Source organism: Nicotiana attenuata, chromosome 6 (assembly GCF_001879085.1).
Source record: "Nicotiana attenuata strain UT chromosome 6, NIATTr2, whole genome shotgun sequence".
NCBI lineage: Eukaryota > Viridiplantae > Streptophyta > Magnoliopsida > Solanales > Solanaceae > Nicotiana > Nicotiana attenuata.
The window spans coordinates 50,843,909-50,915,997 of NC_031994.1; the positions used below are offsets into that span (position 1 = coordinate 50,843,909).

The 72,089-nt window shown below is 39.1% G+C and overlaps 2 protein-coding genes and 1 long non-coding RNA gene across 20 annotated transcripts; 1 reads left to right on the forward strand and 2 right to left on the reverse strand.

Moving 5' to 3' along the window:
* LOC109226990 (serine/threonine protein phosphatase 2A 55 kDa regulatory subunit B beta isoform-like) lies at positions 7,702-15,650 on the reverse strand. Of its 2 annotated transcripts, XM_019391966.1 has the most exons (15): positions 15,263-15,650; positions 13,260-13,363; positions 13,023-13,130; positions 12,781-12,900; positions 12,099-12,272; positions 11,893-11,984; positions 11,782-11,799; positions 11,552-11,670; positions 10,094-10,217; positions 9,847-9,970; positions 9,048-9,116; positions 8,801-8,892; positions 8,599-8,676; positions 8,442-8,518; positions 7,702-8,109 (listed from the first exon to the last, which is right to left on the reverse strand). In XM_019391966.1, the coding sequence occupies exons 1-15, from the start codon at positions 15,603-15,605 to the stop codon at positions 7,982-7,984; spliced, it is 1,770 nt and encodes a 589-aa protein (XP_019247511.1). In that variant the 5' UTR covers positions 15,606-15,650; the 3' UTR covers positions 7,702-7,981. The 2 variants fall into 2 exon arrangements, with proteins under 2 accessions (XP_019247511.1, XP_019247512.1); XM_019391967.1 differs by lacking the exon at positions 11,782-11,799.
* On the reverse strand, positions 16,615-20,050 carry LOC109226991 (anthranilate phosphoribosyltransferase, chloroplastic-like). Of its 2 annotated transcripts, none has more exons than XM_019391968.1 (10): positions 19,700-20,050; positions 19,461-19,604; positions 19,026-19,187; positions 18,849-18,932; positions 18,383-18,571; positions 18,055-18,169; positions 17,912-17,971; positions 17,466-17,584; positions 17,154-17,288; positions 16,615-17,073 (listed from the first exon to the last, which is right to left on the reverse strand). In XM_019391968.1, exons 1-10 carry the CDS (start codon positions 19,883-19,885, stop codon positions 17,041-17,043), a joined length of 1,227 nt encoding a protein of 408 aa, XP_019247513.1. In that variant the 5' UTR covers positions 19,886-20,050; the 3' UTR covers positions 16,615-17,040. The 2 variants fall into 2 exon arrangements, with proteins under 2 accessions (XP_019247513.1, XP_019247514.1); XM_019391969.1 differs by having other exon boundaries at positions 18,079-18,169; positions 19,700-20,049.
* On the forward strand, positions 20,303-32,893 carry LOC109226992. 16 transcript variants are annotated; one of them, XR_002068195.1, is made up of 13 exons: positions 20,303-20,363; positions 20,715-20,867; positions 23,241-23,846; positions 24,000-24,065; positions 24,414-24,565; positions 26,305-26,372; positions 27,309-27,423; positions 27,512-27,586; positions 28,476-29,167; positions 30,422-30,504; positions 30,959-31,036; positions 32,053-32,162; positions 32,239-32,893. It is a non-coding gene; the product is annotated as an uncharacterized LOC109226992 (long non-coding RNA). The 16 variants fall into 16 exon arrangements; XR_002068196.1 differs by lacking the exon at positions 20,303-20,363 and having other exon boundaries at positions 20,370-20,867; positions 23,241-23,318; positions 23,591-23,846; XR_002068198.1 differs by lacking the exon at positions 20,303-20,363 and having other exon boundaries at positions 20,370-20,867; positions 23,241-23,318; positions 23,696-23,846.

Below are 72,089 nucleotides of genomic sequence, written 5' to 3' on the forward strand. Positions count from 1 at the left end.
TTCATGTCTGAGTTCCTTTGTTAGTCTTCAAAACTAACCTTTACTTGGGCCAACAGTATTGCTCTACAACTCAAGATTGAGGTTGTTCCCGGGTAAGCTTAAGTCACGATGGTCTGGACCATTTCGAGTAGTTGAAGTTTTCCCGTCAGGAGCTGTGGAAGTTGCCACTGAGAATGACTCTCGTACATTTAGAGTCAATGGTCAGCGATTGAAATTATATGTGGGTATGAGCGAGCCGAAGGAAATGTCTGAGCTGCACTTGAATGAACCACAGAGGTCGAGCGAGCCTTAATTGCGCTCATCTGAGTCATGCCGAGACGTTAAATCAGGCGCTGCGTGGGAGGCAACCCATGAAATTGTTGTAAGTGTAATCTTTTTGTTAAAAAAAAAAGCCGTCAGATGCAGAGAAGTGCCCAGACCGCGGTTCCACCGCGACCGCGGTCAAAGCACCTCTCTGTAGTCAGTCCACTGCATTTGCACCGCGACCGCAGTCAAACCGCGGTGGATTGACCTTTCTGAACCTTACCTCTCGCGGTTCTACCGCGACCGCGGCAGACCCAGACGGGCCCAGGTTCAGATAATTGCTAAAAAAAAATTTATTTTTTTTTTAGTTATCCCCCTCCCCCCTTGTGGAGCCTTTGTGGAGGTTGTTCTCCTTGAACACCTTAGTAGTGGGGAATGGGCACTCTGTATGAATGAAATAAATGGGGGCAAGTAATTGGGTGGTGAAGTCTGAGTACCCATCCAACTGGCACATGAGGGATATATTTGATGGTTCTTCTGAATTCTTTGCAGGTACTATGGCTCCTAAAAGGCAAAGGAGATCGGCAGGCGCATCCCAACGGCCTACATATGATGAATCCAGGTTCCAATCAGAACTAGCGGAGGACAACTTTCATGCCAAGGCTACGAAGAACTTCATCCATGAGATCTCGCTTGACCGGGCAACCCTCCGCGTAGAAAAGGCAGAAATGTATGAAGAAATTCGAAGGAGGGAAATGGAATTCTTATTTGATGACCGTGCCTCGGTCAACAAGATGCTTGTTAGGGAGTTTTATGCCAACTGCCCATTGTACTTAAGTAGGGGGGTGATTGTGCGAGGCAAGGTGGTCAGCGCCACAATTCCCATGATTCGCCAGGTGTTGCGGCTGCCTCAGTTCACTAGTGACATTGACTACTACCACGACAGGCCAGGGGTCACATGGGAGGTCATGACTGATATACTCTGTGTAGAGGGGCGACCAACCTGGATACGTGACCAAATCACCCTGAACTCCAACTCATTCACACACTTGGCTAAGTGTTGGTTAACTGTCATTTGCAGCAGGTTCCAGCCTTCAAGCAACACAACTGACGTGAACTTCCAGCGTGCACTGTTGACATGGTGCTTCGTGACGAAGAAGGATTTTGATGCGGAAAGGGTAATTAGTGATGAAATGGTCCTACGGGGGCCACTGCTGTCAAAGGGATTCTACTTCCCTTCTTTGGTGACTACACTGTGCCTGCTAAAAAATACCCCCACCAATCCTGCCGATGGAGACTTGCCCCCTAGAGCAGCATTCAGAGCCTCAGGCATCAGAGTGGGCCGGGGTACACGTACAACAATTGAGATAGATGATGAGGATGATGATCTGGTTCCTCTTGCACCGTCCAGGAGGTCTACTGACAGTGCCGGGCCCTCTCGGTGCCCCCATTCTAGAGCAGGCCTATCACGCTCACAGTCCTCCCAGCCTATACTGTGTTCCTTGGAGGAAGAGGTCGCAGATCTCCGCACCTCGGTGGATGGCCTACACACGCGGATGGATGTCACGTCGCAGAGGCAGTCTAGATCTGAGAGCCGGTTTATGGCCTGGTTACGTGCATTGGGGAGAGCTTGCCATGTAGACCCCAGCACCGTCTCCGACTCTGATTGAGTCTCAGGGAAGTCTTCTAAGCCTTCTGCTCTTTACTTTCTTGATATGACATGGGGACATGCCATGATTTTAAGTGTGGGGTGGGAGACTTGCTCTGATTGTGTGTTGTAATGTATATAGACGTTGTTGTGCTGTAGCAATAGATTTATGTGTTGTATATATTTGAGTGTGCTTATATTAGGAGTAGCTGACTTGGCCCAACGACGGACACTTGTCGACGGGTCTCTTGAGGGTCAAAGTTGGAATTAATGTAAACTGAAAACAAGTTATAGGACTCTTCCTGAGGACGGACCACTTGGATTGTAATCTTGAGGGAAGTAGTCCATGTAGAATTTTTATTTTTATTTTTTTTATTTTTTCTCTTCTAGGTAGTGTAATACTTCCCCCTTGGTTTTTCTTTTGACCACGGTTCTTTTCCAAGGCTTTTCTTGAACTGGGTTAGGTAGATTTTCCTTTTGTAGTTTTAGGACTACGATGGGTGAAGGCTAGAATACAACCTCTGATATGCACACTTGCAAATAACTAAAAGGAACTTGAGAGTGTGACGTCTAGTCGCGCTTGTGGACTCGTAAATTCATGCCTTAATGTTGCACATCTTGTCTTGCTTGAATGCTCGTATGAATGTGTTGATGAACTGATTCGGAATGAGTTGCATGCTAAGTGAGTGGGAGATATTACTTGCATTCTGTGCTTGCATGCGATACCTAGAACTTGCCCTGTGTGTTTGCAAAGCGAAATAGAAGTTGTTTGGTTTTAGAGATGATTGAGGCATTTCTTTGTGCAACCCTATATAATTGTGAATCCACCAGTATATATTGCCATAGTTAACCCCTTTGAGCCTGAAGCCTGTTCTTTGATAACCCTATAATGACCTAAATCTCTGTGTTGAATAGCTTGATTGTTTGAACCTATACCTCCTAGAAGCGCTTGAATCACTAAAGAACATACAAAAGTCAAAGTGTGGGGTAGTAGGGAGTTAAAAAAAAAAGGGGAATCAAGAATGAATTGTTTGATTGGTGCACAGACATTGAAAAAAAAAATGAGACAAAGAAAACAAAATAAGAAAAAGAAAAAAAAAGAGAAGCCAGTTGCACCTAAAGAAAAGTGGGGGTCACACGTGAAACAAAGATGTGGAAGAACGATTGGTCTGAGCATGGAAATTGAAATAAAAGGAAGTGTGTATTAAAAGTGCTTAGGAAGGTTAGTCACTATATCCAAATATATCCTACCCGTCCCTTAGCCTACATTACAACCAAATGAAGACCTCTTGATCTTTGACTGAACAGCTCGATTAGTAGAGTAGTACACTAGGGGCAAGCTTATGGTGTGTCTGTGTAGCATATGAATGCTCTTTGCTGAGAGTGAGTGAATTCTTTCTATCCTTGGTTCCTTATTGTCTGAATTTTATGTGTGGGGAACTTCTCTTAGACTTGTGATGTGAGGGCATGTGACTCAGGAAGAAAAAGTAAATCTTCACTTCTGTTAGAGTAACTAGAGTGAGCACAAGTGTGTCATGGCATGAGAGTCTGCATCTGAGGTATGATTGTTGCATTGCTTAGGTTGGTCCTTCGTAATGGCGAGTGTGGCATAAATTGGGGTAATGTATCAAACGGTTAGGCCTAGAAGTGTGGTTTAACTTGCTCGAGGACGAGCAAAGGTTTAAGTGTGGGGTGTTGATAATAGGTGAATTTAACTATAATCACGCCTTAAATAATCACCTTCTCGTATAGTTTTGATAATAAAAGTGATAACAAAATGCTCTTATTAGTGCTTTTCATGATTTGCAGGTGATATATGATCAGGGAAGGCTAGGGAGTATTTTTAGAGTCAATAATGAAGAAAAAGAGGCCAACTGTGAAATTCCCCAAGTAAACCACGCAAAACAGGCCCGAAGATTCAGAAAATTGGTTTGACCGCGGTTCCACCGTGACCGCGGTAGAACCGCGGTGGAAAATAGCTGCGGATAAAACAAGATTCAGAGAAGGCATTTGGCCGCGGTTTGACCGCGACCACGGCAGAACCGCGGCGAAAGCAGAAAACTTCAGGGACTAAAGTGTAAAATACGAGATTTTTAGACCTAAACCCTATTTTAAATACAAGACTTCGCCCAAGAGAGGCATGTATTGAATTTTAGAGTATCTTGGCAAGGAAAACAATTGTGAGAGATCACCTAAAACATCTTTCTTCTTTTCTTTGATTTTTATTGCTAGTTATGATGAATTCTATCTTAGTTTGTTTTCCCATAGCCATGAGTAGCTAAATCCTTTGTCTAAGGCTTTGATGGAACCTATTGGGGGATGAACATCTTGTTTATGTGAATACAAATTGCTAGTTTCAATCTCTATTTGTTCAACGTTGTGCTTGTTGTAGTTAATTGACAGGATCCTCAATTAGCTGTGCCTATTTAGTGTGCATAACTTGGACAAGAGTGCTATTTAGGTTATTGTTGAACAACACCACTCCCAAAGTATAAGAGGAATCTATAATTGCGGGTTTAAAGGCGGGATTAGGGATAACGAAGCCTTGGGTGTAATCTAAAGTGAATTGTGCTAAATAAAGTAAGCTTGTGTATCTCGGGAGAGTGCAATTAGTATATTACTCTGATTGCTCGGGAGAGATTTACGGTAAGATGAGCGTTCATGATTAATAGAGATGTGTTGGTAAATTTGTATGAGCATAAACAGAAGGGATTCTTTCAATAGGGGAAATCATTGCCTTAGCTTCTTCTCATCATTGTTTACAACCTTAGCATTTTAATTTACAGCTGTTTGATTTACTTGCAATCGTAGTTAGTAAAGCAACCTTCAACTGTGATTCAAACATCTGGAAAACTGGTTCTGAAGAGTTTAGCGGGTCTAAAGATAGTGATTGATAGGTTAACTCTCTGTGGATTCGACCCTGGGCGTAATACTCGGGTTATATTTGCAACGTCCGCAGAGTCCTTTTTTTAGAGGGCATAGTTGGGCGTGATCAGTTATACAAGGGAATGGAGAGATCGACGAGGATGTTACACATTGCATTGGGGCGGGATGGATGAAATAGAGGATCGCTTTAGGTGTTTTGTGTGATAAGAATGTGCCACATAAACATAAAGGTAAGTTTTATAGAGCAGTGGTCAGACCGACTATGTTATTTGGGGTTGAGTGTTAGCCAATTAAGAATTTTCATGTCCAAAAGATGAAGGTGGCTGAAATGAGGATGTTGAGATAGATGTGCTGGCATACTGGGCTGGATAGAATTAGAAATGAAATTATTCGGGATAAGGTGGGCGTGGCCTCTGTGGAGGACAAGATGCAGGAGGCGAGACTTAGATGGTTCGGACATGTGAAGAGGAGAGACGCAGATGCACCAGTGAGGAGGTGTGAGATTTGGCCCTAGAGGGCCTAAGAAGAGGTAGAGGTAGGCCGAAGAAGTATTTCGTAGAGGTGATTGATGGTAGGCTAGAACCGCGTATTTTAGTCATAGTTTTCATTCTAATTACTGCATGGTTACTTGTGTTTGAGCTTAAATGTTAGTGTATTGCACTTATTATGTGTTTCATGCCTTGCAAGAAGTGATTTCGAGTTAAAAAGATATTCGGGAGCTAAATTGAACAAGTTGGAGTTTCAAGTCTGAGTAAAAACCCAAGGGATTAAACCGGGGTAGCGTTTGGGGGTCGGGAGTCAAGTCTGGATGTCAAAACGTGAATAAAACGAATACTTTGTAAAAACTTCACCGTTGCGCCGCATGTGGAGGTGCGGTAGAGTATTTTTGCTACTGTCCGTCAGAACCTGCTCTCTAAACATTCCCACTAATGCCCCGCATGGGGCGGCGCAAGGCAGGGTGCGCCTGTGTGATTTTCTCAGAGTATGCGGCACAAGGCGCGGCACACCTGTGTGATTTTCTTAGAGTATTTTCCTGTTTCGGCTTGGAAAAGGTAGTTTCGCCTGGGCCCACTCCTACAGGGTATAAATACACCAAAAGACGGTTTTTAGGGACTTTTTACCTTGGAACCTTTGAGAGAGCATTAGAGGCAACAAGACACGGGATTTCATCATCTTTCCATCCATTCAATACGCAAGTTTGGATTGTAAAGTTAGATTGATGCTTTCTTATTCTTTAATTATAATTGTGATGACTTCCTCCATGATTATGGAGTAGTTTACCTTAGGGTTTGACGAATATGGTGTTTCTTTGCTTGAATTCGCTTGTGGAGTTCTGAATTTTTGCAACTTTATTCGTCAATTTATTTAATCGAAAGAGGAATATCTTGGTGATTATCTTTGCATTATTTTGGTTGACTTAATTCATTGGTTCTCTTAAGACTTAAGTAATCGAAAGAGCTTGTTGAATTGTTTATTGAATCAAGTTAGGAGAATATTCGTGAGACGTTTTCCTTAGGACCAATCCATTAACACATGCTTGCATACTTCACAATGCTTATATTAGTTCACCTCGTAGAGTTGAGATTAAATCGAGAGAGGAGTCTTGACTACACATTTGAACTAATCATCAAGTGAATTCATGAGAATCATTAGAACATTAGAGTGAATTAAGCGAGAGTTAAATCCCAAATAGCTATCTTGCACATATCCTGTCAAACCCTTATTCCTCACATTGATAAGAAACTGACTTGCTAATCCCTAGTTCTTTGCAGTCAATTGCCAATTGCTTTATTTTAGTAGCTAGACGTAGTTCATAATCATTTAACTCAAGTGTTGATCCTCCTGAATAGCAATCTACCAGAAATTACTTGAACATTGTTTAAATCCAATCCCTGTGGAGACGATATTTTACATACTATCTTTGATTAGCGAGCATCAATTTCGTGTTGTATTTTGCGCTCGTCGGTGATTAGGCAAGATATGGCATTGCTCCAGCTCACTGAGGACATGACCAGGGATAGGAAGGTGTGGAGGTTGAGAATAAAGGTAAATGGTTAGAATAGGTCGCCTAGCGTTGCCCTTGTCTGTAACAGTAGCTTTAGTACACGAGTTAGCGTTAGTTATGTATTTTCGTATTTCTTGATTTATGTGATTACTTGTCGTTGCTTTCGTTTTGGCCTTCTGATTACAATACTCTGTTTTAGTTTTGTATCTTTGTATTTTTTCTTCAGTTTTAGAATTGGTGTGTTGCTGCTGCCCTTCCTTTTATCTTTTCTATGCCGAGGGTCTTTCATAAACAGCCTCTCTGCCTTCTTGAAGGTAGGGATAAGGTCTGCGTACATGCTATCCTCCCCAGAATTACACTGGATTGTTGTTGTTGTTGTTGTATTATAGAGGCTTAGAGAAAGACCAAGTTTATGATGGAACTGACTGTCAATTCCCTGCGGAGTATAATGAAAATGAGCAAATTGCATTTGGTCCTTAATGTCCTAGAAAGATAGCAATAGATCACCGATGACTTTGACACTGTTCGGTTTAACTAATCAAAAGTACCTTACAGGCATCAATTGTTGAAAAACACTTTTGAGTGATTTTATAAATTAGTCACAAGTTTTGATAGTGTTGAAGCTCATATTAAACATATAGCTTACTTTTAGCTCCGCTTCTTTGTTTCAGTATTGCAATCACTAAAACAGTTATAGCAAAGGTTGGAGCTAGAGTGATGAGAGTGAGTTCGGTTCAAACCCTGTATTTATCTTAAAAATCCATTGAATATATATAAAATATTAATTTAGAACCCAGTAACTCAAAACGATTAGAATTCCGAACTCATAAGCATGAAATCCTAGCTTCGCCTCTGGTTGTAGCTCTGTCCAAACAAGTACTAGTATCAAATGCAAGGAGAAACAGGAAAAGGAAAAAAGTACAGAAACAAGCGAACTTCAGATGTGCATAAAATATATTTATGCAAGCGTCAATTTTCTGTTATGCTACTCCATTTAGTAATGCAGTTATTTTTTTAACAGAAAAATTGTTAATTTTTTAGGAACTTGTAATGGCAGACTGCTACCTGTGAGATTAGATCAAGATGACTACCCCAACGTGAGAAATGCTGTTACTATATGGACAGGGACAAAATACCATTTACAGGGGGCAAAGCCCATGAACAGGAGGGTTACTACTCTCAGTCCTCTTCATAGCACTTTATGCATGGTACATGAACAAGCTGCTTCCAACAGAACACGCAATCAAATTGTGCGTTGGATGCCAAGCCAGATGCAGCAACTTGGACTTAAGATTACAGGAAATCTCATTTTCTGAGCTATCTTGTCCTGAAATTATCAACAAAAAGCAATGTAAATGAGATGAAAAACATGCCAGGTTTCAAAGCCAGGGGTTTGGATCTGCCACCAATTGATTGATGAATTATGGACCCGTACAAGGGTAAATACTTGCCCATATCGGCGACCGGTGTTTAAACCAAACCAATGAATGCAAGACATGCATCTTGTTTTCACACATTTATCACTTAATCATGGTTAATTGATATGTATTCTCACTTTAAATCTTAATTACTAGGGTAAAATTCATTGGCTTGGTGTAAACATTAGCTGTAAAATTCACTTCATCATGCACAAGCACATGCATGGCTGTTACTAACTACCTTGACGATAAAATCCTCGAGTCAAGTTGCTCAATGACGACCTTCGAGGCCTTGTAGTAGCTTGAGAGGTTGGTTTCCTACAAATTCAAGGTATAATGAAGCATCAATTAAAGAATAGAAGAAAGACAATAGTAAGATCATTTAGTACGAGGGTTACCTATTTGGACTTTTTCTGACTTCCAGTGTGATGCCATCTTCATTCTCAGATCCACAAGAAAATATACGAAGATGATTGCTAAATCGACAAAAGATTACCAAAATCCATCATATGTATAGAAGATCAACAAAATGAAAGTACACAATTATACAACATCAGTACAACATTTCATATGTTGACATAAGTTAGAGTTGTGATAAACCTGTAAGATCCAGTTGCAAATTGAAGTCCATCTCCATTCAGGCAGCAATCAAACTTATCGAAAATGGCGTCATTTGTATACAGATTAGAAAGCTGCCACACAACATGTATTATATCAGTTATACTGCAAATCAGAAAATACTATCAATCTATTTGAATAAATAGCATATTCACACGTTACACCACATCACCAACTGTTTATTTCTCAGTACAACTCTGAGAAATGTTTGTGATGAAGACCCTCATACCTTAGGGCGGAGGTGTTCATGAATCTTATACGTTGCAACCGGGGAAGTCTCCATGTGAGTGTCCCATAACTATCAAATAGTAAACAATTAAGATATAATTACAGATCCATCTTATGATAGAGAATGTAAAACGTCAAAAGAAGTCAAGGATCAAGGAAATAAGAACCAAACAAAGCCATAGCTTATTTGTATGTCACTCAGAGACAAAGAGAACAAAGAAGAATATACCACTAATGAGAGATGAAAGAATCAAAATGAAGTGGCAGAGAAAAAGGCAAAAAAAACAAAGAAGGTAAAAGCACAAGTCAATAAGATGAATACACTTATAAGGACCCATAAAATGAAGTCACACAAATGTCAGAAACACAGAATTCCCAGATAAATAGTGCATGAATCACCTAATCGAGGAGTAAAACATGTGTGAGAAGCACATATCAATACAACTTCCATCCTTTTTCAATCACTCGGTTTTGTTTCTTGTATGTTAAATTGAAAATTTCATGATTGATTCTGCATTAATTTATTTTTTGAGGAATGTAATTAAAGATCAATAAACTGCATTGGATATATGGTTAAAAATAAGGGTTAGATTTTAAAGATTCTAAAATGATAATTGAGAAAACTAAAAGAAAAGTTTGTTTTAACCCCTCAAACAAAAACGGGACTGAGGGAGTAAGAAATACTTGACTTCTTTTCTTTTCTTGACAGATAGCACCAAGTTCAAAGAAATGCAGGTATGGCAACAAATCATAGCTTAGTGTGCATTATCCAGTAAAAGGATCATCGAGATTGAGAAGACCTTTAGAGTCATGTAATCACGACTTAAGATATGCCTTCCATCCATTGCATACTTCATATCAGATATAGAAGTTATGATTTCAGTGAAAAGTGTTTTAGGGCCACGGCTCCCCCCATCTTGCAATCTGTAAAAGTAAGTTGCAGGTTGTTAAAATAAGTACTGGAAGTTGTGTCAGGGCAGCAGATTAGAAGCTGAAATGCGTCATACAGATGAGAGAAATAATAATAGAGATGGGAATAAAACTCACATTTTCACACTGTGATCACATAGTGCAGATTTCCTCATGTCAACAAGTCGAATGAATCCCCGTGAACTACTATAAGCCAACAAATTGCAGTGAAATGGATGGAATTCTGCTGATGTAATCACCTCTACATAAAAGAATGGCCCAATGAGCATATTTATCCTTTATTAGGTGGCAGCCTTGATAGGGATACACTAGGTTGGTTGTTGTTTATTAGGTGGCAGCCTGGTCAAATTTTTGATGCAAAAAAGAAGCATAGGGTAATGAAATTAATTTAGCCTAATGACTTTATTCTACCCATGTCATAAGGTAGACAAATCATCCTCAAATTTTTTGGTCAAGTCCTCTTCGGGGAGAGGAGTAAAGGCGGCTTCAGATTCCTTCCAAGCATTCTTTTTATAGAGTTAATTCGTTTTTTCCCGCATCCATCTTTGGAATTACAGGATAAACCTAATAAAATAATGGCCCTATTATTCTTTGATTGCTTGCCTCCACAAATCTTTTGAGAAGATGAGTAATGCAGTGCCAGTTGTTCCAAACTTTTTCCGAAATCCTAAATAAGCATGTGGCAACACCACCGACACAGGTCCCCTCCCCCCCCCCCCCCCCCCAAACACAAGTCTGGGGCAAAAACTGTTCTCTTCCCATATCAACCAGACAGGCCCAAGAAGCTTCCCGACCCTCACCCAACTCAACTTCTAAGTTGCTCTGACACGGCACTTTAGATGCCGTACCCGTGTCGACACGACACTAGTATGGGTGTGGGTATGGGATCCGTACCGGATCTGGTCAAACAATGTTGGATACTTTGACCGCGACAGACGGAAAATTTCGAGACGAGATACAATTTGATTCCCAAAATCAGAACCAAAACAAGGGTAAATTTGAAGAAAATAGCATATCTTATCCAAGAAATCAATTCTTTACTTATCTACAACTTGAGAATAAAAAAGAAATCCACACTTTACAAGCAATACATAAGTATTCCACCAAATTTCTCATAATTTAGATATATTGTTAAATTTTTTGAATTAATTTTAGCCGGATCCCCGCACCTGTATCCATACTAGGATCCGTATCCCCGAATCTTAGAATTTACATCTCGAAGGATCCGACCTCTAGATCCGCACCCGTGTCCGTGCAACTTAGCTCAACTTATCCCTAGCATGAATACAAGGTTTATATAGATTTTGGGTACATAAATGTATAACTATAGATATCCTTCAGTTATGTTGATAAGTTTACCTATGAGGCCTAAAGCTACCACCTGAATCCATATTTTGCCTACTATCAATTCTCGAAGTGCTTTGGCATCATATCATTAGTTGGTAAAATATACCTCCATACTTTTGGAGACTAAACTGGAAACTTCAAATAATGGTTAACAGAGAGTAGCACGCATGAGAAAAGATCCAGTAGATTACAGCATATGAAATACTTAGAAAAGACATCAGGGATCACCTGTAAGATCTTCCATGTCTTTTGGCTTCATGTCAATGATGTTGAAACACTGCTCTCTGACATCAAGGTTCCATACGTTTATCCTAAGGTCATCTCCAGAAAGGAATGTCTCACCATCGCTGTAAAAGTATTAAAAACCAGAGAGTTATCTAACGCCTGGCACTCTTTCAACTGGTAAACAGCTTTCACACTATTGAGTTTCTCTGGTACTGCTACTTATAGAAGGATACCTCTGGTCATCGATCAAGCTCAATCAGAAACACAAACAACAAGGGCTGGTCAAATTTCATTTCAAGTGAGCAAGTTTAAAGTTCATAATATTCGCAAGAACAGAAGAATACCTATTGTTTGAGATGGAATTGATGTTGAAATCATGAGCATGTGCATACACACTTCTGCATCTTCTAGAAGCCACATTTGTGATATCTGCAAGCTATTTACAACAGTAGCTGGAATCACAAGCTATAACAGCATGTCAAATGCATATAATTTGGGGAAGTAAATGTAATAAAGAATGCGTGAATATTAACACTCTTCCATGTCCTACATGTGAGGGCAACGTGCCATTCATTTTGTCGGTCCATTCTAGCCTGGTACTATTAGCATGAGATGGTTCACTTTGTCCACTCACGAAACTTTTATCAGCTAAAAGAGAATTCTCTGAAGTCACAAATGGGTTGATGTCCATTTGTTTAACTTTCTTTACTTTCTGTTCCTTGATCTGCAAAAGAAACAAATGAAGAAAACAGTAAATTGATTTGTACAACTTAGTAAGGTTACAGTAGATGGAAACCGACAAGTGGATCTTAGTTCATCAAGAAAGAACACGCCATCCGGGTTTTTTTCCGTAATGCACAGATAAAAAATCAATCTTTACACTCTGAACATGCAATGCAGCTAATACTTAACTTTCACCACAGAGAAATCTTCTTTTATTTTCCCACTGTTTTTATTTTTCATGTGTGGTGTATGTCACAAATAGATGAACATTTAGATACAGTTCTTAGTTCAGAAAGCTGCATCTAACCAAGTTAAGTATCTTAGTCAGAAATATCTTAAAAGATAAAAAAAGATAGTACTACTTCACATGCATTTCTAATTATCAATCTTTTGATGCTGAAAGATAAGGCTCCCGATATAGAATCTTTTATTTGGAGGGGCACCAGAACCCTTTCTTTCTTAAATTTAAACTCGTCTGAAGATTATCGAATGCCACAGGAATTTCATACCTTCCAAAGTTTTATCGTCCTGTCATTTGCTGTAAGAAGAAACAATGATCTATTGAGTTTCGTACACCATCTGATTTTATTAATCTTCTCTTCAATTTCCACGCTCTTCAAATAATCAAACTGAAGAAGATGTAACATGATCAGCACCCAAAGTTCATAACTATCACCTACAGATGAAAAATTTAAGTAGAAGCCTTAAAAGATGTATGCAGAACTAGATAAGATGAAAACCTAGCTCATACCTCGGGTTCATGACTTTGGAATTCCGTCTTATATTTAAATTCAGGATGCTGCCAAAGTGGAAGGTTGAACTGACCAGAGTCACGTCGAGAACTTCTGTCAAATAGACCCTACAAGACCATAAAGGTGAAAAGATTACATGAGATACAAAGTTTAAATATGACACTCAAGAAAGTAAAGAATAGTGCCGGCTGAATTCATATTTACACAAATGATATTTATGAAAATTTTGTCCGCACTTCTTTACCAGTCTGCCGCTCAAAAATTATGACACGTCCACCTTGATCTCCAACAGCAAGATGATCGCCATTCTTGTCAAATTCAATTGCAGATAAAATATCACCTAACATAGAATCTGGTTATGTGCAGGCCATCAAGAAATATTAAAGCAGAAATAAAAGTAACACCAATTCCCTTCTTGCTCCGTTATTTCTTTGGTTCATAATCACTCCTTTTCAGGTGAGAGGGAAAAATAAGGAAACTAGAGCTAAACATCTCTTTGCTGTTTCATTTTTAATAGCTGAAATACAATGAAAAGTTGGCTTTTCCTTTTTCTAGTTTTCACCTAAGTTGCTCGGACTCGGGTGCAGGTATCCGATACGGGGACGGGTCCAAGTATCGGATTCGGCAAAATCTAAACTTTAAGATTCGGGGGTGCGGATCCGAATATGGATATGGGTGCGAGGATTCGGCTAATAAAAATAGAGCTATAAAAATATTGTAAATTTTGAAAGATATTCTGTGAAAAACTTACATGAATATGGTAGAATTCAATCTTTCATTCTCCAAGATGGACATTATTCATTCATTCTCCTAAATCTGTTCTATTTTTTATTTTGAGAAATTAAAATCTCAATTTTTCTCCCAAATTTGTCGATGGACTCTGGTCAAAGTGTCCGAAGTCAGTTGACCGAATCCGGGACGTATCCCGCTCCCGTCCCCGTCTCGTACCGGGACGGGGACGGGGACGGCACCAAAATCGAAGAGTCCGCGCAACTTAGGTTTTCACTATAAAAATATGAGAAATCCCTTTCTATGTAACTGCTCTCCTACCCCAAGGAAACTTCTTTAAGTGAAGTTAACCAAGTTAATGCATAAAACGTTATAAATGTATAAAGTCCTGCACCAGCAGTCACATGCAAAGGTACAAAAAAATCAATGGTAACCAATATTTTTTCCAGGTATAACAGAATTTCAAGGTAAATCTAGTATTAGATAAAGTAAAATGTGTGTGAATGTGGTCCAACATATTCAATGAAATGTAAGAATTATTTTCCATAATATAACCAGTTTGGCCTCAACAAGCCTTCCTGCTTTTTAGCAATCCTCATATCCGTTCAACCTCCCTTCTCATTCAAAGGATGGAAAAGTTCTTCGTCATGCCACATATATAACGAGTGGATTTAATGGATTGTTTTGTGGACAATTCCTTCTTTTTGACTCTATGCTATTGATTCTCCTCATGTTCTCCACCAGCTTCATATAACCAACATAACCAGACATGGCTAACAAAAAAGAGTAAACCAAATACCCCTTGCATTGTGAGAGCCTCATCAACTTAAGCCCCCAATTGAACTTCTAAAGCATAACCTTATTCAATTCAATGATTGACATATCTAAGCATAACAGAAGAATACAAAGTTCCCAATGGCCCTCCATTAAAGGTGCCTTTTTCTCAACTTCATATTCAAAACCTGCTTCTCATTCTTAATCATAGAGAATTGTTGGAAAATTCTATAGAATTCTTTCTGCTAGCATCAACTGAACACTGGACGTTCAAAATTCAGAAGTATCCTTATTCCACAATCAACAACAATAACAACTGCTGGTGCTACTACTACTACTGAGACACATATGTCCAACTGCTAGTGGGATCAGCAAAATATGTCACCTGCTGGAACTGAACCTCCATCCCAGTTTCTAAATCTTCATTTTGCTATAGAAATCAAACAAGTTTACCCTATTAGGCTTCAAGATTTCATGTATAAAACTACAGCATCCAATTAAGGGCAGCAACAGATTTCCTTCCGGCCCTAGACTTGCCTCATAAAGAAAAGACTAGTTCAACTAAGAATATTTCCACTCATATTTTAATTTTAGTTTTAATTTTAATTTTTTATAAGCTGCTCATACTTATGATATATTAGAAACAAATGTTACACATTTCATTCCAAAGCATGAAATACACATAATACTGGAGTTCATTGACATAAAATTTCACTAAAAGTAAAAGAGAGTTTACAATCATGAATATCTTCACCGGGAGTTTGTTCACCAAAAACTTGAGAGAACTTCCATTCAGCGCCCAAAGTCATAGCTCCAGTCAAGATACACCCAAGATTAATTTGAGGAATCTTTTGCGATTCTAACAGTTGAAGATTTGAATTCAGAGACAAGAAGAAGGGATTATTTTTTTCTTCTTTTCTTTTAATTTCTGTTTGGTTACTGAGTTTTAATGGGGGCTCTTTTCTTGTTATCCACTCGATGTTTCCCGGGGAAAAGGAGTTTATGCAATAACTGTTTTTTGTCCTTTTTGTGAGTAACCAAAGGTCGTTGGTAGCTTTTACACGGAGGGCTAATGCCATGTGATGGGTATTGGGCCAGACCTCTTAGACCGTCAGCTCAAGTCCAATTGAAAAGTTTAGCTTTCTGTGGTCAATAACAGAAAGTAATTTCTGAAAAATAATTTGGCATCTTTACCCAAATAATCGCTCACTCAACTGCTTAAACTAAAATAGCCAGTGGAGGTATAATTTATGTATTATATATATATATAATTATATATAATCAGTATACAAACTATGTATATGGCTATAAAATAAGTGGATGTTTGGACATAAGAACTGTGAACTTGTTTTCAGGTTAAAATGATATTTGAAATTTAGAGTTGTGTTTGGACATGAATACAGTTTGGAGTTGTTTGAATTTTTGCGAGTGATTTGAACTGGAAATTTTGAAAAATAGCTTATCGGAGTTTTTCAAATTTTCGAAGTTCAACTTCAAGTGAAATTTGAAATTTTAATGTCCAAACACTAATTTTAAAATAAAAAAATTAAGGCCAAATGGGCCCTTAAAATTTTTTTGGTTTCCCACTCGGTACTCGCATTTGAGCTCGACTATATTCAGATTTGTGCCGCGTAGGATCCTATTCTGGGGAAAGTGCTCCCTACCAAGGATTTTTCTATGAAAATAATCAGGAAGAAATTGACTCTTGAACGGAGTCATTTTTTTTCATTACTATTTCAACTCTTAATTTTATATCGCCATTCCAATCAGTCTTATTATCAATCTTTGATATTAAAAATTATTATTACACATTATCTGATTTGCTAATACTATTACCCATCTTTGATAACACTTCATGCCACAGCTCAACAGATCTTTGTGCCTTATTTTCTAGGGACTTGGAGTTGGGGGAAGCTACTTACCCACTCTTTTACGTCAACCTACAATTATCTATTATGTTAAGTGATAAATTTATTTAACAATTGTTAAGTAATAAATAGTATGTAAAAGACACGTGTATTTATTGGCTTAACGCAACAATCGCCGTTTTTAATGGTTGTTCCGCTTTTCACAGCTGCTCTTCCACACTTCCGAATATCTGGTGCCAAATGTCACCCCTTTCCTTATTTCTTTGATAATAGAGTCTTCGTAGTGATTGTACAAGTTCGTGAAGAGGGAACACCAAATTTGGTACATCTTTCTGCACTTGGTTATTCTTTTGCTTGGTCATTGTCACTAATGAGTATTACAAGCAATGTGTACAGAAATCTACAGCTGCCTTAAAATTTCAATAGCCAAAGCTACAGTTATTTTTGTTCTTTTTTTTAACCCTTTCCTCTGATCCTTCTCCAAGCTAAAATTGCAAGTTGAGTAGTGCATCCCATTCTTTCTCTGATTTTGAATCTGTTAACGATAACTTAGCAGCAAAGTTGAGCCGTAAGAATATCTCTGCCTGGTCAAATGCACTTAACATGGTCAGTTTGGCATTTTCAATGATTTCATGCAGAAGGTCGATCAAGCGACCTGAGGTACTGCTTCCTTCACCTCCTGGAATTTAGTAAACAAGATAGTATGAATTTATGTGATCAAGTCTCTATCTAAGGAAATTACAGTGAAATTCTCCTTACATTCGAAACCTCTACCCATAGATCAAGTGTCTTCAGCGCTTTGCCGGAGACTAGTGTCTCACGAGCTAATGCAACTCCTTCAGCCAGATTCTTAACATGTCCACTCACCAGGAGAGCAGCTGCTGCATTTAGTGCCTGTGAATTTGTTTGATAGATAATGTAAGAACTTTCAAGGTGAAATGACATGATAGAAAATGGAAACAAGTGCGCTGTCAATCTTTTTATAAGGAGGAGCCTTAAATCTGACAACAAGCTACATCAATCACATAAGTTTATAAGGATATTTGAAGCATAACAGACAAAGGAACTTACAAATGCATCAGCAATCGGCCCTTTTTCCCCGGACAGCACGTGTTTGAGCATCTTGGCATTGTAATCTGGACCTCCACCTCGCAAGCTTTCCAGAGTACAACGCGGGATGCCAAAGTCCACTATTGAAGAATAATCTTGTCAGATTAATTTTTTCACAGAGACAATGTTATATATAAAAATAAAAAAAGGGGCAGCCCGGTGCACGAAGCATCCTGCGTTCACGCATGGTCCGGGAGAAAGGCCGCATCCCAAGGGGGTGTGATGTAGGCAGCCTATCCCAAAGAGACAATGTTATATGACTAGTGAAAAACACATTTATCATATTGCATCATTCTTTACTGCAGGGTTCACCAAATACTTAGGGCGGCATTCACTTGTTATCAGTGCGAAGCAATAAATACATCCGGCTTCGGGCTGCCCTTTTTCTGATTTCATGAGTTACTTACACGGATCAAAGGAGAACTTCTCAATATTGTCTGGTGTGACATCAAGGACTAATCCAGGGCCTGCAAAATGAATTGTCATACTAAAAGATATACAAGCAAAGTCAAACTAAAAAGGACAATGTTACCAAAGACAACATATTTACTAGTGTCGTGGAAGGGGACCATACAAAGAGGACTCATCTCATCTAGGCCTTCTGAGTGAACAACCAATGCTCTTTTCATGCCAAATCTCTGGACTGCTTTAGCCATTTTGTGGACCTACAACAAGAGATGTTTCATTCACTAAATGAATGTACACAACACATAAAGAATAACATTGATACAGGTCAGAAAGCTATGAACCAAAGGGCAGAATGAAGATAAGACCAGAAAATTTAGCACCTCAATTCACATAATTTAAGACTACAAGATTCTTAAAGCCACATTCATAGAACAAGTGATATTAGTGTAATTCAACAGTTGAAAATGTACCAGGTCTTCTTTGTAAACTCCAACTACAGCAAATGGCACTCTTGCTGGGTTCAACATAGGCCCCAAGATATTGAACACTGTCTTTACTTTCAGCTTTTTCCTGATAGGTCTGACAATCCTCATTGCTGGATGATATATTGGAGCCATCATGAAACCGATTCCAGCTCGAGTTACACACTCTTTCACTCCCTGAAGCCAGTAACAAAGAATAAATGCATGGTTGTTAGATGGCTCAGCAGTTAAATTAGGTTAATAATTTGATTTGGTGAACGTCACATCTAGTGTTTCTCCTTATAAAGCAAATATTAACTAATGCAATAGCAAACTTCATTTTTAAACCTTCATTTCTTAAAACTACAGCATACTTTTCTCTTTTCATAAAAAAAAAAAATCTTAAAACTACAATAGAATATTAAAAGTCCTCAACTACCAACATTTTTCAGCCAAGAACAGCAATATCACCAACCTCAGGGTCCAGCTCAATGGCAATGCCTAGTGCTTCCAATACATCTGCACTCCCACAAGCGGATGAACTCGACCTATTACCTTGCTGCAATTTAATCCCACAAATTTTTAGCCTCAAATGTCCACAGTTTTTAGTGAAATTAAATAACTTTGGACAACAAAAAAGAGCTCTGTTAACCTTGGCTACTTTTGCACCACAAGCTGCAGCAAGTATTGAAGCACCTGTTGAGATATTCACCGTGTTTGCGCCATCCCCTCCTGTTCCAACAATATCAACCGCGTCACCTAAGCCTTCCACTTGTCTGCAATGCTTTATCATTGCCCTTGCCAATCCCACTACCTAATTATCATCATTAGCTCGATTACTGAAGGAGCGAATAAAGACATTCTGGTTTTGTGAAATCAGATTCATAGGCAGAGAATTGTACATCCAAATGGAAGCTTTACAGTATATTTTAAATTAGGGCATGTTCTTCAAAAAGCATAGATTTTTCTGAAAAAAATTTCATCAGAAAGGGAATACTGTACTAAAATATTTATTTCACCTAAATTATGATTCAAAGGGTATACATAAACCTTTACTAATATGGGAATAGTTAAAGAAGGAACTTACTTCTTCAAAGGTTTCACCTTTAGCTCTCAAAAGAACAAGAAAAGCACTAATTAAAGCTTCATCAGCACCATCCAACAAATAATCAAGAGATTCTTCTGCTTCAGACTCCGTCAAGTCTTTCCCACTAATTAAAGCCTCGATCAACTGAACCAATCAAAAAAAGGAACAAACTTTAATCACAATAAGAAAAACCCAATTCAGCATTGTATTTTTTAAAGAGAAGTTTCCCTTTTTATTACCTCACTAAATGTGGATATGGATGAGTGCTTATTGGAGGAATTGGTCAAAGCATAATGAAGAGTTGAAAACTTTTTTTGGGTGATATTGGCAAGTGGGTTACTTCCAAGAAACAATTTAGTAAGGTCTCTTTTTGCAGAAAGAGATGCAGATGCTGAAAACGGAATGCGGCTATGAAACAGAGCCATGTTTTTTACAGTTTGCCAGATGAAAGGAGGGAGCTTCTGTTATCCAATTTAATTTAATGAACTGAAACTGAATAAACTAAGCGCTTGGGGTGTGGACTGTGGAGTAATAAATATGGGGAAGGAGATTGAGTTCGTGTGGCGTGTGCAGACTGTTCGGTGAAGGGTAAGTCGGTAACAGAAGGAATATCTTGGTATTTTAATTTACAGTTAAATTTAGGAGGGCCCAGATTCTTAAATTAGGGTTTCTGACCTATCTAAATAACTAATTTATTTTAACTTATTAATAAGTGAAAGTTCTACTCTTATGTTTCGTCGTCCAAGGGCAAAATGGTAACTAACATCCTGATTAGCTTTCCACGTGTTAGTAGTAGACAGACCCACTGTGAAACTTTGGCTTCTTCTTGGAAGTAACTTTGGGTCATCTTCTTTTCATTTCTCACTTTCTCTGTCCTCTTCCACTTCCGGCTTCTCTTTTCTGGTGATTTTCTTCTTTTCTCTACTGTTATTTTTTCTCATTTTGTTTTGCAATCTGTACGTTTCTCTGCTTAATCTTTCTGCTTTTCTTCTTTTTATTTTCTCTTCCTTTTCGCTTAGTTTTCAAAGAAATCCCAAATATGTTATTTATTTGTTTCTCCTATTTTCGGCCTTAGCTTTTGAGTTCGTGTCAAAGTTTTCCTTCTTGATTCCAGTTTGTCCGGTGTCTTCTATGATTTTTTATTTCTAGTGATTTTTATTCCGATTTTTTCTTTCTCAATTTGGTTGAGTATCTAAAGGTTTGTGCATGCATATCAAATTGTCAATTATTGCTATGTTTTTGGAGGATGAATAGGTTTTGAAATGCCTATTAAGGATGAAATTGGTAGACATGGATAAGATCATTCTCTGCTTCATAGAGGAGGGGGTTCCCAGCTAACAAGGAAGCGGGAAGAAAAATGCAAAATCTATTTAGCAAATAAAGAAACCAGAAGACTTACATCGTCGGGTACCCTCTGTTCTCTTTGACCTATGGTTCCTTCCTACGGTTCTGGCACAATTTCCTCAAGGTTGTCAAAATATAAATAATTAAGTACATCGAAAAGTCAAGGGGAGTCAACGTGTAGTAAATATACACAAACTAAAAAAAATTATCTAACAAAACAGTATAATTTTCCGGTGAAGGGGTGTCGCTTGACACCCCTGGCTTCAATGTGGCTCCGCCACTGCTTGTGGTACATTGCAGAATTGTTAAAGCAACAAAATATTTGTTCAAGGATGCTAGCAGAAATGCTCCTTGAAAATGAACCCTGAAGATCAATTCTATTCTTTTCAGGTGGTTTTGTTAGAACTACATGTATGTATGTCATATTATCTTTGTCCATGTTGATGTACTTATTTGTTCATAAAATTTAGGTTGTCTGTCCTTGATGTTTTATTATGCACTTAATATTAGGAGTGACTTAATGCTGAAGTGGTCGCGCAACCCAAACATCGTGTTAAGTATTGGAAACAAGCTACAGACTTTCGCTTAATTCTCAAGTTTACATATCGCAATGTGTCTCTTCTTAGCTGCTCCGTGCATTCTGAACATTAATGGTAACTCATGTTCTCTCCTAAATGAGCTAAAACAACAGAAATCGGCAGAATCACTTCTTTGGTGATTGGATCTATGAAGATATATGGATAAATAAGCTGTAGAGCAACTGAAAACATATAATACTAATGATTCTACAAATGAGATTCAAGTGTGTAAGAGAAACAAAGGACCAACCTAAACTTTCTAAATGGTCCAAGAAGATCAAGTTTATACGATGTCCCATCTCTTCAAGATACATAATGTTGGAATATGATTTGGGTGGTAAAAACTGATTTGAGATTAATCTATATCAGGTGGGATCTGCAGGGGCTTTGGATGCCGTTAAAATGTTTCATTATAAGCTATTCTAGATCTTAAATCTCTTTCTATTATAGTTTTCTTAATTATGCCGAGATTTCATGATATTTTGATACAAGAATATGTGCTTGATATATATGTTTAGGCATTTATGCTCATATGACAACCCTTTGGCCTGTTCATGGAAGTACATATATAGATCTTAGACTCAAGTCAATTCTTGAATATTTAAGATCTTTATGTACCATACAATAGACAAGAGGGGTTGCTGTGATGGTAAGCAACCTCCACTTCCAACCAAGAGTTTGTGAGTTCGAGTCTCCCCAAGAGCAAGGTGGGAATTTCTTGGAGGGAAGGATGCCGGGGGTCTATTTGGAAACAGCCTCTCTACCCCAGGGTAGGGGTAAGGTCTGCGTACACACTACCCTCCCCAGACCCCACTAAGTGGGATTATACTGGGTTGTTGTTGTTGTTGTTGTTGTTCATGTACCATACAATCTGTGTAATAGGTACATGAAAGCAATAGAGTAGTAGAGTGTTTTTACGTCCTCTTTTGCATATGTTGTACTAGCCTACTATTTATACGATTGTCTTTTTTCATTTCTATGGAAGGAGCACTATTCTATTGGCATTGGAATACTTGGACAAAAACGAAAAATCACAATACATAATACGCTGGGCCCGTGCATAGCACGGGCAACCCTATCTAGTAACTGTATAATAAACAAAGGTTTGTGTGTACGATGAAAGGTTTTATCGTAAATGTAATCCACTTTAGGGGTAAATTGGTATTCCCTCTTAGTTCATTATCGCAAAACACGTGTACTTTGTGTTTTATGTTTGAAGTTACCACGGAACTAACCCTTGTTCTTCTCACTGTTCATATCTACCAGCAAGCTCTATATTCTTATCTTTCTCCCACTCCTCAAAATTTCTTTTTGTATCATCCATTTACGGTTTCTAATTTTCTAGCTTTTATTTCATTCGTTACTTCTGGTAAGTTTCCCCCCGTTTTCCTTTCTTGCAGTGATTTCTGACCATCACTTCGGAAGTCCTTTGAAATATTGTTTCTTCAATTTTAGTTTTAATTTCTAGCTAGATCTTTTACATACATGTCAGTAACTCTATCTGATCTGCACATGCATGTTTGAGATTGTACCTGGTGCATATAATTTTATATTATTTTGGCTTAATCATCATTGATATATGTTCGTCTTTTGGCACTAATTACTAACTGTAAATCGAAATGTCGATGCAAAAATCTATTGTATTTTGCTTTTTGTTGGAAGATCGGGTCTGTGCTACAGTAACAAAAATTTAATTGGTGATAATATCGGTTTATTTGTAAATGTACTTTCATTGTGTTCTATATGTGTAAATCTTAATATATTTTATAGTTGGTAATATTTTCCATCTCAATTTTTTTTTATTTTTTTACTCTTCTTTTACTTTATTCTTTCGGTTATTTTTCAATTTTTACTCAAGATGGTGAGATTTTAAACTCTGAAAACTAATGAACTCAAGGTGTTCAGCGATATGCCTGAAACGACACAAAACTATTTGGTAAGAATTTCTTTTGATCTCCTTTATATTATCGAGTAAAATAGGACTAACTTCAACTATGCAAAATTTTATATTTCTTTGAATTGGGGAAATTTTTCATATAAGTTATACAAATATAGAAGGCTAAAAGGCAATAGTAGCTTTTTGCATTTTACTTGTTATTTCAGTTAGATGTGTCGCTATTGGTAATTGGCCATGGTAGTAAAGTTGAGATGGTCAAAAAGCTATCACTGATGATTCTTTTTTCGTCTACCTAATTTTTTATTGGCCAGGTATAGGTGTACAAGTAGTAATGTGAAAATAAATTCTACTATTCAAAAGACTTCTCTATGCAAGTAAGGTTACAGAAAGATAAAACTAAATCGCTGAACTTCTAGCTTCAGGCGATGATGAATATTTTGAAGCTCTGGCAATGATGTTGATGTCGGTGAGAAACAGAATGAAAAAATGCCGGTGAAATATCAATATGTTGTATTTAAACCTTTCAATAGTGAGATCTTGGATGCAGTATTTACCATAATTCACAAGGTAAGAAATTTTTGTTGTATTTAAGATATGTACAATATTATTTTTTATTTTTCACTATCTATAGATATTTCATTCCTGTGTTTGCTACTGGTGGATTATGTTATTTTCTACTTATGCATGTCTACTTCTGAATATTTTGTGTCAATTTGGTAGCAAGAACTGGCACTAAAAGGAACTCAATGAAAATAAAGATAGGCTATATGAACGAAATCCTCAAAGGTCAGTAATGCATGCATTTATGTTCTGTCAATAATTTCGGTTGCCTTTATATTGCTTATTTTTTCAACATTGGTGGTAAAATAGCTCAAAAAATGCAAGGTACGAGACTGTGGTTCAATAATAAGGACCTGAGTGTTAACCTGAAATCTGGGAAATAATCAATATTCTTTTACCGCAATGAGACATTGTTGCTTCTTTCAAGGCATACCCCCATGTTGTGTTCTTATTTTCTAAGAAAGATTCAGTTAGTGTTGTCTGCAATGTTGTTGGCGCGGACTTAGATCAGTAGATCATGTTTTAAAAAGAATATGTATATGATGTTATTTAGATTGGTTTTTGGCTTTACAGGGTTGAAGCTTATGGAAAAAGAGCTTGAAACCTCAGTAGCTTTTGGCCGAGTTTGAAGCGATTCACCAAGATGAAAAAAAGTTCAACGATCATGCATTTGAAGAATTCCTGAAATTTACTTGGGTAACTTTGCTAAATGTCACAGTTATGAGGTTAGACTTTTTTGCCACACATTTTGATTGGTTAAGGTGTATTATTAGATTGAATTTAGTTATTTTCTCCTTAAACTTATTGTAGGATCTGCTGAATAAAATGATGTTGGGGGAGTAGTTCTATGTTTTATATACATTTTCCTTTCTTTGAAGGTTATTAATTTAATTTGGATGTTTGTGAAGAAAGATTCATTGTTAGATCAAATTAACTTGAGTGTGCTTGTGTCACTTATAATATGAAAGGGTACTTAACTACCCAAGACAAATAATATATAACAAAGAAAAAGGGGAAAAATATACTTGACTAATGAAAGTTAATGTGACATCAACATGAGTAGTTACTTTAATGTAATTGATGTAGCGATTAAATTATCTTTATAATAATCTCTAAATGATAAAATATCTCATTTAACCTTTCTCTTTAGTGCAATTAATGGGAATATAACGCCGTAGGGGAATGGAAAAGGCGAGATAATATCATATTAACGTATTGATATTGGCACTTACTCAATGTTAGTAATTTGAATAGTGAGCAGTAAAGTGCTTTGCTCCTGTTTATCTTGTGGCTACGGGGAGTAAAGGCTTAAGTTTCTAGCTAAATAAGTACACATATCCTTCTGAAGCTTGAAATTGAGGTTTTCAGAGGTGCCTCTTCTAATTTAACTGGATACTGGTAAGGAACGAAGCTGCACATTTCTTTTTTGATGGACAATTATGCTTTATATTATGTGAATTTATAGAGATGCAAATTTTAGAGAAACCAAAGCGCGAATGTTTGCTGTGAAAGCACTTACATCAGTGTGTGAAATTTTATTCGTGCCAGAAAATCATTAAAAATACATATCTGTTTCTTTTCATTGGCAATGAGGTTATGCAGACATCTTTTTAAGCTTAGGATAGTTATTGTGAAAATAACTGAGAGTCTGTTGGTTTTTGGGTTCGTGAAACTATCATCGATAGTCTGAGAGTTGCACCTATATTCTATGCAAGAGAGGACTCATGGGATTTTCAAGGAAGTTGGAATAAATGGAACTATATTCTATGCAAGAGGGGACTCATGGGATTTTCCTTGGAACAAATGGAAATTGCATCTATTTGAGAGCTTTCACTATTATTAAATAAGAAACAAGATAGTAATGAAGGTGTTCATCATGCTGCAAATAGCTACACATTTCATTATCTAGAGTCATATCTGTTTTACCTGGAAGCAAAGATTTTCTTATCAATTATCTAGAAGCAAAGATTTCTGTCTTCTATATCTTTTTCTTTTTGGTTTTCTAAGAGTCCATTTCTACATCAATCATAACTCACAATTATTTTGTGCAACCTGTAATTGCAGAATAGATATCTGTGTTTGAGAAGAAGTCAGCCACGATGTCAATTAATAAGCACTATGTAACCTTGATGCTAAACTGTATAGTTTAGCTTCAGAACCTATTCGTCAGCTCTTATCCCGAATCCTGATTATTCTGGGATAAACTTGAAAGATTGCTTATCCTCTCGAATCTGTTTGTTGGTTGATATATGTGCCATCTCCTGTGAGGTCATTGTGTGGAGTTCACTTTAAAGTTACTGCATAATCTAGCTTGCTTATATAAAAGTCATGCCTTACGTATGCGTTCAAACAATTTAGTGAATGCTATTTTAAGCCATGTTAAATTTTCACACTGTTATAGAAAGTGAACAAACAATTGTTAGCTATATAGTGAAGTAGGGTTGAAGTTATTTTATTTTTGCAGCTAAACCCCACCATTAGGGAAAAAGGAGTGACTTGAAGGTGCTAAAAGAAGCTCTTGACATAAATTGGGTAAGATTTCCATTTCTTTTTCTCCCAGCCAAGTGTCTGCAAAGCTCACGCCTCTTCGAGAGACTAAATCTTGGTTTATTTTATTGATGGCATTCTCTTCTGGATTCAGAAATTATATTGCATTTGGTTTAGTTATTACTTGAATCCATTAATGTTCTATATTCATACATATTTTAGAATGATGTCACTACAGCTAGATATCTATTAAAATTAATGTAAAATTTGGTAGTTAAATGTCAATACAAAGAGCTATTTAGATGATAAACATACACAAACATGAATATATATAGTTTGAGCTGATGATGAACTTTATTCTCAGTTATGGCTCAGCTACCTAATCAAATACACTTTTACATTTCATTGGTTGGCTAGATATTTTTGTAAAATATATAGTAAATGTTCAAGGGGAAAACATAAGAACTTTTGTTGCCATATGCTTGTGGAGTGGAAGCCCGGCCCCCTCTTTTTCTCTAATTTAATTGCATTTATAACTGTTATGTTGCATATGCAAGCCTTAGCAATAAATACTTTTTGATAATCATCTTAGCAGTAAAGCCTTTTTGATAGCTGCTTTAGCAGTAAAGACTTGATAAGAAAATTTAGTAAAACCTAAAATTATTTTCCAATCACTAATTTGTATCTCTGGAACCAATTTGATATGGAGCAAATTTCGATTTTCGAGAAAAACATGTTGATTCGAATAGGTTGTGTACTGTGCACTGTGAAACTAAATCTCCATTTTAATAGTACGTATACCTTTTGGTTCACTCTAATGATGGAATAAAGCTGGGCTAAATTGACCTGACATGGTTGAAAGTGATAAACTTGCTATAAGTAATAGCCTCCGACATGTGCCGTACAATTTAGATTGAAAATGTGCAAACATGTTGCAACTTTTCATGTGTTAATACGTTTCATTAGTCAAAATACATTCAGATCAAGAAGAAAAGTAACTGAGACCAAATTACTTCTCAACTAAGGCGGGATGGTGTAACCTATTTCACTGAAACTTGTACCAATAGAAGTTTCCACCACCAGATCATTCCTTAAGGTTAGTTGGTATTTTGTTGTTGAAAATTTCAGAAGTTATTTGCTATTGTTTTTTGTGTCTTTTAAATGGTGTGGATACATGTTGTCAGGAAGACACTAGGGTACTGCGGGCGTTGTGGTATTCCCAAGGGGATGCTAACACTTTATGCACTCTCCAACAAGAAGTATGTGTCAATAGATTCACCTATCCAAAAAAATTAGAAACGATGTTCCAGAGTTGATCTATTTCATTTGTGCACTATTTATGAGCATTCCCCTGAAAAAATGTTGAAGAAAGTTGACATTGTCTACAATTCAAAAAAGTTGACATTGTCTATGCCTTAATTGAATAATTGCTTGATTGGAACATATTATGTAACACATGAAGCCGTTAGCTGTAACTACTTAAATAACCTAAGTATTGATAGAATTTGTGGTCATTATTAGCTTCATATAAAAGAACAAGAACTTATTATCCAAATATTAAACAAGAACTTTAGGTTGGCTTTGTCTAATAGTGACAAAATCTGATAGAACTTTAGGTAGTTTGTCTAATAGACAAAGGAAATTTTAGGACTGATGAATGATATTTTAGGATAGGATCTCAACTTCATAGGTAATACCGATTGCGAAAAGAGAAGCGGGACGACTTTCCACTGATGCAAAATGCCTGTTGACCCTCATTCCAGAGAACTGTTCTTCCCATACTCTGTTAGCTTCCCAGCAAAGTTTCAATTGTTCATTTTTCTTGGGTGGGCTGGGGGGTGGGGGGTGGGGTTCCTGCATTATTTTTTCTTGTTTTCTATACTATTGTCAGTTTCTGCTCCATATTTGTATAGTATGCACTTACTTTTCAATTTCTGCATCATATTCTTCTATATTTTGTATATTTTCCTGTATTTTGCACTCTATGCGTCTTCATTCGTGCATTCTACACTTGCTTACAGGTTTTGCTCTTTTTGGGGCGCGTTTACGTACAATTTGCATCTGGGATAGAGTTCACTCAAAATTGTATATTCAACTTTTAGCAACTCTACCTAGGTTTAACATCTTTTTCCTCTTCTTTTCTCCCAGCGAATCTAAAATCTTGGAATTGGACATGCGGCTGGTTTTGATACTTTCATCAAATATTATTGCAAAAAGAAGACTTATAGCAATGAAGGTCAATTGAGTGATTGACTTTTGCCAGAAGTGCAGTTTCTTTTGTACAGTTGCCCTTGCATATTTCATATCGTGTATAACATAGTTACTGAAATGAATGTACATCATTTGAAGCTATTGTGTAAATATCTAATCAACATAATCATAAGTTTCCTTTATATGTAAATGGTAATTATGCTAAACAATTGAAATAAGTATGAACCTTTTTGGTACAACAATGCCGAGGTACAATAATATCGGCTTATATCCGTGCACAACACGGGCACCAGCCATCTAGTTTATATAGTAGAGGGCCCTAAGGCCGGTGACGTGGGGCTCCCATTCAACAGCAAATCCCTTTTCTTGCCTCCACGCTTATTTGGCGTTTTAATTAAAAGAGATACTACCCGCGAATAACAAAAAAAAAAACCCACAATATACAAACCCCTTCAGATGCAACCGCTTCACACCGATTCTCTACTCTCTATTTTCTCACTTTTTATCTACTCCTCCATCTCTTTTGTACCCTTCTCTCCATTCTTTTTTTTACGCCCATGAACTGTTTGAAAAAATGCCGTACTGGCACCTGGAATCTGCAACTAGTTTTGTTCGATCAATAGATACCGGTATGTAATTCTTTCAAACTTAATTTTTACCTATTATGCTAAGCAATTCTAATCTAATCAATGATATATTTGCCTACTAAAATTCTATTGAAAGAGCATAATTGGGATTGGGTTCGTGTTTCTGTATGCAACCAATTAATATTTGTGGTCTATGTTGTTAGTGAATGAGTATTCTCTTCTATGCGAAGTGCCAATGTGCCGATGCCCTATTTTATTATTTTTTCCCATCATTTTAATTTTTTTCCCACTTTTTTGTGTGTTCGCACGATTGCACTGTAATCTTATTTACCTACTCTATTCTAAAAAAATACCACGACATAATTTTGATATCATGAGTAACTAATATATTTAGATTTGCCTACTCGGATTCTATTGGAAAAAACTGATGTTTCTTGCCCCTTGAATTAGCAACTACTGTTGTTGACTCAATAATTCAACCGTTGCACATTAATTAGGAAGTACGAAAGTCGCTTCAATTTTGTTATTGTACGGCAAATATAAGAATAACATACAGCCAAAAATAACTCTATGCTTTGAGCCTGTGCGGGGTAGAGATACCGATATGCTTGACTAATAATTGTATTGCTGTGGACACACAAGGATTGTGAAGACAAATGCCGTTACGAGAATGAGGTGCACTCCAAATAATCTTCGCCACTACAATTTATGCACAATTCATAACTACTATTTCTGCACAATCGATAACTACTGCTCTAAACATTGTTGAATACTATTACCATAATTATTGGCTTAATTAATAACTAAAGGTGTTATTTATCTGAATTATATATTATCATTTTGGTAACGAAGTTCGACAATATCTTTCAATAAAGATTATAGTTTACTCATTAAGTTTTACAATCTACTTTACATTTTTATGTTCTGCTTGAAGCGACATATGCATTTAACATTGCTACAACATTGTAATGACCAGGAGAAAAAATACCCCGGTATAATTTTGATGGACGTGAACTCAATATTACCAAATTTATTATATTATTGCATTTTCGTCGTTATCCAAGTCCTCTTCTTCCCCTCCAAAAGATATGATTTTGGAGTTGAATATCGTAGCCCATCAGTTTCGACCAAACCATGTCTTTTTCCTTTCAATAATGATGGCAATTGCGAATACTAATCTATCTTCTCTCTCTTTCATGAAAAGTTCTCTAATTAGTGCTGAACCTATGGAAAATTAAGGGTCAACAAAATAATTCTTAAAATTGAAGGCATACTAACGTTCATCATTATGAATAGCAAAGGAGAACCTGAAAAGGAACTGCAAGAGCAAAAAGGCACAATTCGGTTTCACCATGGCTCCTTTAATAAATTTGGAAAAGGTACACCCTTTTCTATTTCTGTGTTTCATGTTGTACACATTGCGCAAAGGATACTCTTTTCACTAATTATCATGTTTTGACAATTTGTATATTGGTTTTAGTTGGATTTCTCAGAACCAAGTATATTTATTTGTGCTTGATGAAAGATTGGTTTTTGCTAATAAAAATTGCTTGTGAAAGAGTTGAATAATTTAATTTTAACATAATCATTAGTTTACAATCAAGTGGTAACTCAAGGGGGGAAAAGGTTGGTAATTTTTTTTTAAATCGATCAACAACTAAAAAGTCTATTTAATCTGAAATTTCTGATCTAAATATCTGCTTCAAATATAATATTCTTTACTCTTTGCTCTCTTGGTGTTCTTTAATAGGGAAAATGATTTTGGACTGTTTTTCAGTACATGTCGTCACCAAATTTTCAAGCTTTTGGTCATTTGGCTTCACTTTATTGCAGATTTGATCATAAATTGGAAGAGAATCATTTTTCTGGGTAATTGGACCAAAACATCAACCATATTATCATCATTAGTTGGTAATGTCTTCCTTCTCCACTCTTTATTTTTAGTAGACTTTTTGTATTAAGATCTACTTCTATTTAATTACTTTCTGTACTATCGAAGTTTTGCATATGGCTCCATTAGTTTTTATTCTTTTTGGCTGGCAGATGAGGAGAGTTCTGGCTTGCATTTTCTAACTTATGTTTTCCTTTACGGTATCATTATTGGATACTTCTCTTTCACTAGATCATTCTCAGCTTCTGCTGTTCAAGGGCATCCAATTATGATGCCATATAATGCTAAGCTAAATATAATGAGTCAATCTTCAACATTTCATTAGCCTTTTTTGTTTTCCGATGGACCTTCAAAGAATCTTTTCATTTGTTGGCATTTGAAGCAACTGATTTAACGTATGAATTTAATATTTCAATAAATTCATGCCGTCTATCTCATAATCATGTTGTATTATCCTGGTCCATAGCTACCTAAATAGAGAATTTGCTTTGAAGTTCATTTTTACTAGAGTTTTTTCCATCTTTGGTTTTCCTTTATATTTTTTCGACGAGTCTTGCTTTTCCTCGTAAAACATCATTCTTCATACTACTCAATTGCCTATTCTGCAACATTTCAAAGAAAATTTTGGTTATCATTATCCAGCTTACAACACAAGATATGAAATTTATTCTGAATAATGGGGGAATAGTATGGAGTTTATTCTGAAAAATATCGCTTGATAATGTCATGATGTCCTGGGGTCAGATTACCATATGTACTAGGTTTGCAATTTTTTATTCAAAAAGTTCTGTTAGGTGGCGCAGTTAAATAAATGGAGTATTCTGTCTAATTTCGTATGCCATTATGCAGGTGTCTAAGAAAAACATCTACTCTGCCATAAGCTGCATTGTTCATTATCTGATACCATTCCCTCTATCATTTCCTCTATCACAAGCAGTCCATAATTAACTATTTATGTTCCTTTTCTTTCTTGAAAAATATTTTGTGACTTTATAGATATAGTATTTATTACTAATCCTGAATCATTGAAATGCAGCTCTGCACAGATTAGGGGCATATACACACGAGATGAATGAAGAGGATCACAAAAAATCTGAAGTGGTTTTGAGTATCTCTTCCATACATTAATTGTCATTAGGCTGCAGGGTATGTGTTCTCATGATCATTCAATTAGAAGTTTTAGCTTCATTTTGATGCTGAAGAAGAGTATTTTTGTGTGCAGACCTTTTCGGGAGGCACATACCTCCAAAATTGAGGTTTACCAAGCAAAATGCAAAGAATGGCAAATTTAATTTGGAGGAGTTCGATGAATGACTATTAAGTCATATTTTAACTAGAAGTTGAAAGTCATGCTGAATGCAACAATGGAATTACAAGATCAACAGTCAAAGAATTGGCTTGTATTGGGAAGCAGTGTTACATGCTTTTATCCTACTTGCTTGGTTAAATATGTTTGAAGCACACATTACTTTGATATTAGTAATGAAGACTACGGATTACTACAAGACTAATATCATATAGAAGGTTTCGGGATGAAACAGAAGGAAATCAAGAAGATTTATTCTGCTGGAAAATGAGCATTTTATTTTCTTTCTGCACCTTGAAAACTGAAGGCTGTCTTGTGAACATCTGGAATGAGCTATAGCTGGAAAGTATTTAATTCTACATTTAATTTCTTACATCTCATTCTCAGTGTTCTTTTGACATTCATTTACAGTCCTCTACATTTGCTTTTATTAAGTTCTGCAGGTACAAATTTGTTTTTGAATATAGTGTATCTCTTCTTTTTGTTCTTTCTAGATTTTAAATTATAGGAGTGTTCATGTATTCATTTACAAACAATATTTCTTTATAAAAATTTACATAGAATCAATGCACAACCACGAGAATACTGCAATACTCGATAACTAATGTATACCATTTTCGAGTTTTACAGGCTTTGACTATATAATATTTACTGTTTTATTTATATACAATTTTGTTAATTTTTTTTGGTGATATTGTGAGTTTTGTACCTAACAGGAGGAAACATTTATGTATGTGTATAATGCATCAAAATCGTATCTCTTCTATCTCAATTAAGTTTATAACAGGATCACATGATATTTTTACTATTTTGTTTAATGACCGCGCGAAGCGCGGAAAAATGCACTAGTAAAGTATAAACCCAAGCCTGGTATTACGAGACTAACTTTAGTGTACTTGCGTCGCACATATTTTTGGTGTTTATTAATAAAAAGTGTATAAAATTTAAAATAAGAATTTATTACGTATATTTAGCTATTGACGTCGAGATAAATAATGCAACATTCATTTAAATTTAAAAATAAATAATTACATTGACAAAATAGTAAATGCATAGTAATTGAAATATATTTGAGATAATTGCATAAAAGTACAGTTCGCTTAGGTGCTTTTCATCCGCAAATCCATCATTTTAAGGACCCGTTTGACCATAGATTTTGCCAAAATAAACTTGGGTTTTATTTGGCAAACACATGTTTGGCCATAGATTTTGCCTATATTTTGGCAAAATCCCAAATCCCAAATCCCAAAACCAGCTCAATAGCTGGTTTTGGGCCAAAATCTTTACAAACACTAATAATAAACATGTTTTTCCAAAATAAATTTGGAAAATATGTTTTGAAAACGTATGTCCAAACACATTTTCATCTTCAAACCAAACTTCACCCAAATCAAATTTTTCAAAATAAATTTGGGAATCTATGGCCAAACGCTAGCTAAGTTTCATCCGTATAGCTCACGAAACTCTCGCAATATGAGACCATCGCCTGTGTATAACTTTACATATTTATATGTGATTTTTTATATTTTGCACACAACCAACTTAAATCGATCATATATGATTAAACTTTTTGTAGTGGTTGTAGGATGAGCTTTCTTCTCTCTCATGAAAAAATCCTAAAACTTGACGCCTAAACCTAGTTTCCGTAGCTGCTTCGGCCATTGGCCAGCCTCCTCCTAAGGCTGGTCAGTCGTCTTTACCTCTTCCACAACCCTAAACAACAACCACAAACCCTAATCCAAGCCAAACCTATGCGAAGTTATTACAACCAGCTTCACTAAATGCGCCCATGCAGGTGCAACCCATCGTAACCCTAAAACCTATAGAATATCTCCATGGTGAGCCCATTATTCGTTGGAACAAGCAGGAGGTTCGTCAATCCATTGCGCGACAAGGTTTAAACATGTCTTGGGGAAATTTTCTTATGGTAAGCCTGTGATTCATGATTTACGTAAAGCAATTCCTATTCAATGCGAGCTTAAAGGGCAGTGTTCAGTTGGGTTCATTGAAGATAGTCATGTGTTAATAAAGCTTTCATTAATGGAGGATTATATTCATCTTTTGTCCAAGCCTGCTTTTTCTTTTAAAAATACAAAATGAGATGTGGAAAATGCGTTGTTGTCACGCCCCAAAAACCGAGAAGCATGACCGGCGCTCAACCGGGTAAACCCGACTGAGCAAGCCTGTTAGGTTTCATTCTACCCAAACTAATTCATGAATAAATAGGAGATGGACTCAATTAATCATACATAGTAAGTATTTCATTAACAACTTCCATTTCCTTTCCATTAGCAGCTTAAAACATAATTATCAAAATATTACAAGTTTTATAAATCTTTGCCAAACATCAATATTTGTACTTTAATTCTAATACCCGACACTACCCACAACCTGTCTACGGACCCTCTAAACACAACTGAAGAGTAATGTAATATGGAAATGGCGGTAATAAGGCTCCGGCTATACCTCAAATACAAAGTACATGATGAACAGATGAAACAGGACCCCGAAACGAAGTGGGGCTCACCAAGTCAGCTGAAAGAATGATGCTGCACTAGCTGCGACCAACACTGCCTGCTATAGAAACACCTACATCCCTTTAAAGACGTAGCACCCCCGGCAAAAGGGACGTTAGTACCATCGAATAGCACTAGCATGTATAACTAAACACCATCTAGTTAGAAAGAACTTTCATACAAAAATAAGGAAATCACAAGTATAACTCAAAAGCTTTAAACGATCACAACATTATCAATAATAAAGAATCATACAATTTTCACATCATGTTTCCATAGCCTTTAGTTTGGGGCATTTCACACTATTCATCATTTGTTCACAATACCACCGCTATCTTGAGCGGAGTCCGATCTCGACCCGATCGGCTAGGTTGCCTCATTTGAGACATATACTTCAATCACAATCTCATTTTCCCTTTTTCGGAATTCATTCACAATACCACCGCTATCTTGAGCGGAGTCCGATCTCGGCCCGATCGGCTAGGCCGCCTTACCAAGGCGTTGTTCCCTTCTCATTAATCATTTCGTTTCACATATATCATTTCATAGGCACTTGGGGCCACAACTTATCACATCATTCTTGGCACTAGGCCGCATTTTACATCGTTCCCAATTTCAATATTAGCTTTGCCATTTAGGACAATAGGTGCACACAAGAGCAATTTAAATTGTAAGCATAGATAAGACTTCACGTAGATGGCACAACAATGCAACTTCAATCAAAATTTAAGGTCTAAGCATTTCAATACATAATTCATACCTTTTGCCCCTTTCAAGTTATCAAGATAGCACATTGATCATGTTGAGACACATCTTTCATGCATATAAGGTTACAACACCAATTCATGTAAAATAACAATCAATGCAAGGACCCAAACTTTAGTCTTACTGGATTTACACAAGCACCAATGGAGCTCAATTTCTAAATGACGGGGTTTTAGCCATACATACCTTGTTTAAGCTTTCCTTAAGTTACTACGACGTTTCAAAAATTCTAGCAATTCCAATCTACTTTGAGACATAACAAAATTGAACACAAATTAGGAAGGTATTCATGGTTTCAGCTCATTTGAGCATTTTATCAAATACTAGTTGAGCATCTTGATTTCAAATCTCTTTTACAAGGTTTCCTTCATTCCCCAACCCAATCTTTACTTATTTATGTTCAACAATCTTCCCACAAACCTAATTTGTACATGCATGTATACATAATGCTATTACACCCAAGAATCATACCTTAATAACCCATCTTATGCCCCAAACTCGAAATTAAAGTCTAATGTATAGAACCTTACCTCTTAGATGAAGAACATGTGATTGGGTTCTTTGATTCTTGAAGACTTGAGCAAGAGATAGGTGATTATGAAGCTAGGCTCCTTCTCTCTCTATATGCTCTCAACTCTATCTAAAATCAGTAGAAAATAACCCCAAATGAAGCCCCAAAGACTATATATTAAAATGGGGTCGGGTTATAAAAATAGGAAAAATAAGCCTCCGAAATTGGGTCTGCGATCGCAGAATGGACCGCAAAACAAGAATGTGGGCCACAGAATGCATCGCGAAATAGGTGCCCAAAACTGGGCAACACTGGCCCAATCTGCGACAGATCTGCGATCGCAGAGTCAAAAATGCGACATATTTGCGATCGCAGATTCGACACAGGATCGCATTTTTCCAGCCTTTGGTAATTTGATCATAAATTTGTATAGGAATGTCCAAATGACGAACGGTTTGAAGCTTTGAAAACTAGACTCGGAGACGTTTCATATGATAGGTTGTTCATCACATAAAACCTTATACATATTTAGATATGCTCGTTCAAAGTGTGGACTTGTGCAAACTCATTTGGAATCTTAGCCTATTATGAAATTTCAATTTGACTTAGGCTTCGGCCTTTCCTTGGGCCCCAAATTACTTACCATAAGACTTGTACACTTATTTACCAAGTCCAATTGATGACCAACATGTTAATAACACATAAAATATTATAATTAGCCTACGTGGCACCACGAAATCCTAAATTACTTAGCGAAATTTTTCGGGGCCTTACAGTTGTACCAAGTGGAATCCATGGTGGAAAACTAGTGAGGAAACTCCTGTTGCCATTGCTTGGATTTTCTTTCAAGATTTACCACCTAACTTCTTTGGCAAGGAGTTTGTGTTTTCACTAGCTAGGGCAGTAGGAAGGACACTTCATGTGGATTTGGCTACTCAAAATGGAACTCGTCCAAGTTGTGCTAAAGTGAAGGTTGAGGTGGATTTATTGTCAAATTTTCCTCAAAGGATCAAAATTATAGAGGAAGAGGATGAATCTAGACACGAGGATTTTAAATAGATCAAAATTAGGTGTGATTATAATCCTAAATATTGTAAATCATACAAAAAATAAGGTCACAAAGAAGAGGAGTGTTGAGTTATTAACCTAGAATTGAGGCAGTTTGAGGATCAAAGCAATGACAAAAAGAAAGAACAAGAGATAATTGGCACAGCTGCTACTTCTACAAAGGTGCTATCTAGTGGTAAAGTTGTGGGGAAACCAGTGGCTAATCCAGCTAAGCAGGAGTGGATGCAAGCACGAAAAAATAAATACCAACGTGATAAGAGGGGCTATATTATTGATAACACAAAGGAGAAGGAAGTGAGTAATGGGAAGGGGAAGGCCAAAGTTGAGGCAGTGATTACAAATAACAAATTTGATGCGTTGGAGGTGGAGGAAAATGCTCAACCAATTTTGAGAATTACGGATGGCAAGGAAGATGATAATGTCACTAATAATGTGAAGGAACAACCAACAAAGGAATCCAAGAAGGTGCAAGAACAGGAGAAGATGAACAAGGCTGGGGATTCCACCTTAAATCCTAAGTCTACTGGGATTAAGGTTGGTAACACCGTGAATAAGTTGGAAAGGGTAACTAATACCTTATAAGGAGTCTAGGGCTCTCAATAGTGAAAATAATTCCTTAAATAAAGGAGAGGTTGATGCTAGACGAGTAAAGAAGGAAGCAGTTGAAGTTGCAAATAAGGAAAGGGAGGCAGCTCATAAGGGGAACAATTTGAATCCTACTCCAACTGGGATTCATTCATCAGCTATAAAAGGTGCTCAAGAATAAGCTAAGGATAGTTCCTATTCTTAGTGAGGCAGGGACTGATGAAAGGGCTAGAAAAGAATTTTTGGTACAAGCAAGGAGGAACTAAAGGAACTCAATGTGACAACAAACCATTCTTGCCATGAGATACCATCTCAAACGTATGATGATTCTGGGAAACTGGAGGATATAATAAGGTTAATTCTGGAAAGGCTCTATGGATTGATGAAGTTGAATATATGGAAGCTCAGTTGGTCACAAAAAATACAGCTGAAGGCAAAGAAAAGAAGGACAACAATCAAACACAAAAAATTGGCAGTTTGGAGGCAGCTACAGTAAACCCTAGCAGTCCAAACACTAGGGTTTATGATAATTCGAGCTCTAAGGTGAAACAATCAGTTACATGAGCTGGAGGTGATAGAGGGACTTTAAAAGAACCTGTAATTCATGGGGGATCAGCTACTGCACCATTGCCAAGAATCAGGCCAATGGAACAGTAAACCCTAGCAATTCTGGGGAGATTTTCACCATTGTTGATGGGGTTCCGGTGTATGCATTGAGGAGTGAACAAGTTGGGGATGTCAATATGGTATTAGAGAAGGTTTGATGGGAAGGTTGGTGATCTCAATGGAACAGTGTTTTTTGGGAATTCTGCTACAGTAAACCCTATTTTGGGTTCTGTGTATGAGCTTCAATTCAAAATGATACAGGAGAATCTAGGGATTATGAAGAGAAATTATGAACTAAATGAGGTATCTTTGAGGCCTCGAGATCAAGATGAGCAAGCCATAGTACCTAGGGAGATTGGAGATATTGAAATACTGCCAATGGCATGTACTTCTGGGGATGGATCACCTATGCAGATTCAAATCAATGTGCCATTGAAGTCTCCTTACAAGATTTTACATGATATAATCACTCACAAGAAGCTACTAGTTGATATTCAAAATGGCATGATGGATAAACAACAACATGAAGAAGGGGGTGATGATAAAACCACTACTGGGAATTTTAAAGCAGTGGCAAGGGAAGGGGATTTAGCACCTAGGGCAAATCCTAGAAGTCGAAAGAAAGGAAAGAAGCAAACACAAGCAAAGGAGCCACTGCCACCTACTAGATTCTTGTCCAAGAGGGCAACCTCAACAACAAGATGATTAAAACCTTGATATGGAACATAAGGTCTGTTAAGACTCAACAAGCCTTTCAGAGGGTTATAAATATGCAAATGGAACATGGTTTTTTCATTGTTGCAATCTCTTGACTCAGAGCACCTGAATCTATTCTTTCTGTGTCCCACATCCGCCTATGTTAAAGCATCCGCCCATTCCTCAGTGAAAGGAAATGCTACTCAGGGATCAAAAAAGAAAGCTGGTGCCTCGTCATAAAGACTTTGTTCGTAGAGTAGAGGCCTTTATTTCTTGCTCCTCTCCTTATAGTCAAGTGGCTTTCCGCTCCTACGCGTGACTTTTTGTCTTACGACACGGCATGGTAATTGATCGAGTGCACTTTCCTTTTTCTCTGCTCTCATTTCCCCTCTTCTTATTTGTAAAGTGCCATTCTTTCCTCAGCGCAGTCTGGGCCTTTCTGAGTTAGGGAGGTTTCTTTCTCTCTCTTCGAAAAGTGCTTCTCTGTATTGTCTCTCTCCTTATTCCTTTATAGCAGTAGGGAAGATATAATAGTTGATGCTACGCTTGGGATAGGTTCCTCTTTGCTTAGCTTGGTCTATTCTGGCTAAGCATTCACTCCGCTCTCCGGATGTTGTCATCTAGAAAGGGAGGGTGGAGTTCCGAAATAAGAGGGGGCTGGTTTAGGCCAGCTTCGGAAGCGCCTAGCGAGTTTGCCCCGCTTTCTAGGAGGGATGTCCAGCCAGAGCTAGAGCCAGCTTCGGAAGCGCCTAGCGAGTTTGCCCCGCTTTCTAGGAGGGATGTCCAGCCAGAGCTAGAGCCCGAGTCAAAGCCGGAGCCGGAGCTGGAGCCTAGCAAGTTGGGCCAGGTTGTCAGTGTGCAGTGGGCAAGCTCTTTCCCAAGTCGCCGTGCTGTTTAACAGAGGGAAAGTCAAAGATATGGGGCTAGGAGTGTTCTCAATCTTAGCATTACGAGACAAAGCCTGGGTCGTCGAACTAAAGAATCTCAGCATTGGCCATAAAAATGCGTTTGAAGGCCTGTTTCCGGGACTGATAGGGAGGGGTATAAAACTTGAATTTCTGCTATATCAACCTTCCAAACCAAAAGGGGATTCTGCTACTACTGGGGCGTAGCGGTTTGAAATTTTGAAAATATGGAGAGTCATAGAACGAACATGGTGCGGAGATTGGAGGTGTTGAAAAAAGGAGAATATTGAGATGTTGGAAGATTTTTTAATGAACTTTCCATGATGCAACCGAGTTGCCATATTGATACAACACAGCTACTTGAACGGTGAAGATGCTAAGAGACTTTATTAAGAAATTACTTAAGTCAAGTTCTTGTGCTATATCTCGTTCGTGATCCCCACCTGGGAATCACATCACTGCCTTTTGACTGAAGTTCTTAGAAGAGGGAATGCAAAAGAATTAGACTAGGGGCCTTATGCCAATCTTAATCCTTCGTTCTCCCCGCCCTGGAATCACTAAACTCCCAAGACGTTAAGCTAGCAAGACTAATAGGTTTAGGCTAGGGCGCCAACCCTCACTAGAAGTCAGTTTTTCCCACGTCCGGTAGACTTTCTTGACTTTCACTAATCGAATTCTTAAAGGTTATTAGAATAGGCTGTGAAAAGCTCTAAGAGAGAACCTTACGATATTACTTAAGTAAAGGTGCGTAGCAGTTGTTCTTTCAAGCTCAAAATAGGCCGTCTAGTGCTATATCTCGCTCGTGATCCCCACCCGGGAATCACATCAATTTTTTAATAGCACCCCTCATGGAGCCATTTCAAAAGACAAGGTATAGTCAGAGGTATAGAAGGAGACTGGGAATGGAAGCTGCAATCTCAAATGTGAATGGGAAGATATGGTTATTCTTTGATGTTGTGGTGGAGCGGGAGTTGCTGATTGATACTGAACAACAGATGACCATCAGGGTGTATCATCAAGAGTTAGGTAAGCACATTATGATAACTTTTGTGTATGCAAAGTGTTCCTCATTGGAAAGGCTAGAGTTATGAGATAATCTTTATTATCTAGCTAGTGATATGGAGTTGCCTTGGTTTGTTTGGGGGAGGGGAGGGGAGGGGAGGGGAGGGGAGGGGATTTCAATATGATTCTTGGTGAGGATGAAAAAATATGAGGATTGCCAGTGTATCCCCTAGAATATGAAGATTTTGCTTTTTGTATTAATTCTTGTGGAGTGTTTGATCTTGGTTATAAGGGCAGTCCTTTCACTTGGTGGAATGGAAGGCCAAATGAAGAATGCATTTTCAAAAGATTAGATAGAATCCTTGTGAACTTGCCTTTCCAAACTTTGTTTCCTAATATAGAGGTGGAGCATTATCAGAACATGCTCAGATCATGCTCCACTCTTGATGAGTTGTGGAGAGGAGGCAATGCAATTTGTTAAACCATTCAAGTTTTTGTATTTTTGGACGAAACATGACACCTTCATGGAGTTTGTGAGGTAGAATTGGATGGGTGACATCATAGGGGATCCATTTTTGATGTTCAAGCAAAAGCTAAAAAGGGTTAAGATTGCCCTTTCTAAATGGAGTAAACTCACCTATGGTAATATATTCAAGCAATTGGCTATTAGGGAAGATGTGGTTAGAATCAAGAGATGTTGTTTGAAGAAGCACCAACAGTGGAGAATAGAATAGTACTTCAACAAGCTCAAGTTGAGTTGAAGAAGTACTTGAGCATTGAAGAGCAGTATTGGAAGCAAAAAGCAGGCATGAAATGGTTTGAAGAAGGGGTCAAAAATGCTAGATTCTTTCATAATCATGTCAATGGTAAGAGGCATAAGCTCCAATTGAAAAGGATCCAGAAGGGTGATGGTGCATGGATTGAATCACAAGATTTGATGGCTGATGCTGCAGTTGATTTTTTCCAGAAACAGTTCACTAAAGAAGATGATACTACAAGCTTTGAACTTCCAAACAATGTGCCTTCAATGGTGACAAGTGAGCAGGATTTAGAACTTTGTAGAATTCCTACTAGAGAGGAGGTGAAGGAAGCATTTTTTGCATTAAGTAGTGAGAGTGCAAGTGGTCCAGATGGATTTTCTGGCCTGTTCTTTCAAGCATGCTGGGATATTGTAGGGGAAGATGTTTGTAATATGCTGACATTGTTCTATGAGGGAAGCTCTTTGCCTAAGTCTATAACTCACACAAACCTTGTCTTGCTGCCTAACAAACCAAGGGTCCAAACATTCTTTGATCTTAGACCTATAAGTTTGAGTAATTTTATAAACAAGGTGTTCTCAAGGGTGGTTCATGACAGGCGGGAGAAGATACTGCCTTCATTGATCTCTTCAAAGCAATCTGGCTTTGTCAAGGGAAGAAGTATTTTTAAGAACATTTTGCTAACACAAGAGATTGTTACAGATATAAGATTGAGGGGAAAGCCTGCAAATATTTTTATAAAGCTGGATATGGAAAAGGCATATGATAGGGTGTCATGGAAGTATTTGATTCATGTGTTAAGGAAAATGAGATTTGTAGAATGTTTTATCACTATGGTATAGAATTTGATTGCTAACAATTGGTATTCTGTCATGGTTAATGGACAAGCCTTAGGCTTCTTTCATTCAACAAGGGGTGTAAAGCAAGGGGATCCTCTATCTCCAGCTTTGTTATTCTTTTAGCATAAGTATTGTCAAGATCATTGAACAAACTATTTGAAGACAAGCAGTTTAAAGGATTTGGCATGCCTAAGTGGACTGATCCATTGAACCACTTAGCTTATGCTGATGACACTATCATTTTTGCCTCTGCTGATCCATACTCCTTACAGAAGATTGTTGAGGTTTTGGCTTAAATATGAACACACTTCTGGCCAGTTGATCAACAAGGCAAAGAGCTTATACTACATGTATGCCAATGTTGCTGGAGCTTTGGTGAATACAGATACAGTAGAAATCATCACTGATTTCTCAAAGGGTGAATTTCCTTTTACTTATCTTGGCTGCCCAATCTTTTACACAAGAAGGAGGAAGAAGTATAACAATGATTTGATTCAGAAAGCAAAGGCAAAACTGCATTCTTGGAAAGGGAAGTTACTGTCCTATGGGGGGAAAAGCTACACTAATCTCTAGTGTTCTGCAAAGCATGCATACATATATACTTTCTGTCCTTGATCCACCTAATAATGCGCTTGATCACTTACATAAAACATTTGCAAGGTTTTTCTGGAGCAATAAGGAAGAAAGCAGAAGCAAACATTGGACAAAATATGACAACCTATGTCTTCCTAAGGAGGAGGGGGGAGTAGGTTTTAGATCCTTGATTGATGTTTCTAAAGCCTTATTTGATAAGTTGTGGTAGAGGTTTAGGACTTCCAAGTCCCTATGGTCAAACTATATGTGGAACAAATATTGTAAGAAAGAAATACCTACTGTAGTTCAATTTAGGGGAGGCTCACATGTTTGGAGGAAAATGTTGGAGTCAAGGGAAGAATTTGAGCATGAAATTTTGTGGGAAATGAATAGGGGGTCAACCAATGTGTGGCATGAGAATTGGACTGGCTTAGGGGCTTTATATCATGTTGTCCCTCTAGAGTTTCACATTGATGAAGAACTTCAAGAGGTGGCAGATTTGAGAGAGGGAGATGATTGGAATGTGCAGCTCTTGGAACAATCTTTTCCTATGGATATTGCAGATCACTTTAGGCAGGAAGTTCTATTTGAGGAGAATGATGAATATTGGGACACATCTAAGTGGATGCCTACAGCTTCATGGAGGTTCATAGTAAGTAGTGCATGGCAAATTATGAGACATAGAGCTCATGTTAATCCTGAATACAACCTCTTGTGGACTAAGGGGTTGCCCTTCAAAATATCATTCTTTTTGTGGAGGCTATGGAAAGGCAAGGTTCCTACTGATGACATATGGAGAAGGAGTAGGCACATGGTGGTTTCAAAATATTGGTGCTGCATTCAACCTCATGAGGATTCCTTCCAACATTTTTTTCTAACAAGTTCAACTGCAGATAGGATGTGGAGAACTTTTATGCAAGCAGCAGGTATAGTATAGAATCTTGTCCAAGTTCATCAAATTATAAGGGTGTGGTGGAATGTTGATTGCTTCCCAAAGCTCAAACCTTTGTTCCATGCAGCTCCAACAGTAATAACATGAGAGATTTGGAAGAGGAGAAACACTATGAAATATGAAGGTGCAGTGTCATGTAGTAGGGTGATCCATGAAGTGAATAAGACATTGCATAACGTAGCAAGGGTAAGGTACCCTTGGTTGAAACACATTCCATTACTATGTCCAGGCCTGATTAGATTCTTTGAGGGGTATAAACCATATGTTGTAACCAAGAGAGTGGCTTGGCAGTCACCTTATGATGGCTGGTTCAAATGTAACACTGATGCTGCATCAAGGGGCAATCCAGGACCAAGTTCTTATAGCTTTTGTGTGAGGAATAGTGCAGGAGATTTGGTGTTTGCTAGGGTAGAACAGATTGAAGATACAACTAACATTGTGGCAGAGGCTAAAGAAATTGTTAAAGGGCTATCATTTTGTGTTGAACAACAGCTACATCCTCTAATTGTAGAGACTGATTCTCTAGTAATGAAGAAGATCATTGAAGGTGAATAAGAAAAACCATGGAATATTGGAAAAGAGGTGAAAAGGATCAAAGGGATTAGGAGAGTTCCAATGTGATATTCCAGCATGTGCTGAGAGAGGGCAACACACTGGCAAACTTTTTAACTAACTTAGCTTTTTCTTTTGCAGGTATAGTAAAATTTAGCTCAATCTCTGAATTATCTAGTGCAGGGAGGAGATTACTCAATCTTGACATGGCCCATATCCCTAATCTTAGGGTGAGGGTAGCAAAGAGGAAGGCTCCAGATTAATGATTATAGTTGCTCACATATGGCTTGAGCTTGACTGCTGTTCTATTGTGCATAGTGTATGTGTGGTTAGGCTATTTCTCAGTGGTATTAGCATGTAATCATGCTCATTCTGGGGGTTGTTTAACATTACACATATTCATGGAGTCAAGCAGACATCTCATAGGGTCCAATATAATTTCAAATGGTAAGATTTTCCTGCTAAGTGTTTTGTGGTGCTGCTGTATTTGTTCACAGAAATATAAGGTTGCACATATGATCAGCCTCTTGATTTATGAATTGGTAGTGTTGACATGTCAAATGGAGTGTGTATATTCTCATGAAATTCTACACAAACTGATGCTTGGATATGCTCTTGTAATATTCAGTGTAGTGTCCTATCATAGTCCAGTGGTATTACTGTGTATGCGTGCTCAATCTGGAGATGAGAATGCACTATACTGTCCCTATAGTTCAAGCAAGCAGTTATGTCTCTCTTCTACATTCATGAGCTTCTTCTACAGTCTCAAAGTTATAAGGAACACAAAGGTGAGGAGGCATTGCTACACATGGTTCTTTCAATCTTGGATAGCTTCATTTCAATGGTGTAATTGTTTGGAGTCCATATTTACCTTGTCCATTAGGATCATATCCTATAGAATGCATTACCTGGCGCCTGGTGATAGCTTGGAGGTGCTACTTGGATTGCCCTTGGTCATTGGATTCACTTACACTACCTCATGAGGCATATATCCCATTCCTTTGTAATAGATAGATTAGTTTTACTTTTGTTAGCATTAGCTAGTAGCAACAGTCATTTTCTACATTTCCTCGGACATATTGTAATTTTGGACCCAGATTTTGGGATTATTATTTATATATTAGCCACTAGGCAACCTGCCTAGTGGTATAGTTGCTTTAAAAAAATCGATCGTATACATTCCTATTGCAACTACAATAGTGCAAACCAACTATAATGCAACTTGAAAAAAATTTAAATTTTCTTCTTTCTCAAGTTCTAAATAGCAGAAACAAAAAGAAATAAATAATAAAAATTGAAAAAAATTGCTACAAGTTCGCAGTTTGGTAGAGGAATCAACAAAAAATTGACTTTATACATTGATTGTTCGAGAAAAAGTGAGAATAAAATTAATTTCAGTTTTAAGTCCACATATGTTGTGCATGTGTAAAAATGTATAACTTTGAATAAATTCGTGTATGGAATATATAATAATGTATTCCAGTATTTCACCAACACAGAAAAGCAAAATTAGCTTTAACTGCAGATGTGATAGAGGAACTTACTTCAAAAAGAAAGACCATTGCGCCAAAGTCGAACAGAAATCGCGAATAGAAAGAGCAATGTTGTGTAACACTATTTACACACCTAATATACAATATTATACACTTATTATAATTTTGTATAATATTGTACAATGATGTATAATATTGTATACGAAAAATGGATTTTACCTTCAATTTTCTTTTCAACTGGTATGATTCTCAAAACTAACGTTAATCATGCTCAATCAACCCAGTACTCTAGATTCAAGTTACTAAAAGCTTTTTCAATATTTTTAGCTTCACCCAAATAATTTCACTGGTACTAATCAACACCCATTTAATTTCTTCACCAAAATACATCTTCCTCAGGTCTGTTAAAAAAAACTCATAAATTGGAATAGGCTTAAAGTCTCAGTCCAGAACTTCAATCTTGAAGAGATTTCAACAGAAATCATGAGCCCAGTTCGACTTTTCCAGTCCAGAATTTCAATCTTGAAGAAATTTCAACAAAAACCAAGAGAGTAGTATGAGTAAAACCTACCCAATGTACTCCATAAATGTCGAGCCTAACATTGACAAGTTAGTGGCGAGGCTATGACAAGACACCTACGTAAAAACCCTTTACAAGTATATATAAAGCAGCAGAATAACAAGAAGAACGATAGAATATTAACTGGAAAGCGAAATGCGAAAGGCAAAATATCATAAAAATGGCAAGTGCAAAATCACAACTATTATCTTCCAAAGTATGCAATAGAATAACCAAGTAGATCACCAGAATCAGAAATCAAATAAGGCAATGATAGGAAAATGGCACGACATCATCCTTCATGCTTTTACTCTCGTCCTCACCATGTGATACCATAAATAAAATAGCACGACATCATTCTTCGTGCTTTTACTCTCGTTCTCACCATGTAATATCATAAATATAATAGCACGGCATCACCCTTCGTGCTTTTACTCACCAGCACAGCATCACCCTTCGTGCTTTTACTCTCAAATCTCTCAATGTATGATAATGAATGCAAATAAGGTACGACAACACCCTTCGTGCTTTTCTCTCTTTCTTACCATGAAATAATATAAATCTGAATGATAAAACAAGACGAGGAATAAATTTCACTTCGAATATGGTGTCATGATATCAAACTTCAAACTCCAAAATATCCAACATCTTTAAAATGAACAATAAATACGAAACGAATAATTAAAATGAGTAATGATCTAACCTAATCATGAATAACATAATTAACAGGCAATATAATACAAAGAAACAATTTCCACCCGCATTTTTTAACCCAATGACAACGCATAAGTACTCGTCACCTCGCATATACGATGTCCCCACACATAAAACACGTAGCAATTAGACCAATAAGTCCTAATCCCTCAGGTCAAGGTTAACCACGACACTTACCTCACTCCGCAACCAAATCAATGCCCAACTGCGACTTTTCCTCTAGAATTAGCCTCCAAACTAATCAAATCTAACCAAATACAGTTCAAAATAATTCAAAATAAGATTTAGAAACTACCCATTAATGAAAGAGGTTCAATTTTGATCATTTATAAAAAAAATTAACAAAAGTCAACCCTAGGCTTGCTTGGTCAAAACCCGATGTTCGGACCAAAACTTGATTACCCATTCGCCCCCGAGCCCAGTTATGTGATTGATTTCTAAATCTGACCTCAATTTGAGATCTAAATCTCAATTCTAAAATAATTCCCAATTTCTATCCAAATTCCTAATTTCTACCATGGAATCCTAAATTTGATGATGAAATCTCATGAAAAGTAATAGGTAATTGAAATGAAATGGATTAAAGTCACTTACCAATGAATTTGGAAAGAAAATTCTCTTGGAAAATGTCACGAGCCAAAATCCACTAAAGGTCGTGATGGTACCTAACACCACCGTCAGGTAAGCCAATGGTGAATGATTAACTTAATTACCTATTTTAGTATTTTGAAATAAAAATTTTCATCGATTAAATAGTAAGAAATAGAATTTACAAGGTAAATGATAATATTTTCACAACTACAATAATGAAAAAACTGTAAGCACCCCCAAAACCCGGTGTCACAAGTGCATGAGAATCAACTAGAAATTATAATAAAATACAACATCTGTCTGGAATACAAAGTAGAATGGAGAACATAAATAACTCTGATGGAGACTCTGCAGGCTGCGGATCGTAACATGAAATGCAACTCACAGTAAGTCCCCGCAACATCCGCGCCTCTATACCCAAAAGACCACCAGACATATATGTACCTGCACAAAAATGTGCAGCAAGTGTAACATGCGTACGTAAATCAGCGCGTACCCAGTAAGTATGTAGCCTAACCCCATAGAAGTAGTGACGAGGGGTCGACATCGACACTTACTAATGGCCCAATAAGACAGCTACAATAAGAAGTAAACAGATATGGGGCAGAGTAAACAAATAAAATAAACAAGTGTAAATACGTGATACAATCCTCCTCTCTACAATAGACTCAAGCTCTCAATTAGAAATTACCTCCTCAACCGGAGCATATATATATATATATATAATGGACCTCACCGGATAGGTTGTCAGAATTCAAATCAGGAAGACTCATAGATACACAGACTTCTTGTCAAATATTACGCACGATTCCATGAGAGTATTTTATAGAAATACCAAGGTGTACGGCCCGATCACATCATAATCTGTGTACTGCCGAGGGTCGAAAGGAACGAACCATAGATGCATCTATTATACTGCCGAGGCGAACGACCCGTTCCCATGAGAATGTGGTACATAATCCTGCCGAGGCGAATGGCCCGATCCTATTAGAATAAGAAGCTTTAACGGATCCTTGACCCTACTCACGAATAAACGTGTGAGTTATAATTTTAAGGAAAACCTTTCGATGAAAATGTATAGCGCGGGAGAAATCCGTAAGAGGAACACAATTATTCTACGGCTAATCATGATACCCGTCAAATCTACATAATAGCAAGTCTATCACTCTACGCACGTCTAGTCTCAAGTCGTAATGCGAAATAAAGGAATTAAACGAGCAAAGATAAACCCCTATAGTACAAGTGTGAACCTAAGTCTACCTAGACAATAACATGAATCTAACTACATATAGACTCTCATCACCTCGTGCGTATGTAGCCCCCGCAACAAGTCACACATATTAAATACATCACCTAGGGGTAGTTTCCCCCTCACAGAGTTAGACAGGAGACTTACCTCGCTCCGAAGCTCCATAACCGGCTCTAATGCCGCTCTAACACCTCAACCGGTGCCCGTCGCTCCAAAACTAGTGAATCAATGTGCAAATCCATAAATATATACTCTAATACTCATTATAAATCAAATTATAACAGTTTCCAACTCCGCTCAAAAAATCGATAAAGCCAATCCTCGGGCCCACGTGCCCGGATTCTGAAAATTTTCGAAGATAAACATTACCCATAACATTACTAACTCAAATATATAATTTATTCCCAATTCCATGCCCAAATTCGCGGTCAAAACCCAAAATACCAATTTCTAGGTTTCCTTCAAAATCTCACAATTTCTACCAATTTCCATGCTTGAATCCATATAAAAACCATGTATTTAACTCACAATATGGAGAAATCACTTACCCCATAATAGTTGATGAAGATGGCACTCCAAAATTGCTCCAAAATCGGCTCCCATGGACGAAATGAAGTGGAATTAAGCCAAACCCTTCGTTATAAACGAACATTGCCCAGTTGACTACCGCACCTGCGGCCGCTTCACCGCATCTACAGTCTCGCAGGTGTGGCCAAAAACTCACACTTGCGCATACCCTCTTCCCAGCACAGCTCCGCACCTGTGATGCCAAACGCACCCCTGCGGTCTTTTACATGCGGAGACCTTCCGCTTCTGCGACTCCAGCTGCCCAGCTCGTATTCCGCTTCTGCGGAGCTTTCCTCGCATTTGCGGGCTCGCAGATGCGGAAAAATCCTCGCATCTGCGGCTATCCAACCTCAGCCCATATGTCGCTTCTGCGACCATATTGCCGCACCTGCGGGCTCGACCTGCAGCCCTTTCCACACAGGTGCGATTGCACCAGATATCAGCTTCCTCAGCACTTCTTCCAAGTCCAAACTCGATCCGTTGATCATTCGAAATCCACCCGAGGCCCTCGGGACCTTAACCAAATATACCAGCACATCCCAAAATACGATACGAACTTAGTCGAAGCCTCAAACCACGCCAAACAACATCAAAACTACAAATTGCGCATCGATTCAACCATAATGAACTGTTGAACTTCTAACTTCCACATCCGATGCCGAAATTAAATGACGTCCGATTGACCGATAATTTTGCACACAAGTCATATTCGACATTACGGACCTACTCCAACTTCCAAAATAGGAATCCGAACCCGATATCAAAAAGTCCACTCCTGGTCAAACTTTCCAAAAACCATCAAACTTCCAACTTTCGCCAAGTGACCGCGAAATGACCTACAGACCTCCAAATCCACATCCGAACGCGCTCCTAAGACCATCATCACTATACGAAGCTATTCCCAGGCTCGTAATCTCAAACGGACATCGATAACATTAAAATACACTTCAATCCAAATTTACGAAATTCTTCCAAAATGCCAACTTTCCACAATAAGTGCCGTAACGCTCCCGGATCATCCAAAACCCGATCCGGATATACGCCCAAGTACAAAATCACCATATGAACCTATTTGGAACTTTCAAATCCCGATTCCGAGGTCATTAACTCAAAAGTCAAATCCTAGTAAATTCCTCCAACTTAAAGCTTCCGAAATTAGAGATTCTTTCAAAATCGACTCTGAACTTTCCGAAATCCAATTCCGACCATACATACAAGTCATAATACATTAGTGAAGCTACCCAGGGCCTCAAACCACCGAACAACGTGCTAGAGCTCAAAATGACCGGTCGGGTCATTACAGAAAATATCATCTAAAATGATTTGGGTTGAGAAATGGTATAAAATAAGCTAAGTCCCGATTTTCCCTATTTTACCCAGCTGCGGATGTCGTAATTGCGAAATCATGTTCGTAATTGCGAACATCACAAATGCAAGACAAGGATCGCAAATGCAAACCCTGTCTCAAAAGAGCAAAAATCGCAAATATGACAAATTAATCGCAAATGCTAATAACCAGCTTTCGCAAATGTGACCAATATCTTCCCAATTGCGAAGAAGTCCAATTTTGCCAAGCATCGCAAATGCAACCCAGTGATCGCAAAAGCAATCCTGAGCTGTTCACAATTGGGAACCAATTCCTCGCAATTGCGAGGTTACCCCCTCCCAGGCGCTGCTCGCAAATACAAACTCTTGTTCGCAAATGCAAGGCTCGCAATTGTGAGATTTGCACCAGAACACCAGAGCTGGAAGAACACCAGCTGCCTTCAAACCATCCAAACTTAACTGAAACACGTCCGAAACTCACCCAAACCCCTCGAGCTCCAAACCAAACACATATACAAGTGTAATAACCTCATACCAACTTGCTCGCGATCAAAACATCAAAGTGACACCTAGAACTACGAATCGAACATCAAAATGCATGTAATTTTCAAAGAAACTCAAAAACATTCAAATTCACAACCAAGAGTGTGAACCCTACCAAATCAACTCCGTTTTGCATGAAATTCTGCAGACAAGTTTTAAATTGTAAAATAAACTTATACCAAGTTTATAAACTGAAATGCAAACCTGGTAGTAACAAAGTCAACCTACGACAAACCTAGGAAATCTTTAAATCTTCAAATTACTAGTTTTTAACAAATTACGTCAAATTAAGTTAGGGACTTCTGATCTCAATTTCGGGCATACGGCCAAGTCCAAAATCACGATACGGACCCACTGGGACCATCAAAATACTGATCCGGGGTCGATTACATAAAATATTGACCGTAGTCAACTCAAGTTATTATTAAAGCTAAAATTAATTTTTCTTCAATTTTTTCACATAAAATCTTTTTGAAAAAGATACGGACTGTGCACGCAAATCAAAAAATACTAAACGGGGCTAATACAGGTCTCGAAAAACAGAAATAAGGGCCAAAACTCAAATTGACCTATCAGGTCATCATATTCTCCACCTCTAAACAAACGCTCATCCTTGAACGGACATAAAAACTACCTGGACTAGTTAAACAATGGGGGTATCTACTCCGCATATCGGGCTCGGACTCCCATGCAACTGCTTTGATCAGCTGACCTCTCCACTGCACTCCAACTGAAGGATAACTATTAGACCTCAACTTTCGGACCTGTCGTGATAGAATGGCCACCGACTCTTCCTCATAAGTCAAATCCTTATCCAATTGGACTGAGCTGGGTGGAAATGCAAGATTTTAGGAAACCTAACCAACTCACCGGTCGGGTCATTATAGAAAATATCCTTTAAAATGATTAAGGTTGAGAAATGGTGTAAAATAAGCTAAGTCCCGATTTTCCCCTATTTTACCCAGTTGCGGATGTCGCAATTGCGAAATCATGTTCGCAATTGTGAACATCGCACATGCGAGATAAGGATTACAAATGCAAACCCTGTCTCAGAAGAGCAGAAGTCGCAAATACAAAAAATTGATCGCAAGTGCGAATAACCAGCCGTTGCAAATGCGGCCAATATCTTTGCAATTGCGAAGAAGTCCAATATTGCCAGGCATCGCAAATGCGACTCAGTGATCACAAAAGTGATCCTGAGTTGTTCGCAATTGGGAACCAATTCCTCGCAATTGCGAGGTTACCCCATCACAGGCCCTGCTCGCAAATGCGAACAAGCCTCGCAATTGCGAGATCTGCACCAGAACACTAGAGCTGGAAGAACACCAGCTGCCTTCAAACTATCCAAACTTATCCGAAACACGCCCGAAACTCATCCGAACTCCTTGGGCTGCAAACCAAACACGCACACAAGTGTAATAACATCATACGAACTCTCTCGCGATCAAAACACCAAAATAACACCTAAAACTACGAATCGAATATCAAAATGCATATAATTGTCAAAGAAACTCAAGAACTTCCAAATTCATAACCAAGATTCCGAACCCTATCAAATCAACTCCGTTTTGCATAAATGCTGCAGACAAATTTTTAAATAGTAAGATAAACTTATATCAAGTTTCGAAACTGAAATTCAAACCTGGTAACAACAAAGTCAACCTACGACAAACCTAGGAAATCTTTAAACCTTCAAATTACTAGTTTTCAACAAATCACATCAAATTAAGTTAGGGACTTCCGATCTTAATTTCGGGCATACGATCAAGTCCAAATTCATAAAATTGGACCCACCGGGACCATCAAAATACCGATCCAGGGTCGTTTACATAAAATATTGACCATAGTCAACTCAAGTTATTTTTAAAGCTAAAATTTATTTTTCTTCACTTTTTTCACATAAAATCTTTTTTGAAAAAGATACGGACTGTGCACGAAAATAAAAGAATGCTAAACGGAGCTAATCGAGGTCTCGAAAAATGGAAATAAGGGCTAAAACTCAAATTGGCCTATCAGGTCATCATATTCTCCACCTCTAAGCAAATGTTCATCCTCGAGTGGACATAAAAAACTACCTGGACTAGTTAAACAATGGGGGTATCCACTCCGCATATCGGGCTCAGACTCCCACGCAACTGCTTCGATCGGCTAACCTCTCCACTGCACTCTAACTGAAGGATAACTCTTAGACCTCCACTTTCGGACCTGCCGTGATAGAATGGCCAACGACTCTTCCTCATAAGTCAAATCCTTATCCAATTGGACTGAGCTGGAATCTAATACATGGGACGGATCACCGTGATATTTCTGAAGCATGGAAACATGAAACACCGGGTGAATACATGCTTGTAGGACACCTCACCTACTCCCTCAAGGATCTCAAAGGGTTCGATATACCTAGGGCTCAACTTGCCCTTCTTCCCGAACCTCATCACACCCTTCATGGGTGAATCCCAGAGCAAAACCCTCTCTCCAACCATGATTGCAACATCACGAACTCTTCGATCAACACAACTCATCTGCCTAGACTGCGCTGCACGAAGTCGATCCTGAATTATCTTGACATTTTCCAAGGCATTCCGAACTTAATTAGTACCAACAACCGAGCCTCTCCCAGCTCAAACCAACAAATTGGAGAATGACACCGCCTCCCATATAAGCCTCATAAGGAGGCATCTGAATACTCGATTGGTAGCTGTTGTTGTAGGCAAACTCCGTAAATGGCAAGAACTGATCCCAAGAACCCCCGAAATCTATAACACAAGCGCGAATCATATCCTCCAATGTCTGAATGGTGCACTCGGACTGCCCGTCTGTGTGGGAGTGAAATATTATACTCAACTAGACTTTTGTATCTAGCTCATATTGTACGACAATCTAGAATTGCAATGTGAACTGTGTGTCACGATAAAAAATAATGGATACTGGCACACCGTGAAGACGAACAATCTCACAAATATAGATCTCAGCCAACCACTCTGAAGAATATGTAGCTGCCACCGTAATGAAATGCGCCGACTTGGTCAACCTATCCACAGTGACCCATACTGCGTCAAATTTATTCAAAGTTTGTGGGAGCCCAACAATGAAATACATGGTAATATGCTCCCACTTCCACTCTATAATCTCAAGTCTCTGAAGAAAACCGCCAGGCCTCTGATGCTCGTACTTTACCTGATGGTAATTCAAACACCAAGCCACATACGCAACTATATATTTCCTTATTCTTCTCCACCAATAATGCTGCCTCAAATTTTGATACATCTTGGCAGTACCCGGATGAATGGAATACCACAAATTGTGGGCCTCCTCAAGAATCAACTGATGAAGCCCATCCATATTGGGCACGCAAATCCGACACTAGATCCGCAACACCCCATCCTCTCCAATAGAAACCTTCTTGGCATCACTGTGCTGCACCGTGTCCTTAAGGACAAGCAAATGGGGTTCATCATACTGACGCTCTCTGCTGCACTCATATAAAGTAGACCGAGAGACCGTTCAAGGAAGAACCTACCTAGGCGCCGAAGCATCTAACATCACGAGTTGATTGGCCAAGGCTTGAACATCTGATGCTAGCAGCCTCTTACCAACTGGAATATATGCAAGGCTAACCGTACTCACATCCTTTTTGCTAAAGGCATCGACCACCATATTGGCCTTCCTGGAATGATACAAAATGGTTATATCATAGTCTTTTAACAGCTCTAACCACCTCCGCTACCTCAAATTGATATCCTTTTGCTTAAACAAATATTGTATACTCCGATGATCTGCGAATACCTCACATGACATGCCGTAAAGGTAATGCCTCCAAATTTTGATGCATGAACAACAGCTGCCAACTCTATGTCATGAACAGAGTAATTCTTCTCATGAACCTCAACTGCCGATACGTATATGCAATCATCCTACCATCCTGCATCAATACTGCACCAAGCCTAATACGCGATACATCACAATACAAAGTGTAGGATCCTGAGCCTGTGGGCAATACCAACATTAGGGCTGTAGTCAAAGTAGTCTTGAACTTACAAAAGCTCAACTCACACTCATAGAACCACCTGAATGGGGCACCCTTCTAGATCAATCTAGTCAATATGACCGCAATAGATGAAAACCCCTCCACGAACCGGCAATAATACCAGGAAGCTCCGAATCTCAGTAGCTGAGGGAGGTTTAGGATAGTTCTAAACTGAATCAATCTTCTTAGGATCCACTTTAATACCCTCGATAGATACAACATGTCCCAATAGGTCAACCGAGTCTAACCAAAACTCACACTTTGAAAACGTGGCATACAACTAACTATCTCTCACAGTCTGAAGTGCAATCCGAAGATACTGCTCATGCACCTCTCGACCACGGGAATAGATCAAAATATCATCAATAAAGACAATCACAAAATAATCTAAATATGGCTTAAATACCCGATTCATAAAATCCATAAATGCTACTGGGCATTTGTCAAGCCAAATGACATCACTAGAAACTCATAATGCCTGTAAAAGGCCAAAAAGCTGTCTTAGGGACATCCGATGCCCTAATCTTCAACTGATGATAGCCAGATCTCAAATCAATCTTTAAAAATAATTTGGCACCTAAAGCTAATCAAATAAGTCATCATTCCTCGGCAACAGATACTTCTTCTTTATAGTGACTTTGTTCAACTGCCGATAATCTATACACATCCTCATCGAACCATTATTCTTCTTCACAAACAACACTGCCGTTCCTCAGCGCGAGACACTAGGTCTAATGAATCCTTTATCAAGCAAATCCTGCAATTTTTCCTTTAATTCCTTTAAATCTAGTAGGGCCATACGGTATGATGGAATAGAAATAGGCTGAGTACTAGGAGCCAATTCAATACAGATGTCGATATCTCTATCCGGTGGCATCCGTGGTAGATCTGCAGGAAGCACCTCTAGAAATTCACGCACGACTTGTACTGAATCCATGGAAGGAACCTTCGCGCTAGTATTAGAATATTGGCCAAATATGCTAGACATTCTTCTCGGCCATACGTCGAGCCTTCACATAAGAAATAACTCTACTAGTAGAATGGCAGGAGTCCCCTTCCACTCTAATTGGGGCAACCCCGGCATGGCTAAGGCATCGTCTTGGCGTGATAGTCTAATATAATATGATAAGGTGATAGCCAATCCATGCCCAAAATAATATTGAATTCCACCATATTAAGAAGTATGGGATCTACACTAGTCTCACGGCTCATAATAGAAATCACACATGAGCAATAAATACAATCTACAATAATAGAATCTCCCACAGGCGTGAACACATATACAGGAGCACTCAAAGAATTATGCAACATAACTAGATAGGAAGCAAAATAGGATGACACGTAGGAATAAGTAGAGCCTGGATCAAATAGAATTGAAGCATCTCTGTGATAAACTAGAACAATACCTGTGATGACGGTGTCGAATGAATCGGCCTCAGGCCTAGCTGGAAATGCGTAAAAATGGGGTTGGGCCCCACCACTCTAAGCTCCTCCTCCCGGACAACCTCTAGCTAACTGAGCGGGCGATGAAGAAACTGATGCCGGGACCATGGCATGAGAACATTGTTGTGGCATACCCCCATGTGACCTAGGGCAAAATCTAGCAACATGCCTCAGATCTCTACAAGTATAACAAGTCCTAGACTGCTACGACTGCTGACCCTGAAACTGGCCTTGTCGACTTGGATAACCACACTGATAACTCTGGATCGGAGGTGCACTAATAGGAGCTGATGGTGCACTGTAGGCTAGCTGCTCAGGATGAGATACATAAGGACCACGACTACCTGAAGCACCATGGGATGCCTAAAGCACTGATTGAAACAGTCTAGGAGGATGGACTCTACCAAAAGAACCTTTGCCTCCAAATGAGGCACCCCTTAAGCTACTAAAATGAAGACGCCTCTTCTCATATACCGTCACCCTATCTTGACCATGAACCATCTCGATCCGCCTAGCAATGTCTACTTCCCTATGGAAATAAATATCATTTCTGGTCTCCTTGGCCATCTATAGCCTAATACTGAAAGTAAGTCCATCCATGAATCTCCTGATTCTCTCCCTCTCAGCAGGGAGTAAGATAACTGCATAGCGAGCTAGGTCCACAAATCGGGTCTCATACTGGGTAACAGTCATGCTACCCTACTGAAGGCGCTCAAACTGCTTGCGATACTCCTCTCTCAGAGTGAAATAAATGAGCTTCTCCAAAAATAGTTTAAAAAACTGATCCCAGGTAAGTGAAGCTGAACCAGCTGGTCTGGTCGGCACATAATTCCACCACCATCTCTTGGAAGAATCGGTCATCTAGAACACTACAAAGTCGACCCTATTGGTATCAACAATACCTACTTTGTGCAACACCTCGTGGCAATGGTCCAAGTAATCCTGTGGGTGCTCAAAAGGTGCACCACTGAAATGAACAGGAAAGAGCTTTGGTAAGCTTATCCAACCTCATCAAGCCCTCAGAAGACATCGTGGCCTCTCCCCGGTTTGTGTAGCAACAATAGGATGAACTACCCCAATTGGCTAGACTGCTGGAGTCTGATATATGGGAGCCACCTGCTCCGGAGTGTAAGTAGCGGGATTCTGTGCTCCTCTCCCATCCTGAGAAATGGCTGGTGCCACCGGAAATGCACCGGTCTGGGCCATACTCTCCATCAGGCCCACCAAATGGACTAGAGCGTCTTGAAGCACTAAAGTGGCTATAAATCCCTCTGGGGCCTGAGCTGGTCCAACTGATACGGTCGGAGCTGGGGTCTCCTCCTTATGATCAACCTGAGGCTCCACAGGAGGTGCTACTGCTTGATGTCTAGGCTAAGCTCTGCCTCTGCCTCTACCTTAGCCTCTGGCTCGACCTTGGCCCCGGCCTTTGCCCCTGGTAGTAGCTGCAACAGGGGGCTCTGGCTCCTGCCCAGCTTGAGATAGTTGTGCATGTTCTCGCCATCTGAGAGAGAACAAGAATAGAATGATTCAAACATCAATGATAGAATAAAAATCGCATGATAGAGAAAGAGGGAAGTGAAATTTTCCCAAAACTCCATAGCCTCTAAAAGATAAGTACATACGTCTTCGTACCGATGATCCAGACTCTACTAAGCTTGCTCATGACTCGTGAGACCTAAGCAACCTAGTGCTCTGATACAAACTTGTCACTACCCGGAATCCCAACCTCGGGGTCGTAATGGTGCCTAACATCCACTTGCTAGGTAAACCGTCGTGAAATAGATAGTTATCCAATATTTAACAGTTAAAAACAAAATAATGATATTCAGCGAGAAATAAATGGAAAATCTTACACAATACAAATATAAACCATGTGATACTAACTACTCCCAGAAATTCGGGGTCATGAGTACACGAGCAACTAAAAGTCTACAAACATAGTTTGAAATAAACAATTGTTCGAAATAGATAAACAGTAAAAGTAGAAAATGGAAGGGGACTTCAAGGTCCGCGAACGCTAATAGATCTACCTCAAGTCTCTAAAGTGAATGTGATCCGAGCCGCCGCACCTCAATCACGGTGGGGCGGCAACACCCTTCGTGCTTTTCACTCTTTCTCGCCAAGCAACAATATAAATCCGAACGATAAAAATAAGGCGGGCAATAAATTTCACTTCAAATATGGTGCCATGATATCAAACTTCAACCTCCAAAATATCCAACATCTTTAAAATGAACAATAAATACGAAACGAATAATTAAAATAAGTAATGATATAACCTAAGCACGGATAACATAATTAACGGGACAATATAGTAAAAAGAAACAATTTCCACTTGTATGCTTTAACCCAATGACAACGCATAGGTACTCGTCACATTGCATATATGTTATCCCCACACATAAAACATGTAGCAATTAGACCAGTAAGTCATACTCCCTTAAGTTATGGTTAACCACGACACTTACCTCACTCTGCAACCAAATCAATGCTCCACTGCGAATTTTCCTCTAGAATTAGCCTTCAAGCCAATCAAAACTAACCAAATATAGTTCAAGTAATTCAAAATAAGCTTTAGATACTACCCATTAATGAAAAAGGTTCAATTTTGATCATTTTTAAAAAGTCAACCCCAGGCTTGCTTGGTCAAAACCCGATATTCGAACTAAAACTTGATTACCCATGCGCCCTCGAGCTCGGTTATATGATTTGTTTCAAAGTCCGACCTCAATTTGAGGTCCAAGTCTCAATTTTATAAAAACTCCCAATTTCTACGCAAATTCCTAATTTCTACCATGGAAATCCTAAATTTGACGATGAAATCTCATAGAAAGTAATGGATAATTGAAAAGAAATGGATTAAAGTCACTTACTAATGAATTTGGAAAGAAAGGTCTCTTAGAAAATCGCCTCTAGAGTGATTAGGGTTAAGAAATGGTGTAAAATGAGCCAAGTTTCGATTTTCCCCTATTTTAAACAACTGTGGATGTCGCAATTGTGAAGTCATGTTCGAAATTGTGAACATCACAAATGCGAACCCTGTCTCAGAAGAGCAGAAGTCGCAAATGCAACAAATTGATCGCAAATACGAATAACAAGTTGTCACAACCCAAAACTCAATATGTCGTGATGGCACCTATCACAGTACTAGGCAAGCCGACAACCACAAATAACTATGCATTTTTAATTTGAAAACAAGATGAAATAGGTTTAATAGGGATACAATTATCAATAGTCGATAAGAAATACCGCGACTCAAATACAATTTCTCAAAATCCAGGTGCCACTGAGTATATGAACATCTAAATGACAATACAATCAAGATATTCAAATACAACTATCTGGAAAGATTGAACAACGCTAAATAATGGAAAAGAAGGAGAGTCGATGTCTGCGGACGCCAAAGCAGCTACTTCAAAAGTCTCCAAGCAGATGAAGTTCCAAATATAAAAACTGCCATACCCAGAAGTACCTGCATCTGCACACAAAGTGCAGAGTGTAGAATGAGTACAGCCGACCCAACATACACAATAAGTAACAGGACTAACCTTGGGTTGAAAGCAGTGACGAGCTTAAATAGGTACAGTCCAAATCAAGATTATAACAATATAGATATGAAAGGAAAAAAAACGACAGTAATAACTCAGAGAAATCTCATGGTCAATTTGTACACAGTACAGAAATGTAGACATGCTTCTGAAGCAACGGCCTTTGGCCTGACAGGGAAAGCATAGCATCGGGCCTGACCTCCACCTGATCGGCCTCCTCCTATAGGGTGACCTCTAGCTGCCTGAGACCCACCCCGAGATGACTGTGCAGGTGATGAAGTAACTGGTGTAGAAGTCAATCAGACCCCTTTGCTGAACTGGACCTCCCAAGAAACAAGGACAATACCTCCTCAAATGTCCAAACTACCCACACTCTTAGCAACACCGATCCGTCAATGGTGGTGGAGACTGAATCAGACCCCGAGAACCAGAATAGCTACTAGAAGAACCTGGTACAGATGAACCCTGAATTGATGGAGCACGATATGAACTCTGAGCTGGAAGGGCACTGTATGAACCATTCCTAGCTGATGCACCATGACGAACTGGACGAGCCATCTAAGCGGGCCTATAAGGACGACCCATACTGTGATGGGACTGACCCCCAAGAAACACCGCTGAAACCACCCTGTATATTAGCCTCCCTCTCCTCATGCTCCTGACTACATATCTTCTCTAGCCGCCTAGCAATATCAACCACCTCATCAGACCTAGAACCCATGCGATCTCCCGAGTCATGATAAAGCACAGTCCATAGTTGAGGCCATCAATGAACCTCTTAATCCTCTCCCTCTCTGTGGGTACCAACCAAATCGCGTGACGAGCCAACTCTAAAAATCTCATCTCATATTGGGTCAATACCCTCCTGGCGTAGCTACTCAAATTGCCTATGCAACTCCTCCTTGCGGGTCTGTGGGACAAACTTCTCCAAGAAGAGAATAGAGAACTCGTGCCATGTAAGTGGTGCAGCACCGGCTGGCCTACTCAACTAATAAGCCTCCCACCATCTGAAGGCTACCCCCGACAATTGAAAAGTAGTGAATAAGACTCCACTAGTCTCTAGAATAACCGTCGTGAGAAGGATCTGCTGGCATCGGTCTATGAAATCCTGAACTAAATGATGGAGGCCTGAGCCTCCCAAACCGCTCTATCCTCTTTTGCTCCTCATCACTCATCGCTCGACCAACCGGGGCCTGAGAAGCTGCAACCGGCTGGGCTGGTAGTATCCCTGATGTGTGAAGTCCCTGAATTACCTGCTTTGGAGTATGGGCGGCGGGAGTTTGAGCACCTCTTTTGTCCTGAGAAGTGGCTGATGTGGTATGAACTGAAACCGCCTGAGCAAGGCTAGTGCATAAAGTCAATATCTGGACCAAAGTCTCCCGAAGGCCTGGAATCACCATGCGGATATATCGGAACCATCAAAACTCCATTCTAGAGTCATTTACACAAAAGTCAACATTCACTTAACTCTTTTAACTTAGGCTTTCAACCTTGGGACTACGTGTCCCAATCCATTACGAAACATCCCCGGAACCATACCAACCACCTCGACAAGTCACATATCAACAATTGATCATAGAATAAATAATAAATGGGGGAACGGGGCTACAATACTCAAAACGATCGGGTGGGTCATTACATTCTCCCCCTCTTAAACAAACATTCGTCCTCGAACGAGTCTAGAGTCATACATGGGGTTTCAAATAGGCGTGGATATCTGCTTCGCATCTCTTGATCGATCTCCCAAGTGGCCTTCTCGATTGGCTGACCTCTCCACTGTACTTTCAATGAGGCCATATTATTTGACCTCAACTTTTGAACCTGCCGATCCAAAATGTCCACCGGCTCCACATAATAAGTCAAATCTCCATCAAACTGAACCGTGCTGAAGTCTAAAACATGAGATGGATCGCAGAAATACTTCGGAAGAACGGAAACATGAAACACTGGATGAACACTCGATAGACTAGGCGGCAATTCAAGCTTGTAAGCTACCTCTCTAATCCTCTCAAGCACCTCAAAAGGGCCAATATACCGAGGGCTCAACTTGCCCTTCTTCCCGAACTCATAACACCCTTCATGGGCGAAATTCTTAGCAATACCTTCTCCCCTACCATTCTATTCCAAAGCATTCTGAACCAATTTAGTACCTAATAGCCCGGCCTTACTCGTCTCAAACCAACCAACCGGAGACCGACACCACCTCCCATACAACATCTCGTAGAGAGCAATCTGAATACTCGATTGGTAGTTGTTGTTGTAGGCAAACTCTGCAAGCGGCAGAAACTTATCCCAAGAACCCCTGAAATCCATGACACAAGCGTGTAGCATATCCGCTAATATCTGAATGGTGCACTTAGATTGTCCTTCCATTTGACGGTGGAATGTTGTACTTAACTCAACCTGTGTGCCTAACTCTCGCTGTACTGCCCTCCAAAACGGCGATGTGAACTGCGCGCACCGATCTGAAATGATGCACACCGGCACATCGTGAAGGCAAAAATTCTCACAGATATAGATCTCAGCCAACCGCTTCGAAGAATAAGTAGTCCCAATTAGAATGAATTGCATGGACTTAGTCAACCTGTCCTCAATGACCCAAATAACATCAAACTTTCTCAAAGTCCATGGAAGCCCAACTATGAAGTCCGTGGTGATACGCTCCCATTTCCACTCAGGAATCTCAAGCCTCTGAAGCAAACTGCTCGGCCTCTGGTGCTCGTACTTCACCTGCTGACAATTTAAGCAGCGAGCTACAAACCCCACTATGTCTTTCTCCATCCTCCTCCACCAATAGTGCTGCCTTAAGTCCTAATTCATCTTCGTGGCACCCAGATGAATTGAATATTGCAAACAGTGGGCCTCCTCAAGAACCAACTCATGTAACCCATCCATATTGGGCACACAAATCAACCCTGCATCAGCAACACCCCATCATCCCCAATTGAAACCTCCTTGGCATCACCATGCTGAACACTGTCCTTAAGGACAAGCAAATGGGGGTCATCATACTGACGCTCTTTGATGCGATCATATAAGAAAGACCAAGAAACCACGTAAGCTAGAACGCGACTACGCTTTGAAACATTTAACCTCACGAACTGATTGGCCAAGGCCTGAACATCTTATGCAAGCGGTCTCACACAAGCTGGAATAAATGTAAGGCTACCCATACTCACCGCCTTCCTACTCAAGGCATCGGCCACCACATTGGCCTTTCCGAAATGATACAAAATGGTAATATCATAGTCCTTTAGCAACTCAAACCATCTCCACTTCCTCAAATTTAGATCCTTTTTCTTGAACAACTGTTGAAGACTCCAATGATCCATAAATACCTCACAGGACACATTGTAGAGATAATGCCTCCAAATCTTCAATGCATGAACGATGACTGGCAACTCCAAATCATGAACGGGGTAGTTCTTCTCATGAGGCTTCAACTGGCGTGAGCATAAGCAATCACTCTACCCTCCTGCATCAAGACAGACCCAATACCAATCCGAGAAGCACACAATACACTCTATAAGAACCTAATGCTGAAGGCAAAACTAAAACTGGATTTATGGTCAAGGCAGTCTTGAGCTTTTGAAAGCTCTCCTCACACTCATCGGACCACCTGAATGGAGCACCCTTCTGGATCAACCTGGTCAAAGGCACTGCAATGGACGAGAAACCCTCCACGAAGCGACGATAATATCCGGCCAAGCCAGGAAAACTCCGAATCTTAGTAGCTGAAGACGGTCTGGGCCAACTCTGAACTGCCTCAGTCTTCTTCGGATCCATTTTGATCCCCTTACTGGACACCACGTGCCCCAAGAACACCACCGAGCTGAGCCAAAACTCACACTTAGAGAACTTGGAATAAAGCTTCTCCTCCCTCAACCTCTATAGTACAATCCTCATATGATGTGCATGCTCCTCCTGGCTACGTGAGTACACCAGGATATAATCAATAAATACTATGAAAAATGAATCAAGATGTGGCCGGAACACACTGTTCCTCCAATGCATGAATGATGTTGGGGCATTGGTTAGCCCAAAATACATCACAAGGAACTTATAGTGACCATAACGGGTTCTGAATGTAGTCTTCAGAATATTCGAGTCTCGAATCTTCAACTGGTGATACTCTAACCTCAAATCAGTCTTAGAGAACACTCTTGCTCTCTGAAGCCGGTCAAATGAGTCATTAATGCGCGGCAACTGATACTTGTTCTTAATTTTAACTTTGTTCAACTGCCTATAGTCAACACACATCTGCATAGTACCATCCTTCTTCTTCACAAAGAGAACTGGTGCACCCCAAGGTGACACACTAGGCCTAATGAACCCCTTATCGAGAAGCTCCTAAAGTTGCTCTTTCAATTCCTTCAACTCTGCTGGTGCCATATGGTACGAGAGAATAGAAATGGGCTGAGTTCCCAGCACCAAGTCAATACAAATATCAATATCTCTGTCGAGTGGCATGCTCGGCAGGTCTACAGGAAACACGTCCGAAAAGTCCCACACTATCGGAAAAGAATCAATACTAGGAGTATTAGCACCAATATCCCACACAAAAGCCAAATATGACAAACACCCATTCCCAAACATCCGTTGAGCCTTCATATATGAAATCACCCAACTGGGAACATAGTACAGAGAACCTCTCCACTCGATCCTAGGTAGCCTCGGCATTGCCAACGTCACGGTCTTAGTGTGACAACCAGAATAGCATGACATGGGGACAACCAATCCATACCTAGAATCACGTCAAAATAAACCATACTAAGCATAAGACATCAACTCTCGTCTTCAATCCCCCAATGGTTACCACACACGATTGATACACATGGTCAATAACAACAGAATCGCCGACCGGCATAGATACATGAACAGGCGAAACTAAGGACTCACGGGGCATATCCAAATAACGAGAAAAATATAATGATACATATGAATAAGTGGAACCAGGGTCAAATAATATAGAAGCATCTCTGTGGCATATTGAGACAATACATGCGATCACTGCGTCTGAAGCAACAACCTCTGGCCTACCAGGGAAAGCATAGCATCGGGCCTGATCACCACCTGATCGGCTCTCTCTCTCTAGGGCGACCTCTAGCCTCCTGAGTCCCACCCCGAGCTGGTTGTGCGAGTGATGAAGTAACTGGTGCGGAAGTCAACTGGACCCTTCTGCTGAACTGGACCTCCAAAGAAACGGGGACAATACCTCCTCAAATTTCCAAACTCCCCATACTCATAGCAACACCGATCCGTCAATGGTGGTGGAGACTGAATCGGACCTTGAGAACCATAACAGCTACTAGAAGAACCTGGTGCAGATGAACCCTGAACTGATGGAGCACAAGATGAACTTTGATCTAGGAGGGCACTGAGAGATGGTTGGCCCAGACGGGCACTTATGAACCATGGCTAGCTAATGTACCACAATGAACCGGACGAGTCATCTAAGCGGGCCTACAAGGACGACCCCTATTGTGATGGGACTGACCCCCAAAAGAAACATCGTTGAAACCACCCGAACCACGAGGTCTCTTTGCCTCCCTCTCCTCACGCTCCTGACTACGGACCTGCTCTAGCCGCCTAGCAATATCAACCACCTCATCGAACCTAGCACACGATGCGATCTCCCGTGTCATGATAAAGTGCAATCTATAGTTGAGTCCATCAATGAACCTCCTAATCCTCTCCTACTCTGTGGGTACCAACCAGATCATATGACAAGCAAACTCTGAAAATTTCATCTCATACTGGGTCACGGACATACCCTCCTAGCGTAGATGCTCAAACTACCTTTGCAAGTCCTCCCTGTGGGTCTGTGGGACAAACTTCTCCAAGAAGAGAGTGAAGAACTCGTGCCATTTAAGTGGTGCAGCACTTGCTGGCCTGCTCAACTCATAAGCCTCCCACCATTTTAAGGCTGCCCCCGACAGCTGAAAAGTAGTAAATGAGACTCCACTAGTCTCCAAAATACCCGACGTGCGAAGGATCCGCTAGCATCGGTCTATGAAATCCCGAGCATCCTCTGACTCAGACCCACTAAATAATGGAGGCATGAGCCTCCCAAACTACTCTAGCCTTTTCTGCTCCTTGTCACTCATCGATAGACCAACCGGGGCCTGAGAAGCTGCAATCCGCTGGGTTGGTAGTACCCCCGATATCTGAAGCCCCTGAACTACCTGCTCTGGAGTACGGGCGACGGGAGTATGAGCACTTCCTTTGTTCTAAGAAGTGGCTAATGCGGCCTCAACTGAAACCGCCTGAGCAAGGCTAGTACAATCAATATCTGGTCCAAAGTCTTCCAAAGACCTGAAATCACCATGGGCACAGTTGGCGCTTGAGCTGGACCCACTGGCTCAACCACAACTGGGATCTGCTTCTGAGCTGGAGTAACTGGTTGATCTACATGTGCTGCTCTAGCTGCTGTACGAGCTATATATCAACCTCTATCGCGGCTCTAGCTGGAGGTACTGGTGGCCGTTCGCCCGATCCGATTGCATGTGCCCTCATCATTTATGAGAGAATAGAATAGTAAAAGTTTAGTTTCCGGAATCAGCAAATCTGCACGACATGAATACAAGAAACTGAAGTTCTCTTAATGGCTCGGTAGCCTCTCGAAGATAAGTACAGATGTCTCCATACTGATATGCAAGACTCTACTAAACCTGCTCATGACTCGTGAGACCTATGTAACCTAGGTTTTAATGCCAACTTGTCACGACCCAAAAATCAATATGTCTTGATTGCGCCTATGACGGTACTAGGCAAGCCGACAATCACAAATAACTACTTATTTTTAAATTGAAAACAAGATGAAAAAGGTTTAACAGTGATAACTCTCATAAATAGTCGATAAGAAATACCGCGACGCAAATACAATTTACCAAAATCCGGGCGTCACTGAGTACATGAGCATCTAAATGAAAATACAATCAAGACTTCAAATACAACTGTCTGGAAAGACTGAACAATGCTAAATAAAGGAAAAGAAGGAGAGTCGAGGTCTGCGGAAAAGAAGGAACAATGCTAAAATATTCCAAGTGTGACTGATATGAGGAATGTTACATCCCTATATCTATATGTCAAATGTGCATGTAACATGTAATGCATCACAAGGATAACCTCGCGTACTCACAATCTGAGAGTACTCAATCTAACTGTCTCAACTCTCACTCATCACACTCAGTCGCTCAGCATTGTACGGTATCTACGCTCACTGCTGGTATGTCAGACTCCGGAGGGAGGACCTACCCAAGTGCTAATATAAAGCCAATATGGCCTGTTGCAGTGTGCAGTTGGATCCCATATTAATAATATATAAAGCTTATAAGGCCTGCTGCAGCGTGCAGCCCGATCCATAATAATAATATATATAAAGCCAAGAAGGCCTGTTGCAACGTGCAGCCCGATCTATAACCTTACTCATAACACGGCTCTCAGGCCCCAACTCAGTCATCAATCTCTCCAGCCTCTTAGTCTGACCAATCTCATACCAAATAGCCCAAACAATGATACATGATGCAATAATAAATAACATTTGAGACTGAGATATGATATGCAAAAGATGGATGTGACCGAGTATATAAATACCATTTAAGCAAATAAATCAACAGCTGCGTCCCAACCGAAGAAGCATATAGCCTAAGCATGCTATCTAACATGTATTGCAGCTCAATTACTCTTACATATAGTTATAACATGAATGGAAACAAGGTTTTATAACTACACATTACCACGAAATCGACCGGGTCACAATTACCACAGCGCACGCCCACACACTCGTCACCTAGCATGTGAGTCACCTCAACACCAACTGCATAACACGTGTTTTGGGGATTCATACCCTCAGAACCAAATTTAGAAGTGTTACATACCTCAAACCTCGCAAATCCCTACTCCAACAAGCCCTTGCCTTGCGAATCGGCCTCCGAACGACTTGAATCTAGCAACAAACAACTTAATACAATCTACACAAGCTATAAGAATCAATTTCATATGATAAAATTAGGTTCTTTAACAAAAGTCAAACAGTCAACCAAAAAAGTCAACCCCGAGCCCATGTCTTGGAATCCAACAAAATTAACAAAATCGGAACACCCATCCAATAACGAGTCCACCCACAAAAATTACGCAATTCCGATCTCAACTCGACCTTCAAATCCTCAAATTATGGTTTATGAAGTTTCACCAATTTTCCCAATTTTTCGTACTGAAAACACTAATTAAATGGTAAAAACAATGATAGATTCATGTCTAAAAATCAAAACCGAGTTAGAATCACTTACCCCAATCAACTCCTTGAAAATCCTTTCAAGAATCGCCCAAATACGAGTTCTTTAGCTCAAAATATGAGAAATGGGTTCAAACCCTCGATTTTGATATTTAACACTGCTACCCAGTGACTACACATCGCGGTTGTGAAGAACAAAACCTTCAGTATCCAAAATTCTTATACGCGAATTCACTCTCCAGGTCGCGAACGCGGTGACTAACTTTCCATACCTACGCGATCGCGGAAAGACTCACACGATCGTGAATAACAACGCGTGAAACATTCCCAGGCCTCCTCTTCCTTTGTCGCGAACGCGTCTCCTCTCACGTGTTCGCGTAGCACAACCCCTCAAAGCTTTCTCGACCGCAGACGCAACCTCGTGAATGCACAGAGAAAATTTCCACCTGCCAGACTTAACCCTACGCGATCGCGGTCCACCTTTCGCGAACGCGAAAGAGGAAACCAGCAACACTGACTTCAAAAATCACACAAGTCCAAAAATGAACAAAACATGATCCGAATCACACCTGAAGCCCATGGGACCCCATCCAAACATACCAACATATCCTAAAATATCATACGAACTAGCTCGAAGTCTCAAGTCACATCAAACAACATTAAAACCACGAATCGCACATCTATTCAAGCCTAATGAACTTATGAACTTCTAACTTCCAAAACTAATGCCATAACATACCAAACCAAGTTCGTTCAACCTCAAATTTTGCACACAAGTCATAAATTACACAATAGACCTATTACAACTTCCAGAACCAAAATTCGAGCCCGGTAACCAAAAAGTCAACTCTCGTTGAAACTTCTCAACGTTGTAAACTTCAACTTTTCCAACCTTCTCCAATTTAAGACAAAATCACCTACGGACCTCCAAATCAGTATCCAGACACACTCCTAAGTCCAAAATCACCATACAGAGCTATCAGAACCATCAAAACTCCATTTCGGAGTCATTTACACAAAGTCAACATCCGGTCATCTCTTTCAACTTAGGCTTCCAACATTGGGACTACGTGTCCCAATCCATTTCAAAACATCCCCAAAACCAAACAAACCATCACGGCAAGTCATGTATCAACAATTGAGCATTAAATAAGAAATAACTGGGGGAACATGGCTATTATTCTCAAAACGACCGGCCGGGTAGTTATACCATCTTTCACAAATATGGTCAATATCTTCGCAAGTGCAAAAAAGTCCAATTTTGCCAGGCATCGAAAATGCGACGTAGTGATCGTGAAAGCGATCTTGAGCTGTTCGCAATTACAAACCAATTCCTCACAGTTGCGAGGTTACCCCATCACAAGACCTACTTGCAAATGCGAAGTTTTGTTTGCAAAAGCGAGGCTCACAATTGCGAGCCTGACCTCGCGATTGCGAGATGTGCACCAGAACACCAACTTACTTCAAATTTATCCGAAATACGTCCTAAACTACTCGAGGTGCTCGGGCTCCAAACCAAACATGCATACAAGTGTAATAATATCATACAAACTAACTTGCGCGATCAAAATACCAAAATAACAGCTAGACCTATGAATCGAACATCAAAATGCATGAAATTTTTAAAGAAACTCAAGAACTTCCAAATTCACAACCGAGCGTCCGAATCCTATCAAATTAACTCTGTTTGGAACCAAATTTTGCAAAAAAAGTTTTATATAGTAAAATGAATCTATACCAAGTTCTAGAACCAAAATCCGAACCTGGTAGCAACAAAGTCAACCTACGGTCAAACCTAGGAAATCTTTAAACCTTCAAATTACTAGTTTTCAACAAATCACATCAAATTAAGTTAGGTACTTTCGATTTCAATTCCAGGCATGCGCCCAAGTCCAAAATACGATACGGACCCACTGAGACGGTCAAAATACCGATCCGGGATCATTTACATAAAATGGTTGCCGTAGTCAACTCAAGTCATTTTAAAAGCTAACGTTTATGTGTTTCTTCAATTTTTTCACATAAAATATTTCCGAAAAAAGACACGGACTGCAGACACAAATCGAGAAATACTAATACCCCTAAAATGGTACAGATAAATTTATAGCATGGTTTATAGACAAGTGAACCGATTTGATCTAATAATAATAAATGAATTAAATAAAATGCAAGACTTAGCGTTAAAATTATGATAAATAGCAGATAGCTTGATTCCGGGAGAAAGACTTCCGGAGGTAGCTATAAGAATAATATTAGACAGAAAGTAAAACATTCTTTACCTTGAAAATAGTGTGTTGCATAAGTTTGTCATATTGTTTCCTCCTTTACAATGGCTGTTGAAGCCACTATTTATAGCTATACCTAGGGAATAAGGTCCTAGGATCAAGCCCCTCTTTAAATGACAATAATGGGGGCCATTGATGAATATGTAACGACAGGTCATGAATGCCAAAATTTTGTAACGACTCAGCATTTAATATTGAGAAATATTCTTCATTGAATGTCATCTAGTGACAAGTATTTATTTTTTCTCGTTGATAATGTTCCCTTCAGGATTACTTGGTACCAACCAAAGCTGTTGTCCTCGGTCCTGGTTTCCACTTGCTTCTTCTTCCATCTGTGCCCCCCATTCCACGTGTCACTCTATCATTCAAACATTTAATATGAACCGAATTTACTCTATAGAAATAGTCCCCCCTGCTTTCTGATGGCGCATCTTTGTGTCACCAGGGAGTTCGTGAAGATTCCTTTCTTGGCGGAAAATTTTCTGAACCTTTCTGGAAAGTTTTGGACGCTTGATACTCCAGACACGTGTTACTCCATGATTTAATAATATTTTTTGCTAGTTCTCGATGTAATCATGGTCACGATTTTAGCTGCCTATTCTTTTACTTATAAGCCTCACTCTTCTTCTTTCACTTCTACCATTTTCCTAAACTCTCCTCAACTTCTTTGCATTAAAATTCTTTATGCTTCCATCTTTCTTTGAACTTCTTCAAAACACTCTTATCACTCTATGCTAATTATGGCTTCTTACACTAATTCTTCCAAGAACTCATATTTTTTCTTTGGTAGGGACCCGAAGAGGAGCAATGACAAAGAGGTCGATGTTGATTTTGATCCTTCTATAGTGAGTACCATCATTC

Bases quoted from the DNA above. Each gene is read 5' to 3' on its own strand.
- LOC109226990 (XM_019391966.1), bottom strand. From the start codon at position 15,605: ATGGCATTAGCCCTCCGTGTAAAAGCTACCAACGACCTTTGGTTACTC. The intron at 12,273-12,780 runs GTATGAAATTCC...TTTCTTTTGCAG, and splicing joins GGACGATAAAACTTTGGAAG to ATCAAGGAACAGAAAGTAAA. The intron at 9,117-9,846 runs GTCTTCTCAATC...ACTATTTGATAG, and splicing joins GTGATTACATGACTCTAAAG to TTATGGGACACTCACATGGA.
- LOC109226991 (XM_019391968.1), bottom strand. From the start codon at position 19,885: ATGGCTCTGTTTCATAGCCGCATTCCGTTTTCAGCATCTGCATCTCTT. The intron at 19,188-19,460 runs GTAAGTTCCTTC...GATGATAATTAG, and splicing joins AAGGTGAAACCTTTGAAGAA to GTAGTGGGATTGGCAAGGGC. The intron at 17,585-17,911 runs GTAAGTAACTCA...ATTCTTCAATAG, and splicing joins GAAGTTCTCCTTTGATCCGT to TGGACTTTGGCATCCCGCGT.